The 72,089-nt window shown below is 30.7% G+C and overlaps 4 protein-coding genes and 1 long non-coding RNA gene across 9 annotated transcripts; 2 read left to right on the forward strand and 3 right to left on the reverse strand.

Moving 5' to 3' along the window:
* Positions 1–11,564: 11,564 nt before the first annotated feature.
* LOC114190412 (protein ABSCISIC ACID-INSENSITIVE 5-like) lies at positions 11,565–15,432 on the reverse strand. 4 transcript variants are annotated; one of them, XR_014996538.1, is made up of 6 exons: positions 15,266–15,432; positions 12,750–13,968; positions 12,407–12,468; positions 11,994–12,065; positions 11,854–11,883; positions 11,696–11,730 (listed from the first exon to the last, which is right to left on the reverse strand). XR_014996538.1 is itself a non-coding variant. In XM_028079284.2 (5 exons), the coding sequence occupies exons 2-5, from the start codon at positions 13,878–13,880 to the stop codon at positions 11,668–11,670; spliced, it is 1,296 nt and encodes a 431-aa protein (XP_027935085.2). In that variant the 5' UTR covers positions 13,881–13,920; positions 15,266–15,428; the 3' UTR covers positions 11,565–11,667. The 4 variants fall into 4 exon arrangements, 3 of the variants coding, with proteins under 3 accessions (XP_027935085.2, XP_027935084.2, XP_085531657.1); XM_028079284.2 differs by lacking the exon at positions 12,407–12,468 and having other exon boundaries at positions 11,565–11,730; positions 12,750–13,920; positions 15,266–15,428; XM_028079283.2 differs by lacking the exon at positions 12,407–12,468 and having other exon boundaries at positions 11,565–11,730; positions 15,266–15,428.
* A 10,707-nt stretch (positions 15,433–26,139) lies between these two features.
* Positions 26,140–29,867, reverse strand: LOC114190402 (uncharacterized). Its single transcript, XR_003605797.2, has 4 exons — positions 29,518–29,867; positions 28,324–28,437; positions 26,993–27,060; positions 26,140–26,795 (listed from the first exon to the last, which is right to left on the reverse strand). It is a non-coding gene; the product is annotated as an uncharacterized LOC114190402 (long non-coding RNA).
* Positions 29,868–31,768: 1,901 nt separating this feature from the next.
* Positions 31,769–32,837, forward strand: LOC114192311 (RmlC-like cupins superfamily protein). Its single transcript, XM_028082000.2, has one exon. It carries the CDS (start codon positions 31,870–31,872, stop codon positions 32,545–32,547), a length of 678 nt encoding a protein of 225 aa, XP_027937801.1. The 5' UTR covers positions 31,769–31,869; the 3' UTR covers positions 32,548–32,837.
* Positions 32,838–36,704: 3,867 nt separating this feature from the next.
* On the reverse strand, positions 36,705–40,865 carry LOC114192315 (uncharacterized). Its single transcript, XM_028082003.2, has 5 exons — positions 40,634–40,865; positions 39,530–39,792; positions 39,226–39,437; positions 38,763–39,033; positions 36,705–37,197 (listed from the first exon to the last, which is right to left on the reverse strand). Exons 1-5 carry the CDS (start codon positions 40,725–40,727, stop codon positions 36,904–36,906), a joined length of 1,134 nt encoding a protein of 377 aa, XP_027937804.1. The 5' UTR covers positions 40,728–40,865; the 3' UTR covers positions 36,705–36,903.
* Positions 40,866–62,943: 22,078 nt separating this feature from the next.
* Positions 62,944–67,914, forward strand: LOC114192774 (CEN-like protein 2). 2 transcript variants are annotated; one of them, XM_085676151.1, is made up of 7 exons: positions 62,944–63,037; positions 63,139–63,208; positions 64,591–64,780; positions 66,696–66,877; positions 67,014–67,075; positions 67,406–67,446; positions 67,538–67,914. In XM_085676151.1, the coding sequence occupies exons 3-7, from the start codon at positions 64,765–64,767 to the stop codon at positions 67,753–67,755; spliced, it is 519 nt and encodes a 172-aa protein (XP_085532277.1). In that variant the 5' UTR covers positions 62,944–63,037; positions 63,139–63,208; positions 64,591–64,764; the 3' UTR covers positions 67,756–67,914. The 2 variants fall into 2 exon arrangements, with proteins under 2 accessions (XP_085532277.1, XP_027938387.1); XM_028082586.2 differs by lacking the exons at positions 62,944–63,037; positions 63,139–63,208; positions 64,591–64,780 and having other exon boundaries at positions 66,625–66,877.
* Positions 67,915–72,089: the final 4,175 nt, after the last annotated feature.

The raw sequence follows: 72,089 nt of genomic DNA on the forward strand, positions 1-72,089 counted from the left end.
TCTTAACGTGAGAGGATATTAAAATTTCGAATGAGTTAATCTTGATTAAATAATTATAATAATTGAATTATATAAATTAACATAAATTATTATTATTATTATTATTATTTATTGTTATTTTTTTCTAAATTAATTGATACCAGCTTTCACGAGATATACGCTAGATATATTAAGTCGCATTTTTTAATTTGATTTACATTAGTCATTGAATCGTGCAAAGTAAATTTATTGAATTTTATACTAATAATTAGAGTTAAAATCGAGAAAATTATACAATTTTAGATAGTATTTACAAATTAAATTTCAAATACAAATGTAATATGATAAGATTAGTAAAATAGTCAAACAAAATCGTGAAACCATGTAAATTATTATGTTTTTTTTTTCTCATTACATTATTAACACCTTCTTTGGTGAATATATTTAGTTCAAATAAACATAAATTTAATGTAATTAATAATTTATTATTATTAAAAATATAAGTGAGTTTAAGTTTTATATTAAATAAAAATAACAGAGTATCGTACAAAAATAAAAATTCATAAATAAATTTTCATAAATAAATTATAAACTCTTGTACATGAATTGAGCATTGTTTCATTAGAATAAAAAATCACTTTTTTGAGATTACATGTGCAACATCACATCATATTATTAGAAAAATTTGATGAAGTATTAGAAAAATTGATTTTTTTTTAATAATTTATTACTTTTATTATAAAAAATAAAATCTACGAGATCATGATTTCACGACTTATGATTTTATGATTTTATGAACCTTACTATCTTAATTACATTATCGATTTTAACTATTAACTACCTTTTAATCAGTTCATAGTTGAAATTTTTGTACATAAATTAAACTTAATATATTTTTGAATAATTGAAGGTAATATACATTTTAAATACGCTAACTTAAATGGATACGTTCTTACATAGTTCAGTGGTAGACAAATGCTGCAACAAAAAGTGAATGAACTCAGAAGAACATAAAAAAATAAGTTAAACCAAGCTCGATGAACTCGTGTGGTACCTTGAACAGAAAACTATGAGCATAAACTACCATCGGAAACATCCTTGCTGCATCGACCATGATGTTTTGTATCGTAGCCCGAAAATACAATACCACATCACGTGCTCAATTTTGAGGACACCAACCAACACATCTTCTCTGACAGATTTTGTTCGTTCATTACTTCGGACAATATATATATTTTTTTCTCTTTGAAACAACATTTCCTCTTTTTTCTTTTGGTGACATTCCAGGAGTACTTTTTTTATCGATAATTCTTTCATCTTCTAATAATGTGATACAATTATTAGCACTTTAATTATTACATGATAGGATTTTGTTGCTTTCGGCTCTCAATTCCAGACGTATTCTTAATTCTTAATTAATAATATAAAGAGTATAACGTGTGAGTTTCATCACGTGTAATTTGAATAGCATTTCAGGTGAGAATTAGTATGACCAAAACGAATCTGTCTTTATATTAGTTCTAAGTTTGTACTTGATACAATCAATCACTACTGCAATAAAATAGAGGGTTTTGGAATAGTTTATTTCTGCATCGATTCTACATTTTAGAAAGTGAAAACTTTCTTTATTAATATCGACTACATATTATATTATACCATCAATCAATTTAATATATTCTTTTTTTTCTAAAGAAATATAAATCTTTCTATATTTGTAGCATATGTATCGACAGATGCAAATTGCTTGTAGTTAGATGTAACTGACAAGATGGTTCAAGAGAAAGTCGGTCATTGTTGGGATTTTTGGGCTTTTGGAAATATGAGAGGTATGAGAGATATATGTGATATGTTCTACGGAGGAACATGTTTTTGTATTTTATTGATATACTCTATATATAGAGCAAAATATAACAAATATCAAGTATAAAATATTTAGAATATTTCACTCCTAATCTAAAATAATAACTAATTTCCTAAAACTGAAACATATATTTAAAACTGAAATATTTCCTAAAAACTAATTTAAATAAAAAAGATATTAAGTAATATTCTCAACAGTCATTGTTAAAATCAATTAAACATTCAATTGGTCTAAACAAGTTATTAAACAAGCTTAAAGAGAATTAGATCATAATTAGATCATCTCTAATGAAAAGTTCATAGAGAAAAAAATCATAACTACATGTTAAATTTATGATTATTAGTACATTTATTACATATTTATTACAACATTTATGATCGACCTTGAACTGGCTTTAGCCTTTGAGTACCTTTAGTAGATACCCCCAATTGGTGACAAACAAATTATCCTAACACGAAGAGGATAACACCGAAGTGTGAAAACTACAAAATTATTTAAATTCCCTTTAAGCTTGTTTACTGACTTGTTTAGGCTAATTGAGTGTTTAGTTGATTTTAGCAATGACTGATCAATTTTCTCCTCAATCGTCAAGTTGGTTACATCCAACTCCATGCGATTTGCACCGGTCAATACATATAGTACAATATCAATTGTATAAAAATTTTAAATAACATGCCCGACCAGACCTGTTGTCATCCATATCCCTAACCCCTACTAAGGATGGAGGAGAGTGGTAGCCTTCTTCTAGTTTAGAACTTAATAAATGTTAGAGTGATGTTGTTTCCTTGTTTCGTAGGTTTACTCTTGGACACTCGTGGATTTATATTGCAATCCTTCACTAGTGCAGATTTGACATTTTACTTCGCCTTATAGGCCTCGGTTACAGCTGAACCGAAGCCTATAAGGAGGCGGTGGCATTTTTGCAATTTCGTCAGGCTTTCGGCCTCGGGTCTTTAAGGACCGAGGCAATAAAGGGGGCTTTAGGCCTCGATTACAAATGAACCGAAGCATATAAGGCAGCCCAATTTTCAAATGCCACCAGCATCAGGCTTTTGGCCTCGGTTCTTTAAAGACCGAGGCAGTAAAGGGCGCTTTTGGCCTCGGTTATTAATTGAACCGAGGCCATAAAGTCAGCATCAGGCTTTTGGCCTCGGTTCTTTAAGGACCGAGGCAGTAAAGGGGGCTTTTGGCCTCGGTTATTAATTGAACCGAGGTCATAAAGTCTGTTAAAATTCCCAATTCGCGAACCCTAACTACTATTCATCGTCTCCCAAACTCTTTTTTCTCTGCGCGAATTTCTTCGCTCTACCACCACCATCACGCTCCGCCTCCGTTGCTGACCAGCATCTGCCATCAATAGTCGTGCGTCGTCGCCTCCATCGCGCTGTCCAGGTTCACCGATTGTAAATCACCTCCCGATGCGGGTCAGTTCGAAAACTCTGCGCGAACTTCGCTGCCACCACCACCACCGCAGTTGCACCATTCACGGACCTCACAATGCATTGTGTTCTCTGCAACAGAACCAGTGACAACCATGGCAACACCTCGCACCACCGTGACCTGCCATCAGCACCTGCAATGAAACCAGCACATCCTCACACAACACCACCATGGGAGCGCGAGTCATCTTCACCAGACGTGCAATTTCGCACCACACAGATCCATGCGAAACAGCAGAAACCACTACAACAGCGCGTCATCATCACCACTGCAACGGTGAGCGAGAATGAGCTAGAACAGCAGCAGAAGCCATAGCCACCACTGCGAAGACGAAACAGACGCTATGGCTTCGGTTCTTTCAGACCCGAGATAGAAAACAGACGCTATGGCCTCGGGTGATAACCGAGGCCAAAAGGAGGTGCCTTTTGGCCTCGCCCCAATATGCCTCGGTTCTAAAACCGAGGCAAAATCACGAAAGTAACCGGGGCCAAAAGCCCTCACTGCACTAGTGCTTTTTTAGGATAAGGGCTTTGGGACTCATGGCCCAACACACACTAGTGCAAAATTGTATTTTTACCTCGCCTTATAGGTCTCGGTTGGCAAAGAACTGAAGCATATAACGGCGCGGTGACATTTTTGCAATTTTAGGCAACTTTTATGCCTCGGTTCAAGAAAAACCCGAGGCCAAAAAGGGTTATAGGCTTCGGTTCAAAAAAATCAGTGCCAAAAGGTGCTTATATGCTTTGGTTGAACAGACCCAAAACCAAAAGGTTACGTCTTTGGCCTCGGGTGGCACTGAACCGGGGCCAAATAGTTTAATTAGGGCATAAAAACGCGAACTCCTCTACTTCTAAGGTTAGGGCAATAACCATCCTCCTTGTAGTCTTAGGCTCTAAAATGCATTGTATTTACCCATAGGTCTCTCTCCAATGCCTATATATGGGGACCTCTCTACCACATGTTAAGGGTTGAACATTTAAGTAATATATGCTATGTTCACTCATGAGTGTAAGTGCATTATTTGAGTGTTCACTTTCTTAGTCCCATCCAGAACCTTGGTTCAAGTGGTGATAACCACCACTTATCTTGGGTTGGTTCATTCCCTAAGTCACATGTCTCCTTCCCCTTCCTCACTCCCTTCTTTTCTCTCCATCTCTTTACTTCTTTATGTTCATTTATGTTCTTGTTTTGTTTTAGGTATCATCCCCTTTAATGTTTTCATCTTACTCTCTTTATTTTATTGATTGAATACTCTCATCTTTCGAGCTCTTGTGAAGTGAACCTTCAAACTTAGATAACCTAAGGGACTTTGTGTTTAGTGAAGATCCTTCTTGATTTTTCTTAATCACAAATACCTAAAAATAAAAAAGATGTTACAACCTCCATTAATGTTGTCATATGATCATCAAAAGACAATGTTTTCTTCTACTCTAAAGGCAAGTTTGTTTGACATTGTTGTTACACATAAACAGCCATTTACATTAGTTAGTATTAGGGATGACAATGTGGACTTGGTTCGGAGGATCGGCCTGCAGGCCTGCCAAAAAAATGCGGGGCAGGCCAAGACAATGAACCAGCTAGCCCACATTAAAAAAAAAACTCGCACTTGTGTATATTAGTTACTTTCCTTCTGGATTTTTGCATGAACATTCCAAATTCTTGTATGACTGGAAAAGACAAGTATTATGTATTTTTGAATGTGATAAAATTTGAATAATAGATGGTGTATGTCAAAGTACGAATATGAATATGATGAAAATGTTGAATTATCAATTTATCATCTAACATCCCAAAGTCTTTGCTTAATTTTATGAACTTGTTAAAGTTTCCCAATTTGTTAAACATTAAAAGTTTTATCATCATAAGAATAAAAAGAAAGGCAAGTTGGGACGCGACCCCTTACTTATGCAGGACGGGCCAAACTATTTAGCCTGCGTTGAAAATGTAGGGCGGGTCAGTCCAGTCTGCATTTTGCAGGCCAAGTGCGGGCTGAGCCAAAACGGGCCAAATTGATCCGCATTGCCATCCCTAGTTAGTATATGACATATTTCATATGTAAGTATATCAGTTTTGATATACACTGATAACTTTGATGTAAGCCTAAAATAATGTATAGACCAAACAATGAAGGTTAATGCCTATGACATATAAACAACCTTCGATGTTGGCACAAAAACTACAAAATCACCATAACAAACCTTTACCATGATGACCTTAGCAAATGACAGATAAGACACACATTGGAATGCAAAACCAACAACAATAACAACGACAATGCACAAGTAGTCACAACAATGACTGAACTAGAGGAGGATGGGGCAATGTAAAGGAGGGAGGGAGGGGGATGGGCTAGGATGGCGACACGAAGAAGGACAACCTCAACCAATTGTGAGAACCCAAGTTTTGAAATGCAAAATGAGAGGTGAAACAAAATAGTAGCGACGACGATGATTTGTCACAGAGAGGCGAGTACCAACCTATCAAGTCAAGGATGGAGCACACACTAAGTGGAGTAAGGAGAAGACAAAATTGAATTCTAAAAAGAGCATGAAGAAAGAAGGTTTCACACTTTGGGGTACAAAAATAAGACTTTCCATGACGATTTTGTAGCATAATCATCGTCACTTCCTCATTTTTAATAACCTTTTTGTACATAACGACAGTAGGAGTGAAACATTTTTTAAAAGATTAACTTAATTACAAGTTTATCATCACACTTTCTTTGATGACAACGATGCCTAATTTGTTGTGTTTTTGGATCATGGAATTTGAATTTTGCACTAGTAGTGACATTTGGTTGAAATTTTATATTCTGAGGTTTGGGTTAGCTTCAACCAATAGAAAAACCCTTTTGAACATATTTCAACCTTTTCAAACAAACTTATATAGTTAATATTAAAATTAAGTTGTATACTAAACTAAATTTTGTGATTACTTATTGTGCAAGACTCGCAAACATATGTAATGAAAGATTTATCATATAATACATCTTTAGCATAATCTATTTTAAATATAATCATAAAAAAACTTTTCTAAGACTTAAATTTATTCTTCAAATCCAACCCCTTCTTTTATATATATATATATATATATATATATATATATATATATATATATATATATATATATATATATATATATATTTTATGGCTAATTTAAAACTTATTGTTCGTTCACAGTAAAAAAAACAAAAAAACTAAACGATCTAATACTCATATAGTACCACCAAAATATATTTGGGTGAAAAGTTTTGATGTTAACAACTGCAAGCAAGTAATTGAATAAATTTTGTTTTGTCTACGAACCTTAAATTGTGTGTTCTACAAAGCAGAGTTCCAATTACATGCATAAGAACCTTCTAATGATTCATATATTGAACTAGAAGATATATCAATCTAGTAAAATTAATGGTAAAAAAAGCATGTCATCAGGATGTGACCAAAATTCATACCAATATATAAAGTCAAATATATTTTGGTAAGATTTAAGTTCTTCAAAATTAACTTAAAAATCCCAATCAATGTGAAACACATTAACTTTATAAATAAAGAAATATGATTCAAACAACACTTGCACACCTTTTCAAGGAAATGATATGGAAATAAATTACAAAAATAAGAAATAGAAAGCAATACATATAAGAATAAAAACAATAAAAGTATTTTGTCAAATCTTTTTGAGTGTTTATATATATATATATATATATATATATATATATATATATATATATATATATATATATATATATATATATATATATATATATATATATTTACAAATCAAAGACTGAATAAGGAAGTCTAACCTTCTATGCAAGGACATCTACAAAGAGATTTTCTTAAAAGTTTTTTTTTTCAAACAACTTTATTGTAAAAGATAACTGAACGTAGTATTAATGGGAGGTTAATTATTATTACTCTTGTACCAGTTTTTAAACGTTTTACACCAAAACCTTTGTGAAAATCCTTCTAAATAATTTTCTAGCTATTAGACAACTCTAAACATCTCATCTTCTGTTTACAAAATATTTTAAAACATTTTAACAAACTTTATTAAGCTCCTTATAGAACTAAGATGCTATTTTAAATATTAAAGTAATAAAACTATAATTGTAATTGAACAAAATAATATGAAAAGAACTTGAAAATAGCACCTATAGTTTAGCACCTTTTTAAGTAAAAATAAAACGTGTGTGGTAGCACATCAATTTCATGTCTAACAACCGGTCATGTTTGGAATTCTTTGCATCACATACCCCATTATTTCACCAAATTTGATAATTGCTACGTTATCATGCCCAAATGTTATGATGTCATGCATGACATCTTTTATGGTAGTGTTTTCTCACGTTGCATTATATATATATATATATATATATATATATATATATATATATATATATATATATATATGTATGTATATGGTTGTCAAAATGGGTTGTAATCCGTGAGTTAACCTGACTCACCACGCGGTCGGATTGGATTTAAACTTTTTTACAAATTTCAATACGGGTTGATTTTTAACTTGGCCCACTCGGGTAAAACCCGTGCTGAGCCAGGTTGGCTCACCAACCCGTAAATAAAGGGTCACAAAAGTATTTTTTGTTAAGTTGAGCTTTATATTTAGGTCATGTTAGGTTGTTTTTTTTAGTCAATACATAGATAATTTGTATTTTTGTGATTTTGGTTTGTTTTTGGATTGTATTAAAGTTCATTTAGATTTTAATTAGAATTATAATCTAGTTTTGACTCAAAAATAAAAAATTATATTTTTTTAATTAAGTGAGTCTGTGAGCCAATCCGTTTAACCTATCAACCCGTAATGGGTCGGGTCGGGTTAAATTTTTTTATAAGTGAGTCAGGTTGGGTTGGTTCACTAAGTGATCAAATTCCAAGTCTTTCAAAGGGGTAAGAGTGTCATGGTCCTCCAATTTTTTTTTTATAATTTTTGAAATTTATACATTAAAAATTTTCAAATCTTTTTGAAAATTTTAAATTATATATAGTATATATTACCAATTAAAGAAAATTAAATTAAATATTTCTTTTATTTCTTTTATAAAGAATAACATTAGATGTTAATAAATAATAAAACATAAAATCAAATATAATTAAAAATAAAAATATTTATTAAAATATGTTTTTATTGTTTTTTAGCTTTTTACATGTTGTATATTCATCTCTTATTTTTTACCTTGTTTTCTTTTTGTTTCTGAATAAAAAAGGAATTTTACCTTGTTTTCTTTTTGTTTCTGAATAAAAAAGGAAGTTGGAAACAAATTTACTATTTTTGCTCTCATTTCTCAACTGTTTTCCTTCATTCCGAAAGAAGAAAAACAAAGTAATTCTCTTTTGTCTCACTTGTGAAATATTAATTTAATAGTTAGTCTTATTGTTTTTATATCATGAGCCTTTGTCTAATCGGTTTTTATAAATATAGAAGAAAAAAATAATGCATTATGTGTTTTTTGATAATCAATTTTTAATTATAGCTTAAGTATCATTGATTTTTCTTTTAGTAATTATGTCTCAAATTTTTTTATTAAATTATGATAAATTATTTTTAATACTAAGTTTTTTATCTTAAGAAAAAGATATATTGATGAATAATAAAATAATAGATTCATTTTTAAAATAACAAGAGGGAAGCTTACTCGTGAAGATGAATTTCTTGATGACAATATGATGATTATTTACATTGAAAAAGAAAACTGAAAATTTTAGTTCTAATTCAATTATTGATAAAATATGAAGGAATGAATGACAATATTTTATATATGTATGATTTCTTTTGTTAGTACAATTATACTAAATTTTGTATTAATATTTATTGTATTAGTGACAATAATTAAATGTATAAATTTTGAGTATATTATTTTTACTCTTCCAAAATTATTGACCAAGACATGTCAATATATATATATATATATATATATATATATATATATATATATATATTACTATTTTTTTTCTTCCACTCTAAATAATAGGACAAATAAGTTTTATTTTTATTAGAAATAATATATTTGCATTCATTTTACTTTTAGTCAAATAAGACTTTAATTTTATACAATAAGTTTAGTTTAAAATATATGATTTATTTTAATCGGTGTTTTAAGTGCAAATACAAGTTATGATTTATTTAGTAAAATCACTTTCCTTTTCTTAAATACATTATAGACAATATTTCTTTTTCATCAACCTGGTTTCTTCTTGAATTCCCATCGGTGGGTAAAAGATAAAATCCTCCTAGTATAATATTGTTTTTTTCTTTATTGTTGTGTTCGATGATTGATTGATCCGTGAACTTCTCATATTGTGGATTTCGTAAGTTATTATAGAGATCGTAATTTATAATATTTTGGAAAATGTAATCTATTTTATATTGTGCAATATGAAATATGTTTTTAGATGTAAAACTATATTCTAAATAGTATAATTTAAAATGTATGTTTGTACGAGTGTAATATACATTCCAATTATAAAACCATGATATATTTCTCAAACCAAAAAAAAAAAACAAAAAAAGTTATTAATTGCACAATCTCATTTACATTTATGAAAAATACAACATAGATTATGCCATTTATTATAAGTTTCCAAATCGATGTAGCGATGTATTTGAAATTGCACAATTCATATATATTTGTTATCAATATTTGTTATCAGAAGTATATTCTACTTTAAATGCATTTTAATTTTAAAAATATATTTTAGATTGTACAATTCATCTTATACTAATTTTGAAAATTAATTTAACATTTTCTTTTATTATTTTATCTTAGTAAATTCTACTTCAAAGACTTTAAAGTTTGGAATTGTTGGCTAACTACGTGATGATTTAAATAAATTTCGAAACTCCAGTATTTTGGTATGATTTAAGGCCTCAAAACATGCAGAATAAGTTCAATCATTTATAATTAATTCAATCTCTTACCCTTGTATGAATAAAAACAATTAAATAAACATTTATGGTGCGCATGGTATATGACTAGGAGAAGGTGTGGCCCTCCATATTCATCATTTTATCTCTTCCAAAGAAATGTTTTTAATTGAAAAGCAAAATATTGAAGGAAACACAATTCACGTGTTATTTGGGTTGGATGGACCCATATATAGATAAGTATATACATATGCACAAAATTCTCTAATGGTGACACAGAAGTGACGAGTGAGTACAACGTATAAGTTGATGTAAAAGGTACTGGCCCATGCAAAGTGTGCCAACCATTTCTATATTCATCATTTGGGTCCATATGTTTCATTGACCTTCTTTAATAGACTCGATATTTTTATATTCGAGATTAGAAAAATTAAGATTAAATATAGTTTAAATATTTATTTAACTTTTTAATCTTTAAAATATCTTTTAAGTATAAAACTGTGATAAAATTTTATACTCTAAAATAGATAATATTTCGAAAACACAATATCTCAAGAAAACAGTGATTGATCCTAACGATCTTACTAGACTTATGATTACATCCTAAGATCTTACCAGAATTACATCTGATAGTCTAACATTGCTTAAAAGTCAAAATCAAATATAATTTATCTACTTATTTCTTTTTCAGACATATTTTCTCCTTCAGACATATTTTACACTGACTTCAAAGATCCGATAAACTTATATAACTTCACATCTCAAAATAAACAATACCATCTCAAAATAAACAATACCTCAAAAACACGATCCTACAATAAAAAATACAAAAACACGATCCTACAATAAAAATACAATAACATAGTTGATCCCACTTGTAGTTAAAACAAAACTATTCACCGTTAGGAGTCTTAAATTTGAAAGGATAAGGTATTTGAGTAAGTCCTGAAGACCTTTCATATAATAGATTAGTATTTTCCATTGAAGATTATTTTGTTGGACTTATCCTAATCATTACGTTTTCCTTAATTTTGAACCACATAAAGTGCTACTTATAAGTTGGATTATAGTGCATATTGAATAATAGGTAAGGGGAGTTTTAAAAGAAAAGGTATTACCGAATTAACGTCAATAGAGTGAAAGTTTTGTGAATGTAGATTTAACGGATAAATATTATTAAAAGTTGTAGGTTAAATCAGATCCTATTTAGTTCAATATCTATTCTAAAAAGAATAACATATCTCTAACTCTAATAACAATAAAATCATTGATACAAAACACTTGTCAACTCATCTACTCCCGTTGACAAGTTGGTCCACCATATTTCAATTTTGTTTTTAAAAATTCTTAACGTTTTGGATTTTTTTTTGTTTGGGCCTATTTATTTGTAATGGGTCAGTGATGAAACGAAGAAAACTAGTGTACATGATGTTTTTTATTTGACATTGAAAATATCATTAAAACAACACAAGCAACTACATCCGTTTGTACATTAGATCATTTTCTCATAAAGGGCAACTCATGGTCCTTCTCATGGTTTGAACTCTCAAATTCCCTTCCTCTGAAAGCTGCACAAAAGGAGACTACAGTTCACATTGTGTTGTTCTTATGCTTATGGAATTTGAAAGGAAAACCATTACCTAAATCTGAGAATAATTAAAGGTTTGTGATTGCATAAGAATATTAGTTACCTGTTTCTTTCTTCTCCTTTCAAGATCAGCCTATGCATAGATGCACGATCCATGTTAGATATGGAATCTAATTACTCACTACAATGTAGAGAAAAAGAAAGAACTTCAACATTGATCAAAGTACAAAATAGTTGGCATACCAGTGAGAGTTTAAGTTGGGCGTTCTCTTCTTTCAACTGGTTCAATTCTGCTTCTAATTCAACTGTGTATGCCTGCAAAAGCAAAAGAAAGCCTTTGGATCCGATGGTTAAAGATAAAAAAAGCAACCATTTTTGTATTTGAAAAGCTTAAAACTTTTTATCCCTCTACTGCAATTTTTCTAAGGCCAAAAACTCTCAAAAGTTATCCTACTTATCTAATCAGGTACCTTTTTCTCTACCTTTTGCTCCAAAGCAGGTAATCAGTTTATGATTTAACAAGAAAAAGCCTATTCTCACATCTTTTACGATACCCCTTTACATCACCCTTTTCTCACTTAAGGAAAAGAAAGCTTATCGATAAAGAAGAATCAAACAACGTTAAAAAAAGGTGCTGTTATAATTAATTTGCTTAACTGTTTTGCCTGCCTCAATTATCAGTGATGCGGGACCTCACCAACTGAAAATCACAACGCACCTAGGCATGTGGCACAGCCAACAAATTTTACTCACAATTTCACATTTTTGCATTCTAAATTAGAATGCTTTGGAAGATAACCAAGCATATCCCAGTGGCGAGTGCAAGGACGTAGAAGAATACAACTTCAAATGTAAACTATGGAAGCTGCAGTGCACATTTCACAGTGTAATTTCTAAGAACCAGACAAACAAAAAGCACATTTCTCAGGAACAATAATTAACAAGACAAAACATCTAGCTTCGTATCAATGCAGTTCAATCATGAAATGAAGAAAGTACCAGTTTTCTTGCTCTGGATCTGGCTGCTGATTCTCTGTTCTTGATCATCCTCCTCTGTCTTCTCTCCACCACCTTCTCCACAGGCCCATCAAACATCCTCTTTCTCCCTCTTGACACACCTCTGTCCATCCCAAACCGGCAACCGAAATTTTCACCAGTACTTATCCCCTCCGGCGAAACCGGGCTCACCGGCGCCACCACTCCCATGTTACTCACTGCCGCATAACCACCGCCTCCATTCACCACCCTCGGTCCAAAGCAAACCGCCGCCGGCACTGCCGCCGGATACCCAGAACACTGTCCAACTGCACCACCACCACCACCACCACTGTTACCCCCACCCTTAGTCACCATCTGATAAGGTGGTCTAACCACATTCCCACCAGCACTACTTCCGACACCGCCGCCGCCGCCAACCCCCATCACCTGCCTTCCGACAAAAGAAGGCTCCATTGTACGGTTGTTATTAGGAAAGAAGCCATACGGCTGCTGCAAATGCTGATTTTGACTTGTAGAAGCTGGAACTGGCATTGCAATGGGACACTGTTCCCTAACTACCCCAGCTTTTATCAAGAAGTCCTCCAATGTCATCTCTCCGAAGGTAGGTTGGCGGCGGGCAGATTCGGTATTTTGAGCATTGTTATCATCATTAACACTCCCACAGTTATTGTTGTCGTTGTTCTGTTGTTGTTGTTGCCGTTGCCGTTGTTGTTGTTTGTGTATCTCAGACCAAACCTCGTCCACTGTTTTCCTACACAGAGGTGCAGGAAGCGTTAGAGACCCTTGCCGAGGAAGGCTGGGTTGCTTCCTTATCAACCCTTTTTCTGCCGAAGCTTCATTCAGAGAGAAGCTGTTGTTATTAATGTTGTTGCTGTTGCTGTTGTTTAAAATCTGAGTTTCTTCTGCACACCATATGCTGCTGATAAACTCGTCCATGTTCATGGACCCAAAGTTCTTGCCACTCTCCCATAGCGTGTGTTGGAACTCGTCCAGGGTGAGGGAGTAGATGGAAGAAGCTTCTCTTCCCAGTGAAGAGAATGGGTGATTCTTGTTCACGTTATGCTGTTGCTCCAACTCTATCGGAGATTCGACGTCGTTTTGCGAGTTCATCTCAGACTCCGCCACCACCATGTTCTTCTTCTCACTCTCTGGTTTTTTTTTTCTCTCTTCGCTGCAAAGATGCCAAGTCAAACGCCAAGTGTTGGTTTTTATTCTTACACTTGCGTTGTGAAAAGTCAAAAGATGAATAGGAGGGAAACTCAAAGATGATATAACAACTTAATAAAAGAACAAAAAACTATCTTTTCAATTCTTATTTTTGGCATTGCGTTAGTAAATAGAAATCCAAACACATATCAAAATTAAAGGCAACAATGAATGTTTCAATTCATAGCTCTAGAACTAGACAGATCTTGACATGCAGTAAGATAAAAATCAAAAACAAATTTTTCTCTACAATCTCTCTGCAATGTGTAAGAGACTACAGTAGAGTTGCAAGAAAGAAACTGAAAAAGAAAAACCTTAGGTGTGTTATTTAATATTATCCGAAAGGGTATGGAGATACAAATGTTGATTTTGATTCTTGTTCCACTGAAGAGGAAATTGTTGGTCTCCACTGAATCCCACTTAGAAAGTGAAGAAAGAATATAATGAGTGTATGAAGTTGGCAAGGTATAGCAGCAAAAGTTGAAAGCTTTGTCTAGTGCCTTGCCTACAAATATCGAAGCAACTACCTGTTTTATTGGCACACAGCACAGAAGTGCAGTAGGTATGGATGGGCCTCAGTAACCATTAATATCGTACCAGATCGAGAGGTAAAAATGTAGAACCTTGTTCTTAGGGGGATTTAACTCTTTATGTGCCTAAACAAAATTATGAGTATAATGATAGTAATAATGTAATGGATATTTAAGAGATCTGATACATACCTTAATATAAAGTTCAAGTTTTTCTTTAAAGTGAGTTAAGTTTTCGCTAAAGAAAAATATCAAATGATACCCACAACTCTTCTCTCAAATGTAATTTTTCAAGTTGTTATTTTAAAAAATAAAAATAAATAGTGTAATATATTTTCAGAGACATCAAAATAGCCAGATTTCAAAAAATAAAAAACAGTATAGCTTTTTAAACAATTATAATTAATTGAAAATATAGAAAACTTATATATAAACTCTGAATACATATATATCATTTGAAAAGTGAGTTAGTTAACACAAAAAATAGCAGTTAGACATAATGTGGGCTATTCTTAACGAAAAACTATGTTATATCAATTCTTTGTGTAAAAATCTGTGAAATTAGTCTCTTGTTCAAATATAGATTACAAGACAAAAAAAAAAATTATAAAACCCAGAAAGTCAAGTAAAAGGATCAAGCATGCACTCTCTGGTCTGTAACATCTATATATCTCATTCAAACCAAAAGACAGAATGAATAGTGCAATGAAAACACAGCAAGATCCACAATTACATTGCATAATGTATACAAAATAAGTAAAAGAAAAAAAGAAAAGATACCTGAAAAATATACGTTCAACTGAAATACCAGTTCTTTGTGTGTGGCTTACAACATTTGGGTAATTGGGAAGAAGAGTTTGTGGGAGTGGCAACACTTGCACAGTGTGTGTTGAAACTCAGAGAGACGCCACACAAAGCACAGTTACTAAATTAAAGAATAAAAAGCTGTTAAATGCAGAAACATATTATATATAAGAATTGAGGAACTTAGGTTGTCCCACGTAGATAACAAAATATCAGAGACCAATTTCCTAAGCCTGATCGAACCTTTTGCCACGTTAAGGACAGGTGTCGCTTCTTCAACCTCCTTCTGTGCACTCACTCCTTTCAGTTCAACACGTGTACCCTTCAATTTCTTTGCCACCTACTACTTAATTTCTTCTAAAAAAAATAAAATTCACTGAAAATGTGCTAGTGTCTACTCTCTTGACTGTGAGGTACAAACCAAGAAAAGGATATCTCTATTTCTGGTGAAACATGCCTTGGTAATGGTGATTCACATGCATCTTTTTTCAATTACTTTTCTGTCTTTTCAAGTTGAAAAAAAAACATATATATATATATATAATATAACAATATTCACGTATAATTCGTTCATAGCTTAACAAAATTGGAAAAATGGCTACTTGCAAAGTTCACAACTACGGTGAAAAGAAATAAACTTTACTGAAATACTCTACAGACAGTCACATATATGCCTAAACATATAAAATATTACTCATAAAAATTGTGTAAATTAATGACTGAAGAGGTAGTATGATATAATATGAAGAGTTGATAGCATCTACTCTTGCAGGTTGGTTGTGTCCTAATGCTGCAAGGACATTCATTGCTGCTTGGATTGTTTTGTGGATCTCTGAATAAACCTATGTCACTACGAAGTATGGCTGATATTTACTGATACTTGCACACTTGCACCTTCTTATTAGTAATTAAGATAGAAATTTTATATTAGTTTGACCTTAAATGGATGTAGAGTATTTTTTTGAAATATATAATATTCTTAAAATTTCCATGGCAAATCACACAAGGAAATTTTAATATTCAAATGTGTAAGATAACATTAATTAAACTGGACTTTGGACTTCGATGTATATGGAAAATATATATATATATATATATATATATATATATATATATATATAAAATTTATTTTTATTTTTAATTGTTATAATATTATTATATTTTTAGATATTTTAGATTTTATTTAATAATATTAGAAAAAAATTTGAATATTAAAGACTATTTTTTAAATTATTATTTAAGTTAAAGATTATCGACAATTATCATTAAATTAGTTACTCTAATTACTAGTAAGAATATTTAAAAAATATATCAAAGATAATGAATTTCTGATTATATATATATATATATATATATATATATATATATCCAATAAATCAAAAAGTTTGGAAGAGGCAAAGAAGAACATCCTTTTGGGAACCTCTCATTTGGGGTTGAGAGGGAAAAATAAACACTTTTTGAGAGAAAAACACTTTATATAAAAAAATTTGACGACACATTCAGAAGGCTGAAGATATTCAATGTCATCATTATTCTAGCATTTAGAATTTTTAGGAGTAACTAACTCCATCATTTCACGAGCTTCTAGATATGGTGCATATGTGACAGTACCCGTTGATCCATTGATCCAAAAGATAGTTTGAAAAACTTGATTAGGATAGAACAACTAATGAATTTCACATGTTAGACATAAATGTGGATATTATAACATCAGAATATTGCTCATTATTGCAAACTTAATAACAAAAATTGCTAAATATAGAGTTTTATCAATCAAGTTTAGGCTTGTCTACAACAAAAATCAAGACTTGTTACAAAATGGTATGAATGTGAGAGAAGGAAGTAGAAATATATTGTTTGGTATTTTTTGTTTTGAATGGAACCATATCCCAATCGGTGAAGCCTTTACCATATAAATTTTTATAAAAAATTAATTGTTTCCATTGTGTGAATTTTGTTTATCTTGAATTTATTTTTATATATCAAAATATTTTGTTACTTTTATCTTTATTAGTAAACAAACAATTATCTTAAATTACATTAGTATTTGTGGAAAATAATATCTAGACTTGAAATATATATATATATATATATATAATATTAAATGTCTTAAAATCTTACATAGTTGAATGTTTTAATAATTATTTTATAACAATTTTTATTGGACATCTCATATCGTCTAGAGATAAGGCAAGTTTACAATTTGTAACTGAGTGCAAAACTTATCTTATAAGTTAATTGAGGTTGAATTGGGCTTGAAATTTGTTAAAAATGTGATTCAAACAATTCATGGGTTATATGTAGTTATTGTAGTAAGTTTTTTACACTTATTTAAGTAACTACTATTTTATTTAAAATATTGTAATTTTTGTGATGTGTGTATCAGTGTGCATCAGTGTAAACAATTTTTTTTGCATTCCACTTTTTTCTTTTGTTCTCATTTTTAGTTATAACAAATTGGTATAAGAGTCAGGTTCTATGAGGCCAACTAGAGCACATTTTTTCATCGGTAATCTTCCCGTCCTTAATGAAAAGAACTGGGATCAGTAGTATGTATAGATTTTAAGGATAGATGGTGGAGGTAATAGTTTACTTTTAGTGAATTTGAAAATTTCTGCAAGGAACATGGAATAATACATGTGATAACAACACCTTACACTCCTGAACGTAATAGAATAGCGAAATGGAAAACTTGATAAAGACGTCTTCATTACACAATCCCTTGGTTTCTTACGTAAAGGAATGAATAAAATGTTTGAACATGGATTGTATTTTTAGGCTGCAAATGTTATTGAATTTACTGTTATTTGTTTATATCTAGATGATTTACTTATTATTGGTAGCAATCCAATCATCATTGAATCACTCAAAAAAAGTTTAAAAAAGGAATTTGAAATGACATATTTGAAAATCCTATCACATTTTTAGGATTGGAGTTTGCCTATACAGAAAAGGGAATTGTTATTCGCTAGAAGTACATTTCATAAGTACTAAAGAAATTTATACGTTGGAGTGTAATCCTGCAAAAACTCCAACTAAGGTAAATGTGAAGCTTGGCAAGAGTGAGCATGAGGGTTCAATTTATTGAACCTTATTCAGAAAAATTGTTAGGAGTTTGAGATTTATTTGTCACAACAAATCAAAAATTGCTTTCAATGTCAGACTTGTGAGTAGATTCATGAATCATCCAAGATAATCACATCTTAGAGTTGCCAAGAGAATCATGATATATCTAAAAGGGACATTGCCATATGGAATTAGTTTTTCTCATTAGGCCAAAGAAGATAAGCTTGTACATCGTTCAACCTATTCTGGTTCCAATTAGTATGGTGACTTGATTGATAGGAAAAAAGACTATAGGACAAGTTTTTCTCCTGTCTGGGTCCTGTATCTTGGAGCTCAAAAAATCAAACAATGGTAACATTATCAATATGTGAAACAATATATATTGCAGCTTGTTCAACAATTTGTCAAGCACTATGGTTGTCCTCACTACTTCATGAACTAAAATATATGTTGATAATATTGTAGAATTATTGGTGGATAGTAAATCAACCATAGATTTTGCCAAGAATCCGGTATCTCATGGTAGAAGTAAACATATAGATACCAAATTTCATTTTCTAAGGGATCAAGTAAGCAAGGGCAGGGTCAAACTAAAACACTACAAGACAAGTGTAACTAGCTGATAATATGACTAAGGCCTTGAAGATTGAAAGATTTAAGGAGTTAAGAAAGTCATTAAATGGGGGTGTTAAACGAGTTGATTCTTGTTTGTAAACTTTTGAATCAAAGAAGGTGTCAAAAATGTGATTCAACAGTTTGTGGGTATGTGTAGTTATTCTAGTTAGTTTTACAGTTTTATAAATAACTACTGTTTTATTTAAAATATTGCAAGAGTTGTGATGTGTGCATCAATGCGCATCAATGTGAACAAGTTTTTTTACCTACATTCCACTCTTTTCTTGCTTTCTCATTTTTAGTTCTAACAAAATGAACTTCTTAACATGTATCAGAGTCATGGATTAGAGTCTATCCTAGTGAAAGTTGTGATTTGTTATGTTTGTCATGTCACCATTATTGGATTACCCATTAATATTTATTCTCACGCTTGATGTACTGAAAATCTCATGTCAACTAGAGATAAGAAAATTTTACAATATATAAGTAGATGCAAACCTCACCTTATAAACAATTTTATGACATTGAGTTAAGTTTAAGATCCACTTTTTTATAACATATAATCTAACTCTTTAATTACCTTTTTTTTCCTATATAAGAAGAATCATATATTATTTTTTTACATTTACTTAATCGAGTGCTTAAATAGCAATGTAGATAATGTCCATTTATTCCCAAATTTATCAAAACGTATTTTACAATTAATTTTATAAAAGCTGTAAAACATATATAAAAACAAGTATATTAATTGCAAATCCGTATTTGGACTTGCACATAAGAAAATAACGGGCCTTCAAGTCCATTATTGCCCTAGAAAATGTTGGTCCAATTAGTACCATATAATTTTTTCACAAGAATCGCTCTTCTGCTCAGGTTTCCTTAAAATGATAATAATTTATTGGCTTTTCTAACAGCCTTTTTTTTTTTTGTTGTGAACGAATTTTACTATTAATTTTATTTTTATCAACCTTTACTTTATTGATTTCACTATTTATTAAACAAAAATTGTTTGTGATAAATAATAATTATTTTCAAGTGTTTTGCTTATATAACATTATAAAAATATTTATTTCTATAATTAAATTTAATACAATTTAATAATAAAAAATAAATAAATGATATAATAAATTAAAGAAAAGTTCTTTTTTGGGGTATATCTATAAGTCTATTCGTACTCAAATAAATTAGTATGAAGGTGTGAATATGACACATGTAGTCAAGCAGTGTTTTCTTTCTCAAATTTTTTTATGATATATCAAGATATTAAGGGTGCATTAAGACGATTATACACACTATCTAAATATTATTGATCAATAATATTTTTTAACTATAATATTAATAATATACGTTAATTGTTTTTTTATTAAATAACAACTAAATTTAGATATCAATTGTCATTATATTGACTAAGATACTATTTTATAAATTAAAAATTAATATTTAAAATAGTCTATATTATTAATAAAAATTTAAAATTAATTTGAAAATGTGATACTTGTAACATCTCAATTTCAGCAGCTTAAAACTAATAAAAACATGGAATTTCATCATAGTTCCAAAACAAATAATTCAATATACATAATATATTAATACAGTCTTACAAAAGATATGACTATAAAAATATATCACTTATACACTTAAACTAAACTAATAAACTCTATACTTAAATTGACCACTGCTAAAGCTCCCACTGGAAACCTCCTCCTCAACACTAAAACGATGACTCTTCATCCTCCAGAAATGCCTTTGACACTGCTCCCACCTCTGCTCCCACCATTTAGGTGATCATCGCAAAAGAAAAACATACAACACGAAACAGACACACAGAAAGCAAGGGTAAGCTAATCTGATAAGAAAAATCATGCAATTCAATTATAAACAAACCATGCAGTCTTTCTCATTTTTACCAGAATCACATAGGCCACCGCAAACATAGTACAAATATATTACTCTAGACTCAATATCCGGATTATGTAAGCGACATCGGATCTCTTGGTGGCGTGCACCTATGACGGTTCCCAAACTCTGCAGAGTTTGGACACAAGGGGTTATCACCCAACCACTCCCAAGGTAAGTCTCCTTCGCGTCTGTGACTGAATCGGGTCCACAGACTAGGACCTCCTGCTACTCCTCCCGACATAATCCATTATGCTCTACATGAGCCTTAATGGTTATTGGAGTGTCAGGATACCAACCAAAACTGAGTCCTTATGTCCTTACATACACTAAAACATTCCTCTTAGAATTTCCCTTGAAATCCTAATTCAACCACATCTTCTCATATTCCAACTTCATGCAATTTCACCACACATATTACCAGTCATAACAATTCATGCATATCATAACTAAGTTCACATTTTAACATTTAAACATAGCTTCATCCATTAGAAACAAGGGAATAACACTCAACTGCAGGGGTTCTCGCCCAAGCTGGAAGGTCTCGCCCAGGCATAAGGGCTCTCTCGCTTAGGCGAGTCATTCTTACTTGAGTGAGGCTCGAAACAGAGAACAACCCAAACTTTGGGCGAATTCTCGCTCAGGCTAAGTTGTCTCGCTTAGACGAGAGTGACTCTCGCTTAAGCGAGACTAGCTCACCTAGGCGAGATCTCGCGCAGAGACATGGGATGAGTTTCTGGTATTTTCGCTCAAGCGAGAGCTACTCGCTTAGGCGAAAATACCAGATTCCCAATCTGTTCTCACATGCAACAGTCCATAAATCTAGCACAATCCAATCATACACTCAATTACACAGTTCAAGCACTCATACAACACTCAATCATGCAATTCAAAGTCATCATAATGATTTCTATACGAAATTCAAGCAAAACAGTTAGCTTCCCTTACATGTTATCTTGTTTAGACAGCTTTATAAACGTCAACGTCTTTAACTCCACAGGATGCTCTATCTACACATAGAAACATCACAAGAACGATCAGGACATACCGTTATGATCACTGATCAGTTGAGACTCATACTGATTATTAAAACGTCGCACGCAAGAGGAAGAGGGCTTGCATGCAACAGAAAACAAAAAAGACTAAAAAAGAGAGCGAAAACTCAACTTACGCGAATGGAGAAACTGATCGGTCCAATTTGAAGAGCTCGCCGAGGGGATCAATCCTACGGTCTCGGTTCTTCAATCAGACAACTAGAGAGACATAATCTCTAGAGAGAAGTCAGAGAACTCTAAAAAAATGGTTTCTAGAGAGATTGTGTGTTTTAAAATAATGAAACTCGTTTATAGCAATTCTATTTATACTAAAACCTTTTTATATTAAAATAATCGAGTCTCACTATTTTTAAATCACTATCACTTTTAAAATGTCATTTACTAGGGTCTTACAATACTATTGTGATATTATAGATCAATTTAACTCTATTTTACGAATCAATATAATATTTTATTAATAATAAATATTATTTTAGATATAATAACATTTAGTTTATAAAATAGTTTAATTTAATTAATATAACGATTAATTATTTGTTTTCTGTAAATTTGGTATGATAGTGGTAGGATATATATCAGCACAGATGATAATAAAAAGTGCAATAAAGTGATTTTAATTTCTTGAAGTAAATAAAGTTGGAAATGCAATATTTTACTCACTTAGATTAAAATTCGGAAACGGTAATTTGTTTTAATCGGAAAAAAGCGGTAACTTAAGTGATAATGTTAACATAGTCAGAAATATTAAATTTAGAATATTTCTCATGATTTTAGTCTACATTTGAAGATTTTGATGGTTGAAAAAATTTGAGTTTTTCGGAAATTAAGATTGGAAATCTACATCCCGTGTTTGATTCACGTTATATATATATATATATATATATATATATATATATATATATATATATATATATATGAATAAAATAAAATAAAATAATAAGTTTTTTTTATAACATATCTTTTATATCTATCATATGTCTTATATCTCTCATGTAACAAATTTTTTTTATAGCATATCTTTTATATCTATCATATGTCTTATATCTTTCATATTTTTACAATCCCTACCCACTTTTAACATTCGTAATATTCCATATTGTAATTAAATGACATCTAATATTCTATATTGTAATATGACTCTTAAAATATTATAAATCTACATCTCAATTAAGTCTTCATTAAACTCTCAAGATCAAAATGCGGATGTAAGCGAATGTTTACTATTATTTAATACTAATTGACTCTTTTATTTATACATTTGAATAAATAAATGGAATCTTAATTTAGTATAACAATTAAATTTAAAGAAAAACTATATTTTAGTCTATTTAAATAAATGTTATATGTGAAATTGGTTGTCACATCTTATTTTTATTTATAAGAAGATTTAATTATTCAGATGATATCCACTTTTGTTCGAATGTGTCAGTTTGGTACCCAATTTTTAAAAGGTGTCAATTGAGTCTCAATTTTTGAAAAGATGTCTCAATTAGGTCCTTTCCAAACAAAAATTATTAACGATGTTAACGGTATTAATATTTAAAATAACTTACAAAATTAAGTATTGATATTTATACAAAAATTTAGTGGTAAAAGTCGTGAATAAAGTTAACGACATGAATTGAGACACTTCTTTAAAAGTTAGGATTTGATTGACACCTTTTTAAAATCAGATACTAAATTAACACATCTGAATAAAATTAGATATCATCCGACTAATTAAACCTTATAAAAATTATGATATATGTCATTTTTGTTTTGTTCATTTTAAATAGGTAAATTTTCGATAGAGTCTTATTTTCTTAAAGGCTTAGGGTTGTGTAGTGAAATGTGCGATCATAACTTATTCGATATAGTTTTGTTTTCTTAAAAGTTGATTAGATATTGTAAGGCCCTATTGTTTCTACCCTTTTATTTTAAGGGCTGCCCCAAACATGTGGGCCTAGGGGTTGGCCCAATACGAATTCAGACCTAATGTGCCCTAACCCTACCCGTTATGCTCACTTTCATAAAAACAGAACCCTCACACTCTTGAGTTGTTGCCGTCATCCTCTGTTAGGGTTTGGAATCACCATAACCAAGCAAGCCCAATCTCGTTCTTCCACTCCGCGTAAGTCTCTCCCAACTCAAGTTCTTGGTCCATTTCGTTCTTACTTGTGTTCCCAGCTAGAGCTATTTCTAGTGAACTCGTTTTGAACCTATCCCACTGCGTTTCAGCTCTCGAAGCTGCTCTTTGAGCTACTGTTCTTTGCAGTTGATTGTCGGAGCCTTAGCTAACACTCAAGGTAAGGGAAGCTAGCGTTTTCTGTTCTTTTAGTACTTTGTTGCTTGTTTTACTTCTTTTTCATGAGTTGTATGCTTGTATACTGTTTGGGTTTGCATGGAAATGGATTGAATAATGTATTGGTTGGGTGTGCTACCATGTATGCGTGAACATGGGGCAAGAGCTAATATTTTCGCCCAAGCGAGCTTGTCTCGCCTAGGCGAGAATAGCAAAAGCTCGCCTAGACTTTTATGCTCGAACCCTCGCCCAGGCAAGGGGCTGCATTTTGAGCGACGGACTGTCTCGCTCTAGCGAGACAACCTCGCCTAAGTGAGAATCCGCAAAATTTTCCAGAGTCACTGTCGCAGTCTCGCCTAAGCGAGAGTTTGCAACTTAAGCGAGAGTACTTCTCTTGCCTGAGCGAGGACTCCTAGCTTGAGCGAGACCTAGCTTGGGCTTTTGCTATGCTTCGTTTCATGAATGTTGTTGGTTGTTTGATTGGTTGGCTCATTGATTTACTATATAAAGGGGGTGGATATGCATGTACTATGTATGCTATGGGTTGGAACTAATGAATTGGTGATGAGCTTGGCATGATATATGATTGATGGTTGGTCATGTATACTAAATGACATGTTAATGGTATGCATAGGAAATTCATGATTGGTTGATAATGTATAAGTAAGGTTTGTGTAGGACGTAATCCCATGACCCTTGTAGCGAGGCTCGTGGTGGTGCCTCATCATATGGACATAATTTCGTGGGCCCTTCTAGGGGGGAGTTCACGGTGGTGCCTTAGTTGTTGGACCTAATTCCATGAACCTCGTGGTGAGAATTCACAGTGGTGCCTCAAGATCAGGACGTAATTCCACTAGGGTAACGTGGTGGTGCCTCAAGGCCAGGACGTAATTCCACGAAGGCCTCGTGGTGGTGCCTCTTGTAAGGGTGTAATTTTGCGAAGGCCTCGTGGTGACGCCTCACCGCTAGGACATAATTCCATTGTCTCGTGATGGTGCCTCATTAAGCGTATCCGGATAGTCTAGTATTGGGGTTTTAAATGGTTTGGTATATCATGTGTAGCTTCCTAGTATTTATGCTTGAATATGTAATTGTATGTTGAGTGCATGATATGAAGACTTTTTCACTAGCTTACCCTTTGCTTGTTTGTATGATTGTGTGTGGTTTCCTCCTTTGCGATGATCATCAACATTATTGATGTGAGCATATGTGAGAACTTCTGGTAGTGGTAATAATAATAGAGATGCTGCAATTTGATGAATCTTGGACGACTCTCAGGCTCACTTTGGGGGCCACAACTTTTGGAGTTTAGTAGTAGTAATTTTCCTCGCTCTTGGCGAGATTCTGTACTTCGTTTAGGCCATGTGGGGCCTCTTCCTTTTGTTATGGATATGTTGGGGTACTGTGTACGTCATATTCCAAATTTCCGTACTCTCTGGATATTTTTATATATGTGGCATTTTATTTAAATTGATTTTATTTATTTAATTGGGACGTTCACTACAAAAATAATTATTTTTAGCGAGGGTTATTTTTGGCGTTTCTGGGGGTTTTAACCCCCACTAATGGTTTTACCAGGGGTTTTCTTTTCCCCTGGAAGAGCCAGCGTAGCTAAGAGATTAGCGGAGGTTTTTAGCAACCCATGGTATTAGCACAACTTACCAGAGGTTTACAAAACCCCTGGTAATGGCGGGAGTTTGTAAAACCCCTAGTAATGGTGGGGGTTTGTAAAACCCCTGGTAATGGCAGGGGTTTCTAAAACCCCTGGTAATGACGGGGTTTGTAAAACTCCTGATAATGGTTGGGGTTTACAAAACCCCCGGTAATGACTTTACAAAATGCTTGGTAATTTCATCAATTTTGTTTTTTATTACACGTACATTGATTTTTTTATAAAGCACATAAATACATGAGATAATGAAAAAGGCAAAGACAAATATTCTAAAATTCTAAAATGATGGTATTATCCTCAATATAGCATTCATTAAAGGATAAAAGTACATTGTTTACAACTTAAGGTAAAATAATGTAAAACAACACACTTTCAAATACTAATTTGTAGCATAATCAGTTTCTTCTTAGTTATTTCACTGGTCCTTCTTGGTATACACCACCAAAGGGCTAATACCAGCAACAAAAGTTACACCAAGGGACTATAGCAAAATTGATTTAGATTTTCCACTTTTCTTTTGGTTTGACACTTCTTCTGTTGCCCTGAATTTGTTAGGGAATAGTAATATGGTTTATAGTTTCCATTCTCAATTATCTCACTCGATTGAGGTCGGGAAGGTGATCTAGATTTGGTGCTTGTGCCAACTTGTGCTGAACTTGCAAAGTTATAACAAGTAACCAATTCATTTTGATTTAGCAATTCCACTGGATTAGGTGTAAACCTCCATGACATAAAAAGACTAGATGCTACTGGAGACACATATTGGACGTTTCTTCTAGCACCAGTTCTGATAAAAGTGGCTTTCAATTGCCTATTCTCTGCATTGTCCTTAGAATGAACTAGGATGTCAAATGTTGTGATCCCTCCAAAGTTCTGAGCATTAATATCCATATTTGTCTCGTTGATCAAGAAAACTGTCGTCTATAATAATCATAAAAGAAACCATGAGCACAACTACTGACACATGAAAGCTAGATTGGCTAGGATTTACCATAATTGTTAGAACTCATTTCTTTATATTTGATTAAAGCTCATTTTTCTGGAGTAAGTCCAAGCAATTTTTCATCACAAAATCAATAATTAAATGATATTGCAAAAGAGAGAGAAGTAGAGAATACCTTGAAGGATAGAAACTTTCTCGTTCATCACTGGTGCAAAAATTTAATACTCTAAGATTCACAAAACTCTGCAAAAAAAAAAAAAGGAAAGAAGAGGAAGAAGGAAATCAATAGTCATAAAGTGAATGTATTAAAGTAGATGACAAGGAAAAGATACTATATAAACTTGCATATGAAAAGTTTTTTGGGATGAAAATCAGATGGTAAACATTGTGAAAATATTTTGGTCAACCTGTCAAATGATGTCCCATAGGTCATTTTTGTCTAAAAAATACTAACAGTGAATGATGTTGTGTAACTCTAGTTTAATATATAAAGCAAAACAATCTCACTTTCTAAAATCAAACCAAGTGATTTGTTGACCCTATTCTCTAGTATCCACTGAAATCTTCCACAAAGATTTATAAAATAAGTAACCTTTCTCTTCTAGCATGCACCATAAAATTATATATCTAATTTTTTTCTCTAAAGTAGAACTTTCAACCTAAATAACACTCTTCACTCTCTGAAATAGACATTCTCTGTAACACCCCCGGATCCTCTTGGGCTTACCAGGCATCCCACCTGCCACCCTCAAACCGGTTGTGTTAGGTCTGCAGCCCAATACACCCCAACCCATCACCCTTCTCCGTCCATTCATACTGGGTGGGTTGTTGTCAGTGGGAATCGAACCCCCAATCTGACCTTTAACACCTCTGGCTCACCAGCAGATGCTACCAGTTGTGCTGCAGCGCAACTGGTAGCATCTGCTGGTGAGCCAGAGGTGTTAAAGGTCAGGTTGGGGGTTCGATTCCCACTGACAACAACCCACCCAGTATGAATGGACGGAGAAGGGTGATGGGTTGGGGTGTATTGGGCTGTAGACCTAACACAATCGGTTTGAGGGTGGCAGGTGGGATGCCTGGTAAGCCTAAGAGGATCCGGGGGTGTTACATTCTCAACACTAAAAAATATCTCTCCATATCATCTTAAATTACTCTCTTTTAAACCAATTATATTACATTTTAAATTGTTTCATTTTACATTAAAATATATTTCATATATTTAAAAACATTTTACAATATTAATGATATAAAAACAAACGTTTATTATGTGTTATGCAAGACTTTCAAACAACGTCACATTCTTTATCATATATAAATTTTTATGGTTGAGTGAAGAAAAAAAGTAGCATAGCATATGATTAGCATGATCAATATTGGTAATATAAGATTTAACTCTTATCAATGTTCAATGATAACTATGCAAAGAAGTTTCTACATTTTATGGGGTACTGATTTCTGCAATAACTTTCACTATTTTAGAAAAAAAAAAAAAACTAAAGGTATTACGTTGGCATGTGGATAACACAATGCAGACACTTTCCTTCCTTCATGAGATTGAAAGCTTTATTAATGTCATCAAATGGCAAGTTGTGTGTTATGTAGTCATCAATTTGGATTTTCCTGCACATTAATCATAATATTAGTAGTTTAGTATATATACTTTTTGCTTAAAAAATATTGTTTTTAAGCATGCATCTCCAGTATCAAACTAAAAAACAACAAAATAATCCAAACTTTTGACAGACCTTAAAATAAAAAGTTGGATTAGGGTGCAAATACCAAATATATATCACATCCCATGCTAAACATTGTAAACTAAGACTTCTTTTTTATAACAGTGATAACAAGAAATTGTCCTCAACTTTATCGTGAATAAACAATACCAGTGAATCAAATCGAAGTAAGAAAGTTCCGCACAAAAGCTAGATTAACACTTTTAAAATAATAAAATAAGAAAGAACGATGAAATTAGCTTATGCAGATAACTTTCTTCATAAAAGTTTTCTCACATTAGCTTTGCAAAGAGCTTATTTTAACTGGTAGGCAAGCTCATTATAACTTATATAGAAAAGTTTATTTCATTTTACTTCCTAAATATTTCTCCTATGAGTTCTTATATAAGATTTTATGACTCTTCAATCATTTATAGACAAAAACATGTACAAGCAGAGCAAGAGTTAGAGAGAGAACTTCTTGAAAACATCATTCACTTTAGACCAATCATATTGGTGTAACACCCTAACCTCAACAATTGTTGAATTAATAGAGTTGATGGCAAACCAGGTGTGCATCAGAGTATAAGTTTTCTTATTAGTGACAACATGGAAGACTAGGTTGGCTGAGTTTTGCAAATCCTAGAAATCTAAAAATTAAACTCAATTTATATCAAATAATAACAAATGAAACCATGAAACCATAAGAAAAACTCTGCAAACTGAAAATTATGTTATATGGCATAGACACATGTTGGCATGGCAAGGGAGTCACGTTTTCAAACTCTCCATCACTCACACAACCAAATCATCACATTCACATTCATTCACCATTATCCTCGTGTCACAAGCATCGACACACAAACCAGGGGAAAGGATTCATCACTCTCGTTCAACATAAGCACCATTCATCACTCACATCTTGATTTACATTCACATTTTCACAAAAAAACCATCACTCAAGCCGAGACAAGCGTTAATTGTTTACCTCTTTCACCATCGCTGTCGGAGCTATGGCAGCCTCCGTCGAGCTCCAACGTGTGTTGCGCCACCACCTTTGCGTGACCGACACTGTCACTGGAATCTGCTCTGTGTCTCCTATGTATCTCTCTTCGTCTTTGTGCTCACCTTCTTCGTCTGACTCGAACTACATGTTCTCCGTCGACTCATCGTTGCAGTGAACCCTAGCGCTAAGCCATTTCGACAATTAGTTGCTTGCGATGTCGAATTAGCAAACCCTTGCCATGGAATATCGTGGATGGGGGGATTGGAAAGGTTTATTACATAGTGGAAGAAGGGTTGTCTTAGAGGCTATGTGAGGTAGATGAAGGTTTAGAGTGGAGGTCTTCAATTAAAAGAAAAGAAAATGACATTTACTCTACAATATTAAAAAATCACAAAATTTACGGAGTTTCACATAAATCCCTTGTATTTACCAGAGGTTTAAAAAAACCTCCATTACTTTATTCGTTAGTAGATGTTACTATAACCTCTGGTACTAAACCTCTGGTAAAATTAATATTTTTTGTAGTGGTTACATATATCATACAAATATTAATAAAGAAATTGAAATGTATCTTACCTATATAAATATGAAAATATTTTATCAAAATTATACTGGAATAAATACATAATACATAATATGAACAAATTAAACTAAAATAAATATGTACATATTTTTTAAATAATATAGAAAATTTTATTTATTTATCTTATATGTATAGCCGTTTTCCCGAGTTGTGTGAGTACGAAGTGAATCACATCTTAATTATTTTAACTAATCATGTGATTTAATTGAGAGTTACAGTTATATTTTCAAAGTTTTTGTATATTTTGAATATAAATAATTATTTTTAAAATAACAGTATCGTCGTATATCTATCGTATCCTATACAGTGCATCATAAGTGATAATATATTGCTGACAAATAATGACGTCAGCAATGCGTGGATTAAAGTTCATCATTCTTCTTTGCCAACTTTCTTCAAACACAAGCAAAGCAATGAGAACAACACTACACAATCGATGGATACATGGCACGAGCACATGAATTCAATGTTTTATTAATGCAGCAACACCTTAGTCCCCTGGTGCTGCACGCAGGGTAACCCCTTTAAACAAAACACACATTCCTAATTAATCATTCTAATCATGCTTATTGTCAGCGCCGCTTTATGCAACGCGTGGAATCGCATATCATTTAACCACTTTTCATTAAATTAAATTTTGAAGGACTCTATACTATGGTACAACAAATAATGTTTTTGTGTTAACATTTTAAATGAATATTATTTGTAGGGTCAAAGTAAAGTCAATGTGATGAGTTGAGTTAAAATAAATATTTTTATTTTATTTTATTTTTTTGTGTTAAAAAAATTGTAATCCATTCAACTTATCACAAAGGCTCAATTACATAAATTTTGACTCATTTATAAAGTTTTGTTCTCTTAACTTATATATTTATATACTAGTATAATCAAACATTGGTTTTATCTCACCAAATATATAAAAATACTAGTTAATAATTAGGTCGCCAACCTATATATTTGAACAAACAAATAAAAATATCTTAAATATTTAAATATATTGTTGAACAACATTTTAATATTTAAAAAATTAAAATATAAAAATATTAATAAAAAATAATAAGTTATTATTCATGAATTACAAATTAATGCACTCTCAATCCGATTATATTTTTAACTTAGAAATATCACTTTGACTGAATTAAGTGAATATCACTTTTTATAAGAAAAATTCATTGATTATATTACTAAGTTTGCCTAAGTTAAATTTGGTTATTAATGAGTTTAAAAAATTGATTAATTTGTTCTTAAACTTTTAATAGTATATAATTTTATTATTTTATTAACTTTGTAACACCAAAAAATCGTTTTTAAACTTTAAATTTAAATGTAAAAACTAATATATATATATATATATATATATATATATATATATATATATTTGAATTTAGTCGATCTATTAATTTTAACAGTAAAAAAATGATATCAAGGTAAACTTTCAGTATACAAATATCAAAATCATATATTTTAAAAAATTGAATAACTCATTCGTGAATTTGAAAATATAAAGATAAAATACAAGTTTGAAACAAATTATTCCAAAGAAGAAGCATTAATTGCACAATATGTGCCTAAGATCCTGCAATAAAGCTCTTGCATCTTATATATGCTACCATGTAATCATTCCAAGGGCGTAGTGTAGTTTAGTTTAAGAGCTTCTTAATATCCATTTCTTTCTATATAACCACCTCAACTCACTCTCTCTTCAACACCTAGGAAACCAAAAAGGAAAGAGGAAAAAGAACAAGAGAAAAATGTCTTCAGAAAACGCCCTTTGGTTTTTGCTTGCCATTTTCTCCCTCAGTGTAGCCATAACCTTGGCCTCTGACCCTGATCCAGTTCAGGATTTCTGCATACCAAACCCAAGATTTGGTGCCATGAAAACAGCACATGCCATGCACTACATTCTCCCATGCAAGAACTCCTCCGAGGCCACCACCGAAGACTTCGTTTTCTCTGGTTTAAGAGCCTCAGGGACATTCTCAGACACAGGCCTTGCGGTGGTTTCAGCAAGCGCTACAAATTTTCCAGGGCTCAACACTTTGGGCTTGTCTTTTGCACGTGCAGACATAGAAGTCGGGGGCATTAACCCACCACATTTTCACCCTAGAGCCACCGAGCTGGTTCATGTGGTGCAAGGAAAAGTGTACGCAGGTTTTGTTGATTCAAGCAATAGGGTGTTTACTAGAGTGCTTGAAAAAGGAGAGGTCATGGTGCTCCCTAAAGGTCTGGTGCACTTCATGATGAATGTTGGTGATGAAGCTGCTACTTTGTTCGGAAGCTTCAATAGCCAAAACCCTGGTATTCAGAAGGTACCTTCTGCTTTGTTTGGTTCAGGAATTGATGAGGAGCTTCTGCAGAAGGCTTTTGGACTCAGTTCTAAGCAGATTGGGAGCTTGAGGAAAAAGTTTGATCCCAAGACTGCAAGGTAGATCATAACTGCTAAAATGCTTTAGTTTGTCCATTTTAAGGTTTTGAGTTTTCTTGTTTATTCCTTTGTTTCAAACAGTTTTCAACCCCTTCTCCCACTTTTTGTGTTGTTTTGTTATAATACTATATAAGGTAAAGAATATGAAGTGCATCTTGGTCGCACTACCTTGTACTGAAATCTGAAGCAGCAAATATTTCCATCCTCTCTCCCCCACAGAATTAATGACCTAAAAATTAGTAAATATAGTATTTAATAGAGTTGTAAAAATGGGTTAGAATCCGCAAGTCAATCCAGTTTATCACAGAGTCGGGTTGAGTTAATTTTTTTTTACAAATTTCAATATGGGTTGATTCTTGACTTGGCTCACTCGGATTAAATTCGTGATGAACTAGGTTGGGTTCAAATATTTTTGTCTCACGAATAAATGAGTTAGGTTGAGTTGACTCCTGTGGTGGGTCGAGCCGAATCGGACCGATTTACCCACCCATTTTTATAACTCTGGTATTTAATAACAAATTATAATTCATTTGTTGAAGTTATAATAACTATTATCATCTTATACTTAATATAACTACTGGAAAATACTACTTTTGATAGTCTCTAAAAAGTATACTCACTTTACACCCTAATTTAATACTATAACAAATTGAAATTTTAGGTTAAAATTAAAACAATATTTAATTAAATATTATTAATTTGATTTGTAAAGTGGATACTTTTTATTTGATGAGTGTTAACCTGTCATCATGACCTTTATGAATAATAAATTATGTTATCATCTTTAAGACCTGACTCCAATTTAATATATGAACAATTAACACTACATTCAATTCAATAAAATTATAATTGTTTGTATAAGGTGTTCAACTTTTTTTTATCTATCTAATATTCCACTTAGACTAGCACTTAAATAGCCAACAAATGTCTATGCTTCAATTATAGAAAGTGATCACTTAAGTAAATAGAACATGTGTAGTTAAAAAGGTTCTTGTAAAAGAATAAGTTTTGTTGACTTTAATAAGAGCTATATATTATAATTAAAAGTTTAACGTTATACTTAACATAATTTCTAATCCATTAATGTTCTACACAAAAAAAAAGAGAACATTTTTATGTAGTTAGAAAAATGCTTTGAATTTATTCCATTCAAATTATAATTTTCCGTCGATTGATGACAAGGAATAGAGCTCAAGCTAATGTCCAGCAAACTCTTTTTTTTACACCCAACAACTTCAAAAAGCTGTCATAGGCGTTTCTGAAAGAGATGATAGTAATCATAAGACTTTGCAAATTAAAAAAAAAAAAGGTTCAGAAAGCTAGCGAAAGACATTGACAACTGCCAAAACAAGCACACCACATCATTAAGCTTCAAAATCTATAAATTAATGCGAAAGCCACCGTTCTTGTGTTCTTTTATTGGGAAGTGGAGGACGTGGTTTTGATTACAAAAGAGAAAAGTAAAAGGTGTATGCAACGTGAGACAACCAGCAACACGCACGAATTATCAACTCCATTTACTTCTTTCGTAGACTACAATTTTGCTTCTGAATCCTTATGACATTATATATGTTTGGCCTTACACGTGACAAGGAAAAGGGTGCAAGGGATTGGAAACATTGGTGACAATAATTTATGTACATGTTTGCTTTGGATGATAGCTGTTCACTTCAGAGTTTTAGATGTTATATATCGTTATGGACAAAATTTACTAATATGTTGTGTTTGGATGAATTTAACTTAGAAAGGTAATATATTTATTGGACAAATTTAAAATTTTTTATTTTAAAATGATTTGTTTGGATAAAGTAATTAGAAAGAAATTACAAAATTTAAGAAATTTTGAAAGATATTTCAAATGAATAAAAGAGAAGAATTTTGAATAACCTAAAAATATAAGAAATTTAAAATTTCAATCATTTTCACTTCACTCACAAAGGTCCAGTCGAGTTGGTTCAGGCTAAAGACTCAATCGAGTCCGCTTGGGTTGAAGGCTGAATTGAGTTAACTCGAATTGAAGACTCAATAAAGTCGGCCTGTGTTGAAAGTCGAATCGATTCGGCATGAGCCGAAGTTCGAGACGAATTGACCCTAGTTGAAAGTTAAGTCAAATCGAGATGAGTCAAAGGTCAAAATAGGTCAATCAGACTGAAGGTCGATATGAGTCAGCCCAAGTCAAGTGACATGATGAGTTGGCCCAAACCAAAAGTTGAGAGGAGTGGCCTAGACCAAAGGTCAAGACTAGTTGTTGCAGATCGAAGGTCGAGTTGAGTCAGCCTGGATCAAAAGTTGAGAGGACTCGGTCTAGGTCGAAGGTTGGGAGAAGTAGGTCTAGGTCGATGGCCAAGATGACTTAGCTTGGGCTGAAGGTCGAGATAACTAGGTCAGGATCAAAGGTTAGGACAACTTAGTCTAGGTTGAAAGTTGAGATGAGTCGATCTAGACTGAAGGTTAAGACGACTTGTCCTACACTGATGGTCATGACGAGTTGCACCAGGCTGAAGGGTTGACAGGTTGGTGTAGGTTGAAGATTGAGCCAAGTCGACCAAGGTCGAAGGTTAAGACTAGTCGACCCAAGACGAAAGTTGAGTCAATTTGGTCTTGGTCAATGGTCGAGACGAGTTGGCCTGAAGTGAAGGTTCAGTCAAGTTGACCTGGCACAAGGACGAAGGTCGAACGAAATCAATTGGGTCAAAGGTTAATCCGAGTTGGTCCAGACTAAAGGTTAAAACATTTTGGCCTAGACCAAAGGTCAAGACAAGTTGGCTCGAACCATAGGTCAACATGAATTGGTCAGGCCCCAGGTTGAGATGAGTGTGTGAAGGTTGAAGTTGAAGTCAATTCGACAAAGGTTAAAGCTTAAGATGAGTTTGCCCAGATCAAAGGTCAACCTAATTCTGTGCAAGCTAAAGGTTAAGCCAATTTAGACTGAAGATTAGAAGGAGTCAGACTGAAGATTAAAACGAGTCGTCTCGAATCAAAGAACGAACTAAGTTAATTCAAATCGAAAGATAGAGTTAAGTTATCTTAATAGTTTAAAAATATAATTTTTTCTTAAAAGAGAAATTAAATTTTTTTATCTAAAATTAAAATTAAAATATTTCAATTATTTCATTTAAACAAAAATATTTGAGAAATAAAGAAAATTCAAGTAATTCAAATACCAATATTTCAATTATTTGGAATTATTAAAATCCACCATCCAAACACAAGTTACGGTTTAAAAAAATTTAATGTGTTATTCAATAATAAAATTATCGTTTTTCATAATAATTATCTCATAATTTATATCATCAATCATATTTTTTTAGAAAGATATACTTTAACAATTAAATTTTAACAACTATTTTTACGATCTGAACTCATATTCTCTGAATGACTTTTCATTTTCCTATTTTCTTATATTCTTATATTCCAAAACCAGTCGAGTTGTAAAAAAAAATTTCAAGATTTAGTTGTTACAGTATCATTTTTTTTTAACTAGTTAAAAGAGTAAAATTATTTGATTCGATAAAGGCAGAAACATTAAAATATTGTTTTAGTCTCTACCTTAATTTCTCTTTCTTTTGATCGTCATTAGTTGTGTTAATCTGGGCCACAATTTCCTGTATGTACATTTTGAAAGTTGAACACGATTACGAAGTAAATCATAAGAGTTTTGCGTCCTGCACCCATGATTACAATCTGCATTTCCATGTTCAAAACAAAAACATTAAAATGCCTTTTCTCTCCCTGTACCATGTCGTTGTCGTTGTCGCTGCTTTCAATCAAGTAAAAGCATTGTAAGTATCACTTTCGAGATAGTTATTCTAAAAATCAATCAACTTAGTGAATAATTCACATTATAAAACAGAGTTTTGCAATCTATACATTCTATTTTCACATATTATACACCAATTACTAAAATGGCAGAAGCTAACATGGTCCAACTTTTAAGACAAACGCGTCCAACCATAAAGACAATTACTTTGCAGAGAAAGATTATGTAAGTAGCAATATTTAGAATATAGCAGTTTGGACCTAATTATCAATCATGAACATCGTCATAGTATTCATCTCATCAAAAAAAGAATTTTGCCAAAGGAAAAACTGCTCAATGTTCATGTTTCCATTGTGTCAACTTGAGAATAACTTAGTGAGGTTTTAGAGAAATAAACCAGCTTCTGTAAAACAACTTCCCACATAAAAGAACAAGGTTCATACAATTATTAAGTAACCGGATCTCTCCTTACCATTAAGTGCACTCAATGTTTGTCAAAGTTTATCATACATCATTCTTTTCAACAGTTTGAATTCTCCAAAACTGAGATGTCAAATGCAAAACTGATCTGAGATAGACAGTGATCAATATAGAAGAAGCCTACTTCGCACGTAAAAGTTTCTTAATGATGGTGTCACTCATACCATCAGCAAGAGGAAACAAATGACCAGAACCTGGAACTTCGTGATAGATAATCCATGGAAGCTTTTGCACTATGTATCGTTGCAGAGTAACTGAAACCATTGCATCATCATCTCCTTGCCAAATATGAACAGAAACTTCACTATTTGGAAATGGATTTTCAAGATCAAGGGGACTGTATTCCCAGTTACTGAATCCGATATTTAAGTCACGGTGGACGCTTTCATAATCACCTTGCTGTCTTATCTGTGCCTATGGAAGCAACACAAAAACAACTTTATAAATTTCTATCACGAATTGAAGTAAGAAACTAAGAGATTACACAGTAGAACATGCTCAGTTAAAATGAGGCTAATCAAATTCAATGGCTCGGTAATCAACCACTTTTCAAATGAACCAAATTCCAGAATAAGTTCTTATGAGTGGATGAAATTTGAAAGCTTTCCACAAGGGTTGCTTATAGAAGTGAAAACTTGGTTTACCATAGATGTATGACTGTGAAATTAAATATCAAAACAAAAGGACATGCTAACGAAGCATTATCAAGTGAAACAGTGTAAACAAGGAATAACTTGTCTTGGTTCAACACTATCATACAAAATAAACGTCTTTTCACAGTGTTCTGGATAAACTACATTGATCCAATGATGTCACTGTGCGGTGCTTCAACAAGGAAATAACGTTGTAGAATTTCCACATCCCATAATTACAATGGAGCCTTCAAAATTAACTTAGTTACTGTGATCAATCACAAATATCAAGACAACTCTTTTAAGACATTATACATGAAAACAATGGGGGAAGTTATTCATGGATGCAGGGAGAAGAGTAACAAACGAAAATTAATAACATGAAGATTGATTTAACTGCTATGCCAAGTTAAACAGGTCACAGTGGAAACGTGCTCTAACAATTGCCTGTTGCTTAGGTAATTTTGAAGATAACAGAACAAGGATCGTAGTTATCCAAAAGGAGCAATGCCCCAAAGCCTGAAGCAACAAAGTTCTTTTTGCTTCTCTGATAACAAATTGTTTCAGAATATTTCTTTTGCAAACCATGTACTATACTTTAAATTGGAAGATTTATCATGTAAACAGATATCAAGTTTTAACCAGTGATTTTATTCTGTGCTATTCGTGGATAAAGGCTAAGTTTTTCCATCATAAATCAATGTTATTTGATTGATTATTACAAAATGCGTCAAACTATAGTTAACAATTATACAAGGTTAACACTTGAATAGCTATATATTCTATATATGTAAAGCAGCACAAAAGAAACAAAAAAAGTTTGTAAAACTTTAGCAGTGAATTTTCAGGCATTTTTCCAACGACTGTCCATTCATGAATAGCATGAATTAAACCAAATATTTCTATTATAAAAAATGGTATTGTTTAGAATCCTAATGCTTGCCTATAAATGTTGTCTATTCCAAATTGATACCAACATAATGTATCAATAATGATCAGAGTTTAAATACTCCTGTCCTGTCTATATTTTTGTCTAAAATATATCTTAATATCTGTAACCAAAGACAAACTGTTGTCGCTATTAATTCCAAGAGCCATGAAACTACTTTTATCAGTATAACATCAAAAACAAAAACACGGAGTACGAGTACAGAGAATTCAGAAAAATCAGGCGGTGAGAATTGTATACGACCAGCTTAAAATAATGCAAAAGTTCACATGAAAAATTAAACAATTAGAAAAACTTAAAAAACACTTTCTGTTGGAACTTGGAAGTCAACATCCCAAAGTGAACTGCATTCAGCAAAAAACCACAATTTTGTAATCACATAGATGTTGGATACTTACTGCATAACTTTTTCTATGGGTATGGGACATCTTAGCCAGAATTTCCTTGTCTTCACGAGAAAAGATATGTGGACTCCCAGAAATTACACCAGATCCAGGGAACCACTGTTGAGTGTTCCACCAGTAAGTTAGCCACGGCGCGTAGTGGGCAACACGAAGGGCCCATTGGTCTTGTATGTTTTGTTGGCGATAGGCTTCCGTAGTTAAGTTTGCAGGAAAACCAGGCCACCAGTAGTTGATAACTGGGGCAATGAGTACCACGCCTTCCAACCTGTCAGCATTGAAAAAATAGTTTTGAACAGAGGTTGACAGCTGTATGTATCTCACACCAGTAACATGTATATGAAAGCAAGCATACGTGAACACAACAAAACAGCTAATAATGCAAAAAGAAATATTATTAGTGAAATGTTTTGAAACAACTTGTGCTTACAAAACTAAAAACATCCTGAATAAGTCATACCTGTGAGGTATGTATTTAACACAGTTCCAAACAATTTGTCCACCCATAGAGAATCCCGCTACATAGAATTTGGACCCCAACATTAGCTGATCTGCAAGCTCTTCTATATCTAAAGCAATGCTTTTTAATGTACGATTTGGATCAGGATCACTTTCCCCATAACCAGGTCTGTCAAAAGAGAGAATGTAGATCCCCATCTCCTCAGCAATACCCTGGAAAAATCCATCTTAAATATAATAGTACAAACAACAAAAGATATTAGAGAATGCTATGAAAGGAAGAGAAATGTAATATCGGTAATTACAGGTGATAGTTTTTCAGCAAGCACGGCATCATGCCTGCAATTGTCAAAACCATGAACATAGATGATTTTGTAAACGGCTTCATCTTTTGGAACACCATTCTCTTTGTATGCCAAATGCCTTCCATCTCTTAATTTGATTCTTGGTGCTGTTATAGGCGGTCCATCAGGGGTGCCACATATCTTGGGAGGGGGAGGTTGAATAACCTTATAAGCCCATGCTAGAAACCCGATAAACAACACTGCTAGTGCTGTTCCAAGAATTCCTGATAGATTGAGATGCCAAATTGAAAAAGCAGATAAATACAAGTTAAAGCAAAAAGATTAAGAAACAATTTGCAGTCAACAAGTCAAGCATAAGAATGCCAAAATAAACTTATTAATTACCCTATGCTCCAATACAGGCAAGACTAGCTATAAATCTCTTATGCCAACAAGGGTTGATTCAGTTGGCAATAATCAAAGCAAGTTACTTACAAATGCTTAGGTTAGACTCCTCCTACCATTAATCCCATCAACTTCAGCTTACTAATAAATTAGTGTCTTACTAAAGAATAGAAATGAGAAAAATAAAAAATGACCAACTCCATTGATAACTAACAAGAATCTAACCACAATACATAGTCGTTGTAAATATTTATTTACACGAACAATTACCAATTTAGCATGTACGTACGGTACAATTTATCTTTTATAATAGATATTTTCGAGGTTATATCTAGAAATACCTCAGATTGGTTAATCCTGCAACAGGTTTTATACTGCCAGTACATAAAAATTAAACTTAACTATAAAATTATATGCATACACGAGGAAAGGAATATAAAAATTATAAGCAACTAATAACTGTCCAGGTTCAATGCAAGCAATAACTATTAAGTTGAAACATAATGAAGGGTTCAATTTAGGTGTCCAAACAAAGCAATCTACATCATCTATACCATAAAAAACCAGAATTCTTCACCCCAATTAAAACAAAATGCTAGGAAAGGCTTATCATTCTCAGGTCTAACAAAAGATGCAGCACGACCCAGATAGTTTTTATAACTTGAAATTCGATAGAAATGAAAGTGTGATGAAAAGTTGAAAGGAATTGCGAAAAGGGACCTGATGGGAGTTGTGAGGAATTGGATTTCTTTGCCCTCCTGGTGTGAGCTCGAGCTGATGCAGCAGAAATTTTTCTGTTCACTCCGGTGGCCATGGTGAGAGATGAAAGACCCACAAACGGAAACACCAGGGAAAGTTTCAACTTGAATGATTAAATTACAGTGCGGAGATCTAACATGACCTACAAGAGAAGAAGGTTAGAAAGCTAGATGGACTTTTAAGACAGGCGATATTATTAATGTAAGCTGTGACTATTTTTTTCATGAAATAAACTGTTTTCTTTTTCCTTCTAAAAAATAAAAATAATGTTATAATTTTCTTTCCACATATACAGACCAGATCAAAGATTAAACGAAAATACTTATTTTGATAAATTAAAGGTTTAATATTATAATTCGTCTCATGTTGTTAAATTAATCTCAAATCTGTTTTATTATTTGTAAAAACTTGGATTTTTTTTTTTAACGGATAAATGTAGTTAACTTGACAATTATTTGATAAACACACTAAATTATCAAGTTGTTAATATATTAAAGTACAACTAGTCACGTAAACTTGTTATACAATTATTTAATTAGAAAGAGAATAATTTATAAAAAAAATTGAATTTGAAATTACAAGAAAAGATAATAATTGGAAAGATTTTAATAAAAATAACAATATAATATATATATATATATATATATATATATATATATATATATATATATATATACACTAGTGTACACATACATTATTGTATTTATGTATACGTATTTTATAGAATTGGTGATAATAGTATAATATTATTAAGTTAATATATAAAATAAAGTGAAATGAATAAAAAAATTAATTGTTGATGAATAAAGAAAAGAAAAAAAGATAAACAGTTTTGTAAAAAATAAATAAAAATAACCATTAATTTTAAAAAATTTAATAAATAATTATATTATAGAAAATAAAATTAGTATTATAAAATATAAATACAAAAAGAAAAAATCCTTATATATTATTATAGATGATTAAAACTTAAAAGATATCAAAGTTCGACTCGACTTGAATGAAATTTGTCATATAATTCACTTTTATCCTCAATTAATAGTTTCAATTGCTCTTTTAATTTAACTATCCACTGATACAATTTGACATTAGTGCCTTAGTGGTGAAATCTTAGATTATTTAAGGGCGATTTTAATTGTTTGATGAAATTTATTAAACAATGAGCATTAAGCCCTTCAAAATATTGTCAGAGGATCATCCTAATCTAAAATAAGGTTTTTCAAGTGCAATTATGAAATTATTATCGAGAATGCTGATAAATGTTTAAGATTACCGTTTAAGAGGTCTAATTAATGAATATTAAATTTTGTAAAAATTTATAGATAAATATATTATATGAATTATAATTTTAGTAATTATTTATGTATTTTTATTTCATTTAAAAATAATAATAAAATAATAATATTTTAATGTCGGTAAAAATTAAAATATAATTAAATATAAAAAGAATTAACATAAAATAAAATATTATTTATTTTTTTAATATAGACAATATTATGTTAATTATTTTTTAATTTAAAAAATAAATAATATTTTATTTTCTATTAATTTTAAAAAAATTACGTTTAATTATATTTTAATTTTTAACAATATTAAAATACATTTATTATTTAATTATTTTTTAACATTTTTGTGTGTAATAAAAAAAATTATCAATTATAAATATATAACTATTATGGATATTTTTGTTCTTTGAATTAAATTAAAATATATTAATAATTGTTAAGTTCAAAATTCATTTAATATTTTAGTGTTATAAAATAAAGCGGAAAGAACAATAGATAATATAGAAGAGAAGAAACAATAGAGAATAGATAATAAGAGAATAGGGAGCAAATCATCTGTATATTATTATTCATAGAAAGAGTCCTATTTATAGATACAACATGTACTCCATAAAGAAAACAAACCAACGTAGTTAATAGTTAATATAAATATTTATATAAAGAGTAATGAATCATATGAGTATCAATCATATGAGTAAATGTATCAAATTAATGGATAATCATTAATTCATAACACTCCCCCTTGAGTGTCCATTGATAAAAGAATGTGCCTCGTTAAAACCTTACTAGAAAAAACCCTTTGGGATAAAAAAAAAACTGAAGGAAAAAGAGTACAACATTTTGTATTCTTTAATACAATATTGTTCATCACATATTTTATTTCTACCCCTCGTGTAAACTTACATCATTAAAGTAACGGAGTCCGAACTTGTGAATCATTTGCTCAAAAGTTCTTCTTGGCAAAAAATTCATAAATAAACTTGTCATATTTTCACATGAATGAATTTTTGGATATCTATATCATCCTTTCAATTGAACAATACACTATTATCTTCATATATGGTTGTTGATTCCATCTTTGTCAGGGATAGTCCCAAGTTTTTTGCACATGTTGAATTATAAACCTTAACCAAACATATTCACAACTTTCCTCATAATTCTGTATGATTAGACGATGTTGCTACTATGGTTTGTTTCATATACCTTCATGAAACCATTATGCTACCACATGTGAACAAACATCTTGTTTGTGATCAACCATTGTGACATTGTGAGAATATGTAAAATAACATGCATATACATAACCCATTGGTCTGAATCTGAATCATTTGGATGGAAGAAGCTCATATTTGTAGTACTCTTAAAGTAACGAAGTATATGTTTTACTTCAAACCATTTTCTTCTTGTAGTTGAAGAACTATATCTTGCTTAACAAATTTACAGCAAATGCAATATTAGATCGAGTATAATTAGGAAGATACATCAGTGTTTCTATGACACTAAGATATGGTGCTTCTGGACCAATAAGATCTTCATCATTTTCTTGAGGTCTAAGAAGAGTCTTTATCAACATCTAACGACCTCACAACTATTGAAGTGTATAATAGACATGAGTTGTCCCTTTAGAACATTTTAAGCACCTTAATTATATAAGCCTCTTGACGTATAAAAACACCTTTATTTAAATACTCAATTTCTAATTTCAAATAAGACTTTGCCCTTCAAAGATCATTCATCTCAAATTATTTCTTTGAGTAATCAATTGCCTTTGTGAACTCATTAGGAGTTCTAACGATGTTTATGTCATCTACATAAACAATAATTATGGCAAATTCATTTTTCAGATTTTTTTCATATAAATACAAGGAGAAATAGGGTCATTTTTATACCCTTCCTTTAACAAGTACTCACTAAGACGATTATACCACACACGTCTTGATTGTTTCAATTCATAAAGGGACTTATTCAATTTTACTGAATAATCCTCTTTAAAATTTGCATTGTTAGGCAAATAAAATCCTTCAGGGATTTTCATATAAATATGATTCTCAAAAGAACCGTACGAATAGGTTGTAACATAATCCATTAGATGTAAATGCAAACCTTGTTGTGCACTTAGGATAATCGAATATTACAATGTTGTTGTATCCAATAATAGTGAATATGTTTTTTCACAAATCAATACAAGGTTTTGTGAACAGCCTTGAGTAACCAATTGTGCTTTGTATCTCATCATTCTTTATTTTATTTTTGCCCAAAAATCCATATGTACCCAACAGGTTTCACACCTTCAAGTGTGTGAACTATAGGTCCAAAAATCTTTCATTTGGTAAGCAATTATGCTTCTTTGCATATTTTCATTTTGGCCAATCATGTCTTTGTCGACAATCTTCAATGATCATTGGTTATTGATGCTCGTTGTCATTCATAGCATTCATCGCTATATTATATGTAAAAGTTTCATCAATGTTGACTTTATTTTGGTTCCATATTATATGATTCATGACATAATTTATTGAGATCTCATCATTTTCAACCATTTCAGGTACTTGAGGTTCTTCTGAAACTGAACCATTAATTATGTCAAATGACTCTTTTGGGATTTCCACCTTTTCGATTAGGTCATCTTGCATTTTAGCTCCCTTTTCTCATTCAAGAGTTTTTATCTTTGGAACCAATAGGCCTACCACGCTTCAAACGTGTCTTTGGAACTAACAAGCCTACCATGCTTCAGGCGTGTTATGAAATAATATCCTTGAAAGTTAATAAGTTTCTATTCAACTTCTTGATAGAAGTATAATAGCTCTTCTAGAGCCTTCAAATATATTTGTAGTATTATAAATAATACTAACATTTATGTCTCGCATTATCAAACAAGAGAAGAATTTATTACTCTTGATAATTGTATAAATTGTTGTATTATCAATAAGACACATAATCTTTGGTACTAGTGTCAACATTCGTTCTTCATATAAACGTAAATATCAATATGATTTTTTTAACACTCTTATAATCAATGAGGTGATCAATGCTTCCATTTGTTTTAGCAAAGAAAATAATAATATCAAGATGAGTAGTATCCATATGGTCATAATCAGAATCACCATCTTCATAAGCAAAGTGTGTTTATATGTTCTTCTCATTATTTGTAAGATGCTTTGGTGTACAATGAGTACAACTCAAATGACCTTTACCACCGTAATGATAATATATACTTTCATCTTTTTGTCAATATTTTCACATTTTTTCCTTTTCCCTTTTTCACATTATTGTGTCACTTCTGGTGATAAAATGTGGCTTTAAAATTTTCTTTATAACTATGTCCATAATCAATATCACTATCATGATCATGAAAATATAAATCAAATGTTGCTGCATTCACTTCTGGAAATGAAGCATAACCAATTTGGACATGTTTCATGATTTTCTATCAAAAGTTCATTGCTTTGTTCAGCCATACAAAGGCATGAAATAAATTCATAATATTTATTGTTGCATTCACTTCTGTGAATGGAGCAGATTAGGCGGATCTCATGATTTTTCATCAAAAGCTTTATTGCTTTGTTCAGCCAGCCATACATAACATTAAAAGAGAAAAGTTCAAGACAAAGAATACAAAGGAGTGCTTCTACGCGCGCGTGTGTATATATATATATATATATATATATATATTTTTTTTTTTTTTATGTGTGTTTATATGGTTATGTTTTTATATACGGTGTCTAGTCCTAAATCTATAATATTGAGTTGTGTTTTTCCTTCGTGACTTGCTTAGAGACTCTTTTAATCAAGCAATAGCAACAATGTTGTTCATGTAACCCTAATATTTATGATTTATTGTATCACTAGTTTGGTACAATGCATACACATGGACCGGTTTTTTTCTTTATAATTAATATTTTTTATTATAAAAAATATAGGATTAAATATGTTTTTATCCTTAACTTTCAGTGAAAATTGAAATTAGTTTCTCTTTAAAATTTTGACCTAATTTGGTCCTGAATTTAATCATTTTAATTAAATTTTGTTAAGTTTATATGATATTTAAAATATGTTTTATGATAATATTTGAGTTGATATTGAAATGAAAATGTGTCAAACGATGTAAAATTTTCAAATACTATCATAAAATGCGCTTGAAATGTCAGATAAATTTACCAAAATTTGGTTAAAAGGACTAAATCCACGCATTTCTACAGATAAAGGACTAAATTGGTCAAAAATTTCGAAAAGGGACTAAGTTCAAATTTCACTAAAATTTCAGGGATAAAAAACATACACTACCGAAAAAATGGTTTTTAGTGCCATTAATTTAGCGGCAGTTTATTAAAATGCCACCATATTAAAAGAATTTTAAAAATTTATATAGTATTTACAGTTGGTTAAAAACCGACGAGATATTTTAACATGTATTTTTAAATAATTGTTATTTTTATGGCAAAAGTATTTGGGATTTGGTAGGTAAATCAGTTAATTGGCGCATCTCCATCATAGAAAATTTTACAAAGTTGATTTTATTCTTTTCGTACGTCATTTTCTCTTATGCTGGAAAGTATCTTTTCTTCTACGAATCCATCCTCTATCGTGGTAGCCATTCTTGTAAGCCATCTCTTCTCTTCACGCATTTTTCTTTTTCTAAGTGTTTTTCTTGTTTTTTATGATGATTTTTCCTTCTTGTAAGATATTAGATATTTTTCTTTTCGAATCATTTTTTTTTTAAGTTTCAACTTCTCTTAATCCCTAATTTCAATCACTGACATTTTGTATTGGTTTCGGGGAAAGCTCAAGAACGTTGTTGAGGTTTTCCATTTCTCCTTCTATTCGCTTTCAATTTCCTATCTATATCCATTTCATTTCTCTTTTCCTCTTTCATTCTCTGTATTTTGCTACTTTTTCCAAATTCATTTCCCTCTAATTTCAATCTAAAGTCCTTCTCTTGCTTATACTTTTTTTGTTGCATGTATATCAATACCCTCAAAATTTCTCTTACAAATAATAGTAATCGTATGTAAACCAAACCGTGAAATTCACGTCTACATTGTTTATTATTTTTCGTCGAGGCTTTTTTTTAATTAAAAATTAGTCACTGGAGAATAGTGTTTTAGTGTTTTTCATTTGAGAAGCTGAATGACGTTGGTGAGGAACTGGAGCATGTGGTGACGAAAAATTTTAGAAGTTGAGATCTTTAGTTGTGGATCAACAATTGCTTCTTCCTCTATTGGCAATATGAGGTTTATTGAATTCATTAATTTATTGTCGTGTTAGTTTCCAGCTTATCTTTTTAGTGTTTGAATTTTAGATTCTTTATTTCATTCTTTTTGAATTTTTTTTTTCTTAATGTTGTTGAATGAAATTTAGTGGTTGCTTGGTGTTTAGGTACCTACATCCCATAACTAAGGGTGTTTATGATTTGTTGCTCTTTTTTTGCTCTTTGTAGATACTGAATTGGTGAAGGGAAAGTAAATTGGGAAAACAAATGGAAGAACTTCCACCAAGGAAGTTTGTCGATTAAAAACACGTGAGTTGTAGATCTAAAATTCGTTTGCTATATTTGATTATTATTTGTTCTGGACAACTAATTTTTACATTAATCATATTCTTTGGATTTGGGGTGAGTGCTTATTATTAAGTGCTAGAAATTGTTGGTTCTTTCAAAAAAATTGTATTGCAGTGTTAAGTAGAACAAACAGTTTTTCTTTTTATTTTTGGAGAATAGTTGAGGATTTGTGTTTTAGTGTTTAAGTTAATGTTTAGTTTTTAATTTGTAGGTTGGTGCCTCGCTAGAGTCACTTATCAAAGGTGCAATGCAATTTTCTCAAAAATATAATATCAAAGGTACATGATAGGTGGTATTCTCTTCTCCATGATCTTGTAGTTTCTGCAGAAATTTATGAAAGTATGACAAACTTTGAGCCATTGAAATATGGTATGTCATTTCTGTAGAAAATATATATCTTCTGGTTAAAGTTTAGTATCATATCAACATGTGGAAAGTAAGCAAGCTGCCATGAGGCCGCAACGGGGTTCCAATTCTTGTATTTTAGTGAGTTATTGATGCACATGGAGCATTTGCCATTTTATATGGTCACCACTCAAAGCATTATATTAAGAAACCAGAGGTATTTGTGCTTGTAAACCATTGAAATATCATTCAAACCCTAGTGTTTAGTACACAAGGTAGGCTCATTATTTCTCTCCTTAAAACATTTCTTTATAAAATAGATGCCAATATTGTTATACCGTTCTTGGAGCTTATTTCAATTCACAAACCACCTAGGTTAAAACTTTGCAATGTTTGCTCTCTATTGAACGATAGCACATGCATGCACCAACCTTATTAAAGCCAGATGCTATAATTAAATTTGGAATATCAACTCTGTATACATATAATTGTTACAAACTAGGCACTAGGAAGTATGGAAAAATCAATGTTCTAATTGCTGCAGTCTAAAATTATGAGGTTAAATATGATGGATGTTGAAACTTATCATAATATAATTTGCTTTAATCTGATGGAAGTTGTATGTGCAATGTTCATAATGTTGCAGTTCGTTTGGTCTGGATGATCAAAATTTCAAAATGAGCTTTTTTCATCTAATGTCTCAGATCCTGGACAAGTCCATTTCTTCACACGCCCACATGTTTGATTTCCTTTCATTTTATATTTGAAGATATTGATGTTTATGGTATTCATGACTTAGAAAGATTGCCAAAGTTATCTATGATGTAGAAGAGGTGTTATGACTTTGGCAAGTGTACCAAGTCGCCCAAGTAGTAACCGGTAAGACCGGGATATCGTTTCCCAAGAGACTCGTGTATACTAATTAATTGCGTAATTAGTGACTAATTTAAACTAATGAATAAATCCATATTTTGAGTTTCAGCGTATGAAGTTAAACTTTGCATAAATAATTAAAATTAAACTTTGGAAGTTAAAGGCACTTAGTGAATGGAAAAGATTAGAAATGATATGACTTGATATTGCCGGGGTTAGAATTCACCAACTATGCTCTCATGCAACTACAATTTAACATCCTCTTCATTAATATGCTAATGCCAACCCACAATATTACTCAAACCCTAATTCCTTAATGAATTGAGCCTAAATTTCCTTATTAAAAGTCAATTCCTTGAACTCTTAATAAGCAAATTTGCTTTATGCACAAAGGTTTTAATGCAACCAATGGGTCAAGCCCCATTCCTAGGTACAAGCTCCATTGAGTTTTCTTATTTCAAATCTAGGTTTCAAAAGATATTTCCACACCCAATGAACCAAAAATCATGCAAGAGATGGCTAAATCAATGCAAGCTTTAAGTAAAGAAATAAGAAGACTAGCAATTAATGAAAGAGTCATATATAAAATCAAAACATTTGCATTTACACAAGAGTTTCGTGGCTACATCTAACCCCAACAAAAATGGGTTTAGCTCTCCATTGCCATGGAGAGCTCAAGCTTAAAAATGGAAGAAAAGGGAGAGAAAGAGATACAAGGAGGAAGATGGAGCTGTTCCCACGAGCCCTAGCACTCCTCCAAGCTCTCCAAATGTGTTCTTCGTGCCTCCAAAATACCAAAGATCCGTTTCCCTCGCGAAAACAAAAGAAAAAGGGCAAACTTGACACATAAGCGAAAATCGCCGCCTGGCGGAAGCCTCTCACCGCCAGGCGCAAGCCACCAAACAGTGCTGAAACCTTGCGTGTACCGCCCGGCGATCTCCAGATGCCGCCAAGCGGTGAGCTGCTGGAAAGGCCATTTTTCGCCTAGCTGGCGCCAGGCGCCTGGTACTGGAAGAAGGTGTCGCCTGGCGGTGTCTTTGTGGCGCCAGGCGATTACTGTTTCTTCCCCATTTAGTGTCTTTTTTCCTTCTTCTTGCTACTCATGATCACCCACTTGTTTGGATTTTTGGAACAAAGCTTCCCTTCTACAAAAAGGACACAAAAATGGGGATTAGTGGTATATTTAGATCAATGTAACCCAAAGTGTATTTATTTACAAAAGTAAGGTAAAATTGAGGATTAAGTAGGTTAAAAGCCTTGGAAGAGATGATTTTGCTAATGGAATATAGCTTGGATAATGGTAAAAATTAACATATCAAGAGGCAACTTCTACAACTTTTGACATCATCTTAGAGCACAAGGTAGATTATCTATTTTTCTTATTGGTCTTTTTGTGCTTATTGATGTGGGTAGTACTTCAAATGCTTTATGTTTAGCAGATGAAGAAACTAGAAACTCGCGCTTCAATCATCAAGTTCCTCTAGCCTTTGGTAGCTCATCATCCTTCTATTCTAGGAGGTAAGACAAAGCTTTTACTAATATGCATGATCCTTTCTTTGCTCAGTATTTAATGTCAAAATTTTCATGTTCTAGATTTCTTTTCAGATGTCGGAAGCGTATTGCTGAATTTCATGTGAGCTTCGATGATTTGTACCCAATAGTTTTTTGGTTAACTAAGCAGGAAGATGATAATAGTTCAATTAGGAACCTCAAGATTTGTGGGAAATATGTGCTTCACAGATACTGGTTAGGATCTCAATATTTGTATTACACCTTTTACACATTTCTGTAATTGATGAATATTTTAATTCCTTTTTAAAAGTTGCCATATTACGTTAATTGTAGTTGAATTATTACTGGTTGTTGGATCTCATTATTTATTGCTAAGAAGTATCTGCAGGCAGGCTTCGTAATTTTCAGAAAAGAATGTTTTTTAATGTCAATGAGCGATTCTGTTTGGTATACTTCTCTGTCACATGCTTTGTCCTCATGGCTTTCCTATACAAAGATTTGGCTTGCTTTCCTATACAAAGATTTGGCTTGATAATTATTGTTTTCACCATTTGTTAACCCCTCCTACATGGATAAAGGGTCAAAGTGGAATTTTCGTTAGGAAGATTGGGGTGGGGGAGGATGAGAGCTAGGCAATATCTGGTTGGTTGTGAGTGGCTATTGCAGTGTTGCCACATTCAGTGAAGTTTTCCTTATCTGATTACCTATATATTTTGCATATTACCCTGGCTTTGTAGATTATAGCTACATCTAAATATTAAATGTTTTTTTTAAATATAATTTTAATGGCGGTGGTTATAACTGGCCCTAAATATTAGATTACTTTTTTAAAAAATAATTATAATTTTGCTGGCGGTTATAACCGCTGCTGAATATTATATAATTTTTTTAATTTTGATTTTGCTGGCAATTACAACTGCCGTTAAATATTAGATTTTTTTTTAAATAGTTAGGATTTTACTGGCGGTTATAACTGCCGCTAAATATTAGATGACTTCTTTCTTAAAATTTAGTGACAGTTAAAACTGACTTTAATAATCTTAAGGACGATTATTCTGGCAGTTGTATTAAACCGACGTTAAGAGACTTTTGTGACGCTAAATTCTATGTCGGTTGATTAACCGACGGAAATAAAAATATTGGCGGTTAAAACCGCCACTAAACCACACCGTTAATTGACGTTAAAAATCAAAATTTTAGTAGTGATATTTAACCAAAAACATATGCTAAATTTTGTTTATTTTGTTATTATTTGCTAAATTTTTACTTTGTAAATTTTACTATAATAATTAATTTGGTACATTTATTGCTACTCTAAGTGTAATATCATATCTTTAGGTTACTGATCCTTAAAACTTGTAATAGAAAACAAATCCTTACTACTCAAAGGTAGCTAGATAACACAAATTTAAATGAAAAACAAACAAAATCCAAAAACACATATACTTCTACTATATCTAATTCTACTACATATCTGCTATCTACTATATAAATCAGAAATTTATATAAGTTAAGTACTATGGAAACACTCAAACTACCTCTACTTAAAATTTTGACACATATGCATACTTTTGGCTATTTGGTCATTTTATATCCACTTTATACCCAATTTGCCAAAGTGTCCTTACTACTTTTCTTAATATACAAAAATAGACTCATAAATACCCCTACTACCATTATCTACGAAAATACATTCCCAATATTTACAAAAATGTTACTCATATTATACTATTTTTTATATAAAAAGTTAAGTGTTATGGAAATTTCCAAACTACCTCTAAATTTTTTTACACCTATGCATACTTTTTGGCTATTTGATCATTTTGCATCCAATTACTATCCAATTTACCAAAACGTTCTTAATATTTTTCTAAATATACAAAAATGTCACTTATAAATATTCCTATTACCATTCATTATCTACGAAAATTCATTCCTAATATTTACGAGAATATCAGTCATATTATATTATTATTGTTATTACTATAATTACTAATATTATTAAATAATAATAATTACTTTACAGTTATTAATAATATTATTAAAATTATTATTATTATAATTTTTATTACTTTTACTGCATAGTAATTATTATTATTATTATAATTATAATAGTAATTATCATTGTTTTATTTTATTTATTATAATAATATATTATTGTTATGAATATAATAATAATTATAATTATAATAAATATCATAATTATTATAATTAATATTTTTATTATTATTAATGTTATTCTTTTTATTATAACTAGAGTAAACATCGTTGTTATCGCGTCTGTGTGTACGCATTTTTTTAAATATGCATGATATTATATTAGTAGGTAATAATATTGTAATGTATAGATGTCAAAATGGGTTTCAACCTATGAGTCAACCCTGCTCATCACAGGTTTGAGTCGAGTTTGGTTAAGAAAAATTCAGTTTTTTCAAAAGTGGGTTGAACTCAACCCAACTCACTTAACCCACAAAATAAACGGGTTCGAGTCAGGTTGAGGGTGAGTTGACCCACTTAACCCACCAACATTTTTTTACAATTTTTTTTAATAATTGTTTACTACTCCTAATTATATAGGTTCACGATTTCATATTTTTAAATGCTAGAATGTTGCTCAATAATATTTAAATAGTTTGAATGTTTCATTAATTTGATTGTCAGATACTTTAATATTTAAATATAATTTTTATAATGAATTACTCAAGCAACCGTCTTATAAACAAAATTTTTTAAATTAGCATGACAAAAATGTGTAGATTTTTATTTATATTTTGTTGAATAATGTGACAGAAAATGTGTAATATTAGCCATGTTTTCTTGGACAATATGGACATTTTCTTGGAAACAATTCATCATATATTGGTGGTGAGCATGATGAAAACATTGGTTCTGGATTTTACTTTGATTAACATCTCATGGGTTCTTTCAAAAATCATTTAAATAGAGATGTCAAAATGGGTTTCAACCCGTGAGCCAACCCGACTCACTGCGAGTTTGAGCCGGGTTGGGTTGAGAAAAATTCAAATTTTTCAAAGGTGGGTTGAATTCAACCCTTCTCACTTAACCCAGGGTTAAACATGTTCGAGTCGGGTTGAAGGTGGGTTGACCCACTTAACCCACCAACATTTTTTTACAATTTTTTTTAATAATTATTTACTATTCCTAATTATATAGGTTCACAATTTCATATTTTTTTTAATGCTAGAATGTTGCTCAATAATATTTAAATAGTTTGAATGTTTAATTAATTTGATTGTCGAGTTATATACGTTGATACTTTAATCTTTAACTATAATTTATAATCTTTATAGTAAATTATTCAAGCAATCGTCTTAGATTCCTAATGAAGCTTTTTATCGAATCACATCTTTACTATTGTAATTTTGCATGCTTTTATTTTAGATTGAATTAAAAATGCTTTTCACAATTACTAAAATCAGTAAACAATCACAAGTAGATTAACAAACACAAATCCCTTGGAAAAACGACACTTAGACTATCATTTTACTACTTGAAATGAATTGGTACACTAAATTGTTTACTACTTAAACTCATCTAATGCTAAGACTTGGCCTTTACATTTGCTAAACTACCATCTTACACTAACATGCACAATATTTGAATATTAACAATTAGGCATATGAAAGCATAAGTATATATCACATATTTTAATCTTCAAACCTCATTGATAAATTATTCAATCTTATCATACCTGTTAGACATTTCCTCTTATTCGTCTAACACAACTTCACTTCTAACCAAAGACTTACTCGCCTAGTAGAATGACTTTTTTTGTTATCATCAAAACCTCATTAGTTATCAAGACTTGTTTATTTTAACAATATGGAATTATAACAACATGAAGTTCAGATTTAGATCAAAATAAAGTTTACCATAAGTTCTTGTAGATATAAAGCAAAATAAATCTCCACTTAAAACATAAATGCAGAAAAGCATGTAAGAAAGACAACATTGAAACAATTTTTGTTCAACCACAAAACACAATAATGAACGAACTAAGTAAACTCTAAAGTTTGACCTTTCAACCAACATCAAAATTTCATTTGCCATGAAGTTTCATAAAACACATCAACCAAACAAAAACCTAAACCAAATATTTTTTCACCTTTTAATGAAGAGGTCCCCGCAAACACAAATAGGCATTTGTCTTTGTCTTTGTCAAAGAAAAACCTAAGACTCAAATGTCAACACTAACTTGCATGACCCCATACAAAATTAGAGAACATAATTTGTAAATAGAAAACATGCATATATAGGCATCTTAAAATGCAGAGATATATTGAAAAGTATTGACTATATGGAATCATAGCAACCATAAGTTCAAAATTAGAGAAAAATAAAGTTATGCAGCACAAATACTAACATAGACACTAAACATGTAGTCTTCAAAATGTAAGACGTAAGGAACATAGATTTGTATATAAGATCAATATGAATTATTTAAATTAACAACAACAAAATTATGTATTCAAAATCATTTGTAAATAAGGTTAGTCAAATATGATCATGTAAACATATTGTCACCTAATACAAAAATGTATTTAATTCATCTAACTAAAATTCAGAAAGTGAAAAGAAAATATATAATTTCTTTAAAACATTTCATCTCTTTTATTATCATCATTGGAAAAGGCATTTCAGTCGATATTCATTTAAAGACAAATCAACTTTGAAAGTTTTCACATTATACATTCTCAATAATACATATATAATATAAATATTTGTGATCATATAAGACTTGTTCACAATTTCTATAATCATAAAAAAAGCTTATGCAATAAGTTTATAAGTTTATGATCTTTTGAGAAAACCATTATATTTATCCCTATTAACATTATGTTGTAGTCATGTAAAAATTGTGTCAGAGATAAAAAATGTCTTTTGAATTTGACACTTAACTTAATTGATACATATCTTACGAGTGGCGTACATGTGTCATGTTCGATACATGTCAGACATATGACACACCATTTGAGAGACGTGTTCAAGCTTCATAGAAATATTATTTAACATAAGTACACGTAGATGAGCAAAATGAAGATCCATTTAAAACATAAATGTAGAACATTGAAACAATTTATCTTCAACCACAAAAAATAATAACGAAATAACAAAATCCCTAAAGACTGACATTTTGGCGAACATCAAACCAATTTCTTCGACCATGAATGTTCATAAAACACATCAACCAAACAAAAACCAAAACCAAATATTCTCATTTTTAATGAAGAGGTCCCTACAAACACATATTTACATTGTGTTTGATTGTGCAGAAGGAAAACCTAAGACTTAAATGTCAATACAAAACTTGCATATTAGAAAACAAAATCCAAACCTTGTAAAACCCTCACACATAACAGGTATTTTTTTTTTCAAGATGCTTCAAAGTTTTTCATCAACGTCAATCATGTTGACATGTGAAGCCTGGGTAGTGTGTCTCATGAAGATTTGATATGAAGCCTTGTTGAACTACTTGGAACCATTGCTTTGGAATCATGCCTTCATTGATGAAGTTATGGAGATTTGATGGTATTCATGTTTGACAAGCCTTGAATTCGTGCCCTCCACATGGATCAATCATTAGAAAAGTGTGCTTGATGTTTGTAATTCACATTGTAGACCTTGTAGCATTAATTTGATGTATTTGGTCTTTACTGTGTTTTTTAATCTGTTGAAATATTTTTCAACAGGTTAAAATGTGTCTTTTAATTTGTTGAATGGATTTTCACTAGGTTAAAAGGTTAGCTGCAGTAGTCTTCAATTGTGACTTATTCAATCAATTGATTTATTTTTTAATCGACTGATTTCACTTAAATAAAGTGAAATCAACCAATTGATTTGGAAATCAACATGTTAAATTTCGTAACAGTTTGACTATATGTGCTGTGATTTTTGAAAGAGAGGTAAGTTGACCATTTTTTAGCGCGAAACTGTTCTAGAAACGTTGGAAATCTCTCTCTTTCGTGATCATTCAGATTGCAGCTGTTGAATATTGATCTTGGATCAATTCTTGGAGCTTTTGGCTTGTGTTTGAAGCTTGGAGAAGGTGTTTGTGGTAGGCAGGGTTGTGTTACCACTGATGTTTGATCTTTCTCAAGCTTTGTGTGTGTGCTTGGTGGTTTTCCAGGTCTACAAGAGGTGTCTTGTTGTGTTGTTGTGATTCATGTGTGATTCAAGAGTCTTTGGTGTGTGTTTTGCTTATTTTGAATGTGTAAGAGTGTAAACTTTGTAAATCTTTTGAAATAATGCAAAGTCGGGCTTGGTTGCCTTAACAAACTGGATATAGCTTAGGTTTGAGTGAACCAGTATAAAAATCTTATGCTCCAATCTTTTCTCTAACTCTTCTCTCTTGTATAATCATTTAAAGTTTAAAGAACTTGAATTTAAAAAATATTTTTCATACTCTTGAGTGTTTTGGTGACATCTGCAGCATTGAACATGTTTTCATAATCAATTTAAACCTGTCTTGACTGTTCTTTTTCATTGTTCTTGCTCCAAATCGTAAATCTGTATATTTGTATTTTTCCCAATATTTCCGTCGACTATTTTTCTATTTCAATCGATTGATTATACCATAACATAATTTGTTTAGTAAAATCAATCGACTAACTCTATTTTTTACTGATTGAAAGTATATTGTCCAGTGATTTTTTGCATCCAAACTTGATGATCAATTTGATTCAATTAAAGATAATTTTTAGACTTTAAAGATTGTCTAAAATTTTAATTGTCCAATTCAATCACCCTCTTTTTGCATTTCAACCATTTCAAAACTTACAAATCATACATAGTATATTGACGCCAAAGAAGGAAAATAAAGAATGGGATGAAAAGACATTATAACCGATAAAGAATATGTCCATGAAAAAAAAAAATGGACAACTACATCATTTCCCTTCTTCACGGAACACAAAATCAACAATACAAAAAATAGATAATGGAAAATTGACAAAATAACCTTGAAATGGAACAGGTGTCTACAATGAACATTAAGGGAGGAAAATAACTAAAAATGACAAAAAAAAAACCAAATAAATGAACAATTATCGAGAAAATAAACATGGGTATTTTGAGGATTTTTCTAGTATTTTCTTCTTTTAAATATCGTTGATATGAAGATTTAAAACAAATTTATAACAAATTATTTTTGAAAGATGCAAATTTATTTGATATAATGATTAATTTTTTTATAAACTAGTCAATATTTAACTATTATTTTAGTGGAACAATAATTTTATAACTATAATTTCAAAACCCAACACAATATCCATGTCTTTCAAAATTAACATATAGTTCTATTATACTTACTCAATACTAATTAATCCCCAAAATTTAACAAAAACACCAGGTTTAAATATGGGGGTGGAGTTCTTATAAAAAGATGTGTATGGGAGATTTTTGAGAAAAGAAAATTTTGATTGATGATTCTTCTTTGCGAACTTCGCGGACACTAGGGTTAGGTTCCTTTTTTCTTTCATTTCTATAATGTTCCTATAATTTTATTCATAAATTAAACATAAACATGTTAATTATTAAAGTAAACATCTAGAAAATAATAATTCCTCTTTATTTATCACAAACTTATATTTTATTTCTCTTTTGTGAGATTTTTTGAATTATTTTTCAATAATATGTTAAACATCGGATATCTGAGATACGTCAACTTTTTTAAAATTTATCAATAATTTATTATTAACTGAAAATTTATTAAAAAAATAAAATAAAATAATACAAAATATATAGGACTACATCAAATTTATAATAAAATTTATATTTAACGAAACATAGACACTTAATATGAAAATTTTAAATAAATACAAACTTAATATGAAAAATCTAAATAAATACAGAATTAATATGAAAAATCTAAATAAATACATATAAATAAAATATTAAATCATTTATATTATTTATATTGTTATGTTAATGAAAGTTAAATTATTTCACAACCTTGCAAACTTTCTCTCATGCCTAAATGGTTCATATATATTTTTTTAACTAAGTCTTATTTCTTTCAAAGTTCTTCTTCTTCTTCTTATGATTCATGAACAGAGACAAGCTTTAAGAAATTAAAGTATAAAGCTCAAGTTAATTAAAAAGAAAAGAAAAAAGAAGAAGAAGAGTGGGACAAAGAAGAGAAGAATATTGAGGTAAGAAAACAGTAAAATGTAATTTGTGGTGTAAGCCTGTAAGGTTCCTTCTCCCATGCTGTGCCACTGTTGCTTTGCATGCGGTCATCGTGTTGTCGAAGCTGGATTGGATTATAAGCTCGTTTTTGTCTCCCTCTAAACTCTAACTATGCACCTATAATATTCATCCATCACTTAATTTTACATTTTTATCACAACAACTATTCATTTTATAGATAAACAAATTATAAAAAATTAAACCCACATTAATCACATGTTTCGATCAATTTTTATACAAAAAAAAAAAAACACTACCAAAGACATAAGATAAAATGAGCTTTACACATTAAAAATAAACATTTTCTTTGGTAATTTCTGAACATGAATTTGATCTGATCTATTTTTGTATTTGTTTTTTTCTTTTAATGTAGTAATTGATGTGATAACAGATTATAGAGTTTCAGTTTAGTTAAGATATCAAAAAGTAAAAAAAAAAAAAGGTTTTTATAAATTAACCTTGGAAATAAATTCATTTTAATTTTTTTCCTGTTTTTTCTCTTAACATTTTTACAAAAAAAAAAAAATTTGCTATTTAGTAAACAGTTTTGTATTCCACGTTAAAATAAGTTTATAAAATTTTATGTTGTTAAACTGTACAAATGAATTTGCTAATCATATGCTGTTTTCGTAAATTGAAATTAATTTCCTGTAAAGAATTTCAAATGGATTTATTGTTTAAGAACTTTTTCCTTTTAGTCAGCACCCTAAGAAAAGAATCATTTTAAAAAAGGTTTTGAAAATACAAATATTCGTTTATGATTATATTTAGAATATAAAAATTAAGCATTATTTTTACTCACATATAAAAGGAATTTTTTTACATATATTATATTAAAAATATAGAATTTATTATCTTTTTTATAAACTATACAATTAATTATTTCAAAAAGTATTTGTCTATCCTTATCATTATTTCACAATTACCTGGTTAATTAATTATTTAAAGTTGCGCATAAGTTGATATTAAAATATTCTTAGCAACTTTTTAAAATCTTATTAGAAAGTAATTGATTGATACAATTTTTTTAAGCACGTGTAAGAGAAGGTAGGGGACCAGAAAAAGATCTTTATGTATGAAGAATATGAAACAACGTATATGTATACATATCATAACTACACTAAAATAAATTCATATAGTAATACCGAGACATCGTACCTTAGTGAATTTTGAAAAATTAATATGACATATTTTCACGTTAAATTATATATTAAATTAATATTTTAATCATTCTTTACTTTTTTAATTTAATATATATATATATATATATATATATATATATATATATTAAAATGATATGTAAAATGTCTTAAATTTTTTAAGAGTGTAAAAGTATTTTGATATGATTAGTGATAAAATATGGGTGAAATTAATAGTACTTTATTAGAAAAACATACTTTTGACAAAAACATCTTATAATAAAAAAGAAGACATGTATAATGTTTGAAAACATTGAAAGTATTAAAATGATAAAGTAGAATTTTGAATACATAATATTGTATCTAAGAATGTAAGCATATAATTGATAGAGGAAATAAAAGATTCATTCTCTGAGAAAACAGAAGTGATTTGACAATTTGCTAAAGGTAGGATGTACGAGCATGCATTATTACGCATAGTGCTGTTTCTGACTCCAACCACTACCCAATCAACAACCGATTCAATGGACCCCTACGATACCAACCAACAAATAACCATGCTCAAATATAAACAAAAATTAATTATATTTCTAAAACTATAAATATATATATATATATATATTTATTCATCTTAATTATAAGTTTATAAAACCATAAAACTCAAAGAAAAATAACAATTTCCCATGCTTTTAAGAATACTACGTAATGTAATAATTATTATTTTTGGATTGCGAAGTTCACTTTTTTTTTTTAAATAGTTGAAGAACCAGATTAGTTTATTATAATTTACTAGACATGTATTTTTATAATTCTTCATGTTTGGTATTATAAATTGTGAAATTACTCCTGCTAGATTAATGTAATCATCAAACTAAACTTTTAGATAGTTTTAGGTGAACATAATATATTTCTTAATCAAGAAAGACCAATTTTTAGATGTATTTATTTGAAAAAAATATGATATTTTCATAATAAAAAGTATTTTCCTATACACACAAATATGGAGAGAGAAAAAATTAAAAGATATTATAGACAACTAGAGTGTATGTTTTTATCTTTAGTTGTGTGTTTTGTTCTAATGATAATAATAATTGTAGATTTTCATATATATTATCATTGTAACTAGGACTTTTAGTTCCACAATTCTCAAAATATCTTCATGAGAATGTGTTCTACGATTATCCAACAAATATTACTTTTGACAAATTCGATGTGTTTCTAATTCAACCAAGGTAGTGATAATACCTATTAGACAACAAACTCTTGGTTATGATATATCTTCAAATTATTTTATTTTTCTCCTTTATCTCTTTTTTGAGATAAACATTTATAATATATATGGGAGAGAATGAAATCTAGGTTTCTTTTATTTTGAGTGGAAATAGAAGGAAGGGTAGAAGGGAATGACCTATTTGGGTTTTAAGTTAAATATTATCTCAATGTTAGAGTTAAATATGTTTATAGTTATTTAATTTTGACATAAAATTTGAATTTGTTTATATTCGAAACTTTCATACATCTTTTGAAATATGTATAATGATTTTAATCTAATTACGTTAAAAAAAATTAACATGTAACATTTAAATTGTTTACACCACTTGAAATGTTTTCACTTCAATGTTAGATGAAAATACACTTTGATATATGTAAAGAGTTTAATGTAATTGAGTTAAAAGAATTATATTCATTAACTCTTAAAGTTTAAAGACCAAAATTTATTAAATTTTCGACAAACATGAATTCTAATTTTGTGTTGAGGTTCAAGGACAAAAAAATATTTAATCTTTTAATGTTATGTAATAATTTTTTATAATATAAAATAAATTAAAATAGCTTTTTTATTTAGCATATTGCAATAAAATAAAGTTTATTTCTTTTATTAAATTAATTTTCTTATGTTTATAAGTTTTTTACAAACTGGACTTCATTGTCTTATCTTCATGTAGATATTTTTCTCCACATTTTCCTCTCCAAGTCATCTCAATTTTTATTTATTTATTTAGTTAGCATTTTATTCATCGTCCAAACAAAATTTTAATTTTATAAAAACCCCAATTCAAGAAGATAATATTTTTAATAAAATTTGATGTGGGTATTAGATTCCTCTTAAAATTTTGTTGTGAAGAGTAATGGGTGTCCCAAATTTTTTCTGCAACTCCTGTACTTACACGTGTAGTGAAAAGAAATAACTGAAAATGATTTGGTCATAGCCGTATAAATTCCTTTTGACACTTGTCGAACACTCGATACTCTTGACATCGGCATTCACCACCCAAAGAATTTTCTGTGCTTTGTAACCCTAAATTATCTGTAACATCTACATTACGAGTGTCCTACTCATATTTGGAGTATATTTCGATTATAGATAATTATTTTATTCCTTAGTTTAATAATCTAATACTTATTAATTTAATAGAATAAATAATGTAAATAGATATTTTCTATTATTTAATGTTATTTCTGCAAATCCAAAAATTTATTGATTCATTTTAAATTTACACTTCCTTAAATGTATTGGAAAATTTTTGACATGTTTTTCTATTTCATCGATAGTTTCATTAATTTAAGACAATTTAAATATTTCTCAATAATAAAACTATAAAAAAATCTAACTCCAAAACAGATAATATCTCTGATAAAGAATGATAATGTCACTCAACAAACTTTGAAAACTCTATAAATAAGAATATTAATTAGTTTATTAAGTTTTATGATAGTTATCTCTAAAACTGAACAATAATTTTATTGATTACTTTTTTTTAATGTTTTTTATATTAAGAACGCATTCTAATTAAACTTTTCCATTGTTAAAAAATATCAAATACATTGTTTAAAGTATTTCTATTTCTTTTCTGGAAAATCAAAAATTAAATTTGTTTCTTTATCACGTGCCTTCTATGAATCTATATACTTGAAAATATAATTTATTTTTCAAAATTATTTTTATTAATAATTAAAAATTTTATTCAATATTGTTAATAAAATATTTACTTATTATTTACTAAATAACGAATATTACTGAAATTGATCAAATAATATTATTAGGGTCATACAACACATCTGAAATATTACCTTTTTCGGAAATTGTAATTCTTATAACAATTTCATCCTTAAGAAATATCTCAATAAATATTAAAAAAATGTATTTAAATTATTTTAAACTATTAAATATATAAATATATATATTTTTATTACCAACAATTTTATTTGATATGGAACTTTTAATAAAGATTGTAAGGCCCATTTAAAATATGTTAACTTTTCTGCCCTAAAGTTAGTGGGCCTAAGGCCGGCCCAACGTATAAAGTCACTAAGTCTGCCCTAATTTCACAATTTACTCTCACACTTGCTGAAATCAGCAGCCGTCGCCCTTCCGCACTAGAGCTCTGCTAGGGTTTGTTCTTGTCTCGAACCAGTTCGTCCCGACTAACGATTCCTGCTCCACGTAAGTAACTCTAACCCTATTGTACTTACCTCCTAAAGCTTTACATTCGTTTTCCACCGATTAAAGCCCGAAAATAATCGTGTCCTTCGCTGTTCCATCAGTTCCTAGGTCCATCACTCGAGCTGCTGTGCTCCAAGGTCCCGCGTCGAAGTTCTGTTAGCCGCTTTCCAGGTACGGGAAGTTAGGGTTTCAGTCTTTTAGGTGTTGTCTTGGCTGTTCTTGAGTGAGTTAATGATTTCATGAATGAATCCTTCGTTTTGGTGTGATTAAATGCTTGTTGTGCTTGATGGATTTGATAAACATGGCTGTGGCAGTGAAGAACAATGGCGAGACCTGTTAATCTCGCCCAAGCGAGTCCATCTCGCCTAGGCGAGATGAAACAGGGAGCTCGCCTAGGTTTATTGCGCGAAAAGTCGCCCAGGCGGCTCGCTCAACTTTTGAGCGAGCAGGCAACTCGCCCAAGCGAGAGGGATCTCGCTTAAGCGAGATCCCGTGTTGCCCAGGCCCTGGTTTTCCTTGAGCCCTCGCCTAGGCGAAGGGGGGGCTCGCCTGAGCGAGCCTGTCTCGCCTGAGCGAGACCCTTCAGCCTGAGCGAGGGGTTTGGGCGAAACAGTGTGGTGTTGGATTGCATTTTTGTTCTCTTGTGCTTGGATTTGGTTGGGTATGACCACTATGATAAGATGCATGTACTGATGTATGAATATATGCCTAATGAGTTGCTATATATGCGTGACATGATTCATAAATAATGAATGATGAGTGTGGTGGGGACTTAACATATGAAATGAGTATGCGGTTTGAAACTAAAGGGATACGTGATTAATATGAGACGAGGCCCTAGGCTCATGGGGGCGGTGATGATCAGAGGTATGGATTTGGGATGTGATTGATATGAGGATTAAACTCCAAGGGTTGATATGGAATTGAAAAATATGATTTTATTATTCTCTTATTGTTGATTTACGAACGTTGGTCCGTGTCAGCGTGTAATTCCTTGGGGTCTCTAGGTGAGACCTCCGGGGTCGCGCTTCAGTGGTCGGGACGTAATTCCATGGCCCCTGCTAGTGGGTGTTCATGGTGGTGCCCCATCTGTATAACTAGGTAAGGATTCAAGGTAAGGTTGCATCCTGACGCTCCGAGGAACCAGTTAGTCTCACTTAGAGCGGACTGACTCTTGTGGTGGGAGTAGCAGGAGGCCTGAAACTCATTAAGGGCTAACCTTATGGTGGGAGAGATTTTTGATTCATCGTAACACTGGTAACACATAGCTCAGGATCGAGCAGCTCAGGGTCGAGCGGGGGTATCCACCACAAGTGCAAGCATCCGCTGAATCCGACCGAGTTATACGTATCCGGATGAGTCGAGTCGAGTCGAGTCGTAGTGTATTGAATGAAGAGTCATAACCTGTTTGGTTGCTATGTGGATGAGATGATGAAAATATATTTGATTGCATGTTGAATATGTTGATTGGCTCTAGCTTACCCGTTTTGTTGCATGTGATGTATGTGGCTGTTCTTTCTTGCGATGATCATCAACTTGGTTGATGGGAGCAGATGGGCGAGGTCCTCGTGGTCAGCAAGGAAATGGAGATTCTGCCGCTTAGTCCGCGTGGATTGGAGTATATTCGTTGTTGTACTTTTCTTTAGGGCTATGGCCCTGTATGTCGTTGTTCTTGGTTTTGTAAACTTTCGGTCGAACCGTTATTCTGTTTTGGTTGGCATCGCGTTATGCCTAGTTGTAGAGGTAGCTTTATGAACCCCGGGACTGCATTGTTGATTATCTCTGTGTGACGTTTCCTTTAATTTTACGTATATAAATTAAATGGGGCGTTACAAAGATTAGTACTTAAGTAATGATGTTTGTTATTGTTTTTAAATTTTTAAATGTAAAAATTTCATCAACTAAATTTCTCGCATTTTGGTCTATCTGTTTCACTATTTATAAATAATTTCTTAAATATCTTTTAAAAAAAAATTCTTAAATATTTTTATATTTTTCTCATATTTATAAATATCCGTATAATTTTCAGAAGTCTTGAAATTGGTGTACAAAAACCACAGTTCCAAGGTTCGCAGTTCGTACTTCTGTTAATTCTCAGAAGTTTCTTATTCAACTCACCTCTTCCATCATCTACACCCTCACCCCCAACTCAGATTATAATAAGAAATAATATTCTTTTACACTCATTTTTCTTACTTAAATTTATTTTATAATTATTTTTTATAACAAAATATTTTATTAAAAACAAATAATAATAATAATAATAATAATAATAAGACATATAAATACAAAGTTATAATAAAATAATAACTTATTGAGTTGTAATTTAAAAAAAAAATGATGATATGAACATAGTGCTTTTAACAAAACAAGAAGAAGAAAGCTCTTACTACCAACTTCGTTAAAGAGTAAAAGGAAAAGTACTTATAGCTATAAAACAATTTTCATCAAATTACACAAATGTTTGTTTTTGGTTTTAAATCTTGTCTAACTCGATTTTTTCAAAATTTTAGTTAAAAGGATATTGACCAACTTCTCACTTCGTGTTGTCGCATTGGTAATAAATAACACTGATGATTAAACAATAAGTAATAAAATAATATTTTGTTTCGAATTTTTATTTAGGTTTTATCTACTTTTTATTTAGAGATAATTTTTTTTTCTTTATGCAATGGTTACACTAATAAATAAGCTAATATACAAGAGTCAGATACAAAAAAAAGAAAGAAAAAAAAGAAACCCAATTAATTAATTCAATTTATTTTAAACTATGATTTTTGAAGCAAAAATATTGATCATACTGAGGATTAAAATTAAACAAAACCTAAACAGATAATTTTGTTACCATCTAAATCTAAATTTTTCTACCTTCATAACTATAGTTTCCAAACACCGAATCTTCAAGCTTATCCTCAAAACCCTAGATGACTTTGTCTTATTATTTATTTTTAACCGGAATAATAGTTTAGTCAATAATTGAGATAAATATAGATATCAATACTAGAATTTTATTTATACTCATAAACTTAAAAGTTGTACTTGGAATCATAGATAGGACTATTTATCAACCACATTAACCATAACTACTTTCACTTGTTTAAAGTAAAATATTTTGTCCATATTAAAATAAAGTTATCCTTGAAATTGAAAATCTCTTTACAAATTTAATTCTAACGGAAATATAACAACGTATTTGAAAGATATCGTTGGAAGTGAAAGAATGTGCTTTGCAACATTTCTGTAGGTTAGAGTAGCGGAGAAGAGGGGGAAACGATAATAATATATTAAACTATAAATAGTGAGAATTTGCAGAGGTAAAACAGGAACAAAATGAAAAAAAGAATAACTTTATCTCTTTCTCTCTGAGTCTGAATAAAATAATAAACCAATTTATTCATTTATGTTTATTCACGTAAATGCATGCATTTCGTTTTAATTAAGGTGGTAACAAAATGAAAAACATTGAAAAAACTACAGTGAAAGTAGCCTCGAAGAGGAAGAACCTACTTAATAGTAGCCTTGAAGAGGCTATAAATATGTAGTTCATGCTTCCATTCTCTTCACCAGTTATCAAACAATATTTTCTAGTTTTTTTTTTTTCCATTCTTCTGTTTCCTCCTTCACCTTGTTGCTGCAACCATGGCAAGAGTATCCACAGATCCACTGGTTATTGGGAGAGTGATAGGAGATGTTCTTGATTCTTTCACTCCAACCATAAAAATGACTGTAACATTCTGTAAGAAGCAAGTCTACAATGGCCATGAACTCTTTCCTTCCACAGTTACCACATGGCCCAGGGTTGAGATTGGTGGAGGAGATTTGAGATCCTTCTTTACACTGGTATATATATTTATTTCCTTTTATTTATTGAACAAAAAAGAACTTTATATATATTTCTTTCAAAACTTCAATCATGTAGGCATGAAAAAAAAACCTTCAATCATTTGAAATAAATGTCTCCTTTTTCTCTTTGCAGATTATGACAGACCCTGATGTCCCAGGACCTAGTGACCCTTATCTGAGAGAACATCTGCACTGGTACTTTAACAGATATTGCCTGAAATTAACCGTTTGTATTTTTCTTCATTTATTGGCTGAATAATATATTTACCTGAAAACCAAACCAATTCTAAACTGAGAGAAGGAAAAACTCTGAAACAGTTATAAATATTTTAAAACATCAAATTTTGACATTGAAAATCAATTCTATGCACCAAATTGGTTTTCCATGAAGGGTTATAAAAGTTCTAAGTTCTAACCAAAGACCTAATTTTACTGTGTGTGGATAAATACACACACACACACACTACTGTGCAAATCAAAGCAAAGAAATTTTCAGGTTTCAGCTGAAATTGTGCCCTTTTGCAGGATGGTGACAGACATACCAGGCACAACAAATGCTTCATTTGGTAACTTTATATTTATTTAAGATGTACTAAAAAAAATGTATGATCAGAAATATACTTAATCCATGTTTTTGTTCCGTTCTTTTTGGGGTAGGGAATGTGTTGGTTAGCTATGAAATGCCAAAGCCTAACATAGGGATACACAGGTTTGTGTTTGTCCTGTTCCAGCAAAAACGTAGGCAGTGTGTTACTCCACCTTCTTCGAGGGACAACTTTAACACTCGAAAATTTTCATCCGAGAACGACCTTGGACTCCCTGTTGCTGCTGTCTACTTCAATGCACAGAGGGAAACTGCTGCTAGAAGACGCTAATATATATGGCTACTTCTGCAATGCAACCAATGTACTCAATAACGTTATCTTCACGTAGGGGCCTAGTTTCACTTCTAAACCATCGTGTCGCTTGAAATAGCTCGCAGAAATGTTTTCTTTTTTAGTAACTCTTGAGTTCTTTTAATGAAAAATAATCTGGCGCAGGTAAAATTTAAATGGTTGTGTAACTTTTTATGTTTTTGGTGAAAAATCATATATATAAATGGTGTTGGGAACTACAATACTATTCCATATGTATTTGAAGTTGTTTTGAAGGTGAAGATAATTGGATATAGAAAGTCTCTATGTGCATGTGTCCATCATGCTTAACTTTTTATAAAGTTGTGGGCTATATAGTACACGAGGTGCTATAATAAAGTGAAATAATAGTTTTTATTTGTAAGTGTAACCTAGAGTTTAAATTCACTGTGTTTCCTTGTTAAATAGAAGTGAGTTTTTTTTTTTTTTTCATCATAGGCAAGGAAATGAATCTTGATTAGCAAGGAGGAGAAATTGTTATTCATTTTTTATAATAAATTGAAAAGTTTAACTGATTAATCACATAGAGATTCACTAGAACCTTAAGCACATGAGATAGTACGAGAGGGTTGAATAATTTTTCTTCCAAAAAGCCAAATTATTTGTCAATTTTTATTGGAATATGAAATGCTGTCTAGTGTCTACCTCAATTATGAGCAACTTCAACTAAGCATGGCCATTATTAAAGAGTGTGAAATTTTTTTATAAAGGGGACTAATCTTAATTAATTAATAACTTGCAAAATATTTATATAAATGATCTGCAATCTCTGATTAAATTGACGTTGGCTAGAGATATTTACTAAGCTATATATGGAGAAGAAAAGTAAACCTATATGAAAAGTATATAGCAATATCCACTTCCAAAGTTTAAATTTTAATTTGTTTGACTCAAATATATATATATATATATATATATATATATATATATATATATATATATATATATATATATATATATATATATATATATATATATATATATATATATATATATATGACAGACAAAAAAATATAACATGACAAATAAAAAGGGTTTTCAGAAAGTTTAGGAAGAGCATTATAACTTTGAAACAAACAGCACAGGAGCTTTTGTTGAGAGTGAAGTGCTTCAGCTCCGATTTTTTTTTTTTATATATTTGATATTCTAAAAAGTAAATTTTAATTATAATTTATATAAATAAATATTTATTAATACATTTTGAAAATATTATTTATGGTTTCGCCACTGCTTTAAAAGTATGGTGCCTTTAATTTTTTTGAAGACCAATATTAATTATTCAGTTTTTGTTCCTGTATTTTTTTGCTAAACCAAAGAAGGTGGAAGTGGCGGCTAGGAAGAGAGGGTGGAGTATTGTGGAAGGAAATTCTGGAATTTAGATATGGTACATGGAGGAATATGAACCATAGAGACAATTCCAAACTACACTATACAAATGTCAAAATGGTCCAATCCATGAGTTAACCTGAAATAAGTTTGAATAGGGTTGAATAAAAAAATTCTAATTTTTTAAATATAGATTAAACTGAATTCAATTCATTTAATGCATGAGTTAATAATTCTTTATTGTTTTTTATTATTTGTATCATAATTATTTATTATTTTTAAATATACATGTTGACAATTTGATATTTAAATATTAGAATGTTATTTAATAATATTTTAATAATTTAGATGATTATTTTAGTTATTTAATTTGTCATGTAGTTGGGATTTCTGTCGACATTTCGTTATAGTCGGTTCTATGAATTTTATTTTTTATTTTTTATTTAAAATTTTATTGTTTTGAAGATGTTTGAAATAATTTATTTATGTTTTTTATTTTATTTCTTACGTCTTTTTGTTAATGTTTTTATGTTGTGTCGTAATTTCTATTTGTAATTAATTTTAATTTTAATGTATTTTTGAATGTGTTTATTAGATAGGGGTAAAACAAAAGGAGCATCCATACATTGTGGCAGAAATTCTACACATAGTCAGGCTTCTAGGCAAAAATATCTTAGACTTAGACCTATGACATATGTTCATAGAAGGGGTCAGGGTCGTCAGCAGTAACAATAACCTAAATTTATGTGTATAGTCTCCTTCATACATTTCCTTTGTAAAAGCATAGAAATATGATATGAAACTAGAACTTATATATTTGTGATTTTATAAAAAAACTTAAAAGGAGATATTTCATTATAAATACAAAGACGACTCTCACCACCTATAACATAACATGAGTATACAATACCGAGTTTTTCAATAATAAGTGAAAAGAAAATGAAAAAAAATATATCATACAACAATCAAATAAATTAAAAATAAATAAACAATAAATTGCAAAATCTTTACCAGATCTCAAAGATTAAATATAATTTTAGTTATTAAATTTTGATATAAAATTAAATTTTGTTATTATTTTAAATTTTGATACATTTTAGTATTCAAATTTTAAAATAAATAGATATAATTCTTTTAAATCAATGATGTTAATTTTTTTTGTGTTAAACGATATTTTAAACTGATATTTAAGTTAGAATATATCGAATAGTATAAATAATTCAATAAAAAAGTCATTTAAAATATCAAAACAATTTCCTGCAATTGGATTAGAATAATTTCATAATAAATAACATGCATTGTATAAGTATTTTTTTAATAGAATATTATATTGTTGTAAAATAGTAATTTAGTGTGGTTGTAGAGTAAATATAGAAAACAAATGCTTGGGCAAGGAAGCAGTGATCTTTATAAATTCCTTAGCTTGATATATAAAATAAAGGAATTGAAGAAGTGTCTTTCTTATGTCTCTTCAGCACACTACCTTGAGCTGAGGCATGGAAAGGTAGGGATAGAAGGCGAAACTGCGGAGTGAGCTCATTTTTATACTCACACATGCTACTTTCTAGGCAAACCAGTTAAAAAAAGTGATATATTTTCCCACTTCACTACCTTTTCCATTGCTTTTTTCATAACCCTACATTGCTAGCTGCATACTCTACTTTATTCACCAACACCAAACTAAAATATATAAACATTGTGAAATTCCTATGAAATTGGCAAACCTACGTTTTAACTTTTTTACCCTAACTCCACATTATCTCCGGCTTCTGTTACCAGATTCTTCCCATTTTTTTTTTTCTAAATTTCTGTGCATGTGTAAAATTCAAACCAACAGAACCCAGTTTTTGGATGAATATCTCTACGGGAAACCATCTTTTCACTTGAATTGTTAAGGCTCGACTTTATGGTCGACTTTATAGCTAATTCAATCCAGAGACTATTCAAAAATTTGGAAGACTTAAAACAAATTTAAAAGTAATATTTTTTTATTTAAAATTAATTTTTTAAACTTTTTTAATACAAAATAATTTATTGAATTTTCAAAATTATAATTTCATTAACATTTCTATTTTAATAGATAATAAAACTAATCCGTTTAATCTTTTTATATATTTTTAATAGTTATCATGAGTTTGAGATGAGATTTATCATCATATCTAACCACATTTGTCTCGTTATTGTTGCTTTCCCATTTATCTATATTGTTATTATCTAGTTCATTCAAAGAGCACTCACTTATATCTTCTAATTCATTTTTCTTATATACTTTTATAAATTTATTCATAGTTTTTTGTGATTCAATAAAAGTCTCAATTTTTCTTTTTTTTTGGACTTTTGAATAGCCTGATTCAAATTTTCTAGTTGATATATTTATATATTTATATATTTTTATATGAAAAAAAATTATAATATATAAAACACTACTAAAAATAAGTATATAAAAAGAATAAGTTAAAACAATAAAAACTTGGTTTTACTTGTCAAGAAAATATACTCAATCATAGACTTTGAGTATTTTGAAATCTCAGGTGTCTTTCTTTTTTTTCAAGTCTCAACTTTTTCATAAACCTGCAAAGTTTATTTTGATATTAATCATTAATAAAAATAATTTAAAAAATATTGTTCTTCTTAACTAAAACCCTAAACCTTAATCCCTAAATAAAATCAAGCAAAAGAAATAGATTTATAATCCTACTACAAATTCATTAAATAAAATAAAAATAACATCAACACAAATAGAGAGAAAAACAAACTAACCAGAAAATAAAAAGATTGGTATACACGCACAATCACGCACAATATGAAATTCAATGAATGAAATATGTCAAAATTCTCAAAAGAAAAACTCCAGAATAGAAGAAAACTAGGAGATGCAATGAGTGGAATCAATATATAAGAAGTCACATAAATATAAAAGAAGAAAATAAAATCAAAAAAAGTCACAAAGAGATAAAAGAAGAAAATAT

This window comes from Vigna unguiculata, chromosome 7, assembly GCF_037176805.1.
Source record: "Vigna unguiculata cultivar grain cowpea cultivar isolate G323 ecotype 2 chromosome 7, ASM3717680v1, whole genome shotgun sequence".
Lineage (NCBI taxonomy): Eukaryota > Viridiplantae > Streptophyta > Magnoliopsida > Fabales > Fabaceae > Vigna > Vigna unguiculata.

Bases quoted from the DNA above. Each gene is read 5' to 3' on its own strand.
- LOC114190412 (XM_028079284.2), bottom strand. From the start codon at position 13,880: ATGGTGGTGGCGGAGTCTGAGATGAACTCGCAAAACGACGTCGAATCT. The intron at 12,066-12,749 runs GTACTTTCTTCA...TTGCTTTTGCAG, and splicing joins GATCCAGAGCAAGAAAACTG to GCATACACAGTTGAATTAGA. The intron at 11,884-11,993 runs GTATGCCAACTA...ATCTATGCATAG, and splicing joins CCCAACTTAAACTCTCACTG to GCTGATCTTGAAAGGAGAAG.
- LOC114192311 (XM_028082000.2), top strand. From the start codon at position 31,870: ATGTCTTCAGAAAACGCCCTTTGGTTTTTGCTTGCCATTTTCTCCCTC.
- LOC114192315 (XM_028082003.2), bottom strand. From the start codon at position 40,727: ATGGCCACCGGAGTGAACAGAAAAATTTCTGCTGCATCAGCTCGAGCT. The intron at 39,438-39,529 runs GTAATTACCGAT...GGATTTTTCCAG, and splicing joins TTGCTGAAAAACTATCACCT to GGTATTGCTGAGGAGATGGG. The intron at 39,034-39,225 runs GTATGACTTATT...CAATGCTGACAG, and splicing joins GTTAAATACATACCTCACAG to GTTGGAAGGCGTGGTACTCA.
- LOC114192774 (XM_028082586.2), top strand. From the start codon at position 66,677: ATGGCAAGAGTATCCACAGATCCACTGGTTATTGGGAGAGTGATAGGA. The intron at 66,878-67,013 runs GTATATATATTT...TTCTCTTTGCAG, and splicing joins TGAGATCCTTCTTTACACTG to ATTATGACAGACCCTGATGT. The intron at 67,447-67,537 runs GTAACTTTATAT...TTTTTGGGGTAG, and splicing joins CACAACAAATGCTTCATTTG to GGAATGTGTTGGTTAGCTAT.